We start from the raw sequence: 72,089 nt of genomic DNA, 5'->3' as shown, positions 1-72,089 counted from the left end.
GTCTGGAGGAGGAGGATAGAGGAGCATGCTCTTGTGAACTTGTGAACCTTAGGAATGCAGACTGCGGCACCTTCAAATCAATAAGCAAATAAGTGAAGACAGTTCTGCTGATGGGCTTGTTTTTGTGATTAGGTGATTAAAGTTTTTTTTTATATGGATTTTGCAAAACAAAGAAAGACAGACACACAGGAATAAAAGTGAATAAGGACGAAAAAGAAAGTTAGTGATTCATTGACTCATTTTCAGGGCTCTGTGTCAGGGAAGAAGAGCTCGTCCTCAAACTCTGCTAATTCAGACGGGAGTAGGTCAGTTAACAGGGAAGAACTTCCCTCATCTAAGTTGGTGTCCTCCTCGTCTTCTTCCTGCGTGCATTCTCGTATTTTGTAATTTGGTGGTATGAAGTGCTGATTCATCTTGATCATTGGTAACCTCTCCACATTTTTGGGTGAGAGGCGGGTCCTTTTGGAAGTTACAATGCCACCAGCAGCACTGAAAACACGTTCAGAAGACACGCTTGCGAGTGGGCAAGACAAGTAATTTATAGCCAGGTTGGTGATCTCTGGCCACACATCTGTTTTCCCATGCCAATACGCCAATGGGTCATGAGAAACATGGACCTCTGTTGAGTCATTCAGATAGGCCTTCACCATCGACTCAAGGTTCTCCAGGGTTCCTCCACTTTGCTTACTTTTTTCTGGGACCATTTGAGAAGCAAACCCAAGCTGAGTTAGCCAATCCTCTTCTTCACACAATATTACTGTTGTGTCTGGTGCAGAGGATACGGTTGCTGGTGTCGTTAACGGCTGAGAGGGAAAATCACTCACTTCTGCCACAGCCACAGATCAGAAGTGGATTTTTTTTACTGCGGATGGCCTGCTGATGCTGATGTACTGCCTTTTCCTTCAATTTCCTGCCGTTCTCTTTCAAACCGAGTGGCTGACACAGCTAGCCAATGTTTGTACTTTGTAACATCTGCGTAATCAAAAGGAAAGAATACTCTGCCTGCCACTGCCTTTTTGTACCGTGGATCCAGAATAGTTGCACAAATGTAATGCTGTTCTGTGTTGATCATTTCAAGACGATCATCGCGAAATAGGCGGTGTAATTACTTCTCCGCCAACTCAAATGCTTCTTCCTTTCCATCTTTTTCAAACTTAGAACACACCGCCTTCAGTTGGTGCTCTAGCATGCGCAACAATTGGATAGCTTTTCCCAAATTACAGTCCTCCCTGCTGACTGCACGCGTGAAGACCTCAAAAGGACGAAGCATGTCTGTCAGGCTTTTAACTAGCTCCCATTGCTCCACCTGTATCCTCATGTCTATCATATGTGTACCCAGTTTAAAGAAATACTGATCGACTACCGCATACTGCTCATACAGACGCTAAAGCATGTAGAAGGTTGAGTTCCAACGTGTTGCCACCTCCTGGATGAGTGCTTTCACTGGCACTTTACGTTCATGTTGCAGGCACCTCAGCTGCTTCCGGGCCTTAAAAAAATGGTTGAAATGTGTGCACATTCTTCGGCAGGTGGTCAGTAACTCGGAGACTGGACTTACTTCACTCAAGAATTTTTTAACAACCAGGTTTATACAGTGCGCCAAACACGGCACTCTGAAATAGTTACCCATATCCATGGCCTTAACTACATTGGCGCCATTATCCGTGGAAACATAACCAATCGTGCGTTTTCTTGGGGACAGCCATTCAAAGACCTTTGTGTTAAACTCATGCAAAATGTTTTTATGACTTTTCTCCATGGCAAACATGGCTATTGTTGCATGTTTCTGAGCAGCTTTATAAACTTTGTCCGAGTCAACACCTGCGTTTATCTTTGCTTTAACCCCTGAAAAAGAGACCCAGTGTGCAGTGATGCACATGTAATCAGTGGCTGTGCAACTGGTCCACATGTCTGTTGTCAGATGTATAGCGTGAACAGCACTCTTCTGCAAAGCTGCCCCAATCACCGCCAGCACATCTTCATGTAGTGCTGGAACCGCAACTCTGGCAAAATAGAACCGGCTAGGAACCTTCCATTTAGGACAGAGCGTTGCCACCATTTCAAGAAAACCCACCCCTTTCACAAAAGAAAAAGGGAGAAGGTCCAGCGCTAGCATTTTAACCAGCTTAGTGTTATACAGACGCGCCGTTGGGTGGTTGCGTTCAAATGGCGCATCTGAAAACAACATGCTTCTAATGGTGGGCTGGACCATTGTACGGGATGATGATGACTTCTTCGACCCAGTTACGCTCAGTGATGATGAACTTTTTCGCATTGGTGTCTCACTCTCTCCCATACTCTTAGTTTGGCTCATATATCTTGCAGGAGGTGTGCTGCTGACAGGGGTACTGGGTGTAACTGAAGAAATGTTTGATGCTTCTTCCTCCTCATCATCAGCAGATGAAACATCAACGGATACAATTTGTTGACTTGCAATTCGGGCTGCCTTGATCTCCCTTAGGTGCGCATGCCATCTGACAGTGTGCTGTCTCTCAAGATGACCTCTCTGGCCTCCGGTACCATAGTTGGTACCAAGCTTACCACGACTAACTCGAACCTTACAAATGGCACAAATGGCTATGTTTTCCCTTGTTGGGCTAACACTAAAGAAGTCCCAAACTGCGGACTTCAAATGTCTGTGGGGGGCGGAGGAGGCAATACTGGGAATGCTGCAAATGCCAGATGAACTGGAGGATGTGTGTTGCCGAAATTTAGTACGTTGTGCACTTACAGCACCACTAATTGAGGAAATGGAGGTTGAGGTGGATGGAGGTCCCTTCTGGCGAGAAAATATGGAAGCTGTAGGTGGTGGTTGTTGGACCCGGCCTCATGGCGTGGTCCTACCCCTCCCGCCTGGCGGGCCCAGGATGACATCAGCCCGCCTCCGGACCTCCGGCGGCCCCTTCCGCCCGACTCTGCACGCCCCAACACCACAGATCCGGCTACCATCCCGGATCCCCATCATCGGCCTGGCCCCAGCGTAGGCCCATCATGACCTAAGCACGAGGCCGTGCCCGACTCCATCTTGGGCCCACCACGTCACGACCACGTGGCCTCGGCCCCAGCCTCGGCCCCAGCGAAGCCCAGACATCGAGGCACCAAGATCCACCCAGGTGGTCGAGTGGCCACTCGACAGATCCCGGAGGGCGAGGAGTTTCGATGGCCCTCCAGCCGTCCCCGGACGCCTGGTATCGATCGCCCTCCGGCCGTCCTGGGCGCTGGCTCCACCCCCCTGCTGGGTGTCTGGACACCTTCATCCCGGCCCCTCTGACCCCCAGGCGCGCGGGTCCGGACTTCAAAGACCGCCAGACCTATATCTGGGCCAGCCCTGGATCAGGTCTTCAGTTGTATCCTGGACTGGAAGCCCTGCTGACGCTGTCACGGCCGACACCAAGACGAACTCATCCTTCCTGTAACCTGACGACCACCTGAGAGCCTGCTGGCGCTGCCGCGGCCTACCTTGCGGAAACCATCTGAGAGCCTGCTGGCGCTGCCGCGGCCTACCTTGCGGAAACCATCTGAGAGCCTGCTGGCGCTGCCGCGGCCTACCTTGCTGAACCATCTGAGAGCCTGCTGGCGCTGCTGCGGCCTACCTTGTGAAACCATCTGAGAGCCTGCTGGCGCTGCCGCGGCCCACCTTGCTGAACCACCTGAGAGCCGGCTGGCGCTGCCGCGGCCTACTTTGCTGAACCATCTGAGAGCCTGCTGGCGCTGCCGCGGCCTACCTTGCTGAACCATCTTGTTAGCCTGCTGGCGCCGCCGCGGCTCGAACCTCTCGGAACCCCCCAGCTCGAGGATTGAGAGCTGTGCGTAGGGTGTCCCTTCCTCCGCCCAGAGTAAGATTGTCCCGCTACCCCCCTTATCCGATACTTTACGGATCCCTCGATCCAGCTGTATATATTGCCAAGAACCTGCAACCATTATTACTTATGAAAGCTTGAGAACTTGCCCTCCTGTGTGGTGTCCGTCTGTAGTGTTGTGATTACTCTGCTGTACGATCCTAGGAGAGGACCCTCATTTAGGAGGCCTCTCGGTAACGCTCGGCTACTTCTCAACGGAGGGGTGGACCTAGGGGTGGTCAGTCAGACATCTTCTGCCTCCCCCGGGTCGCCTTTCTAACAGTGGTGTACGAGTTAACTGCATTTGTGGTGGTCCATTGCCACGTCGCCATCATCACGCTCAGCAGCATTTCGGGATAGGGTAAAAATGTCTGTTTGCTGCATGCCCGCTGAGGCTGGAGTGACGCCTATGATGACTGCGTCGTCGTCGTGAGAGTCTTCATCAGCAGGATTATACGCCACTTCGTCTTCAGCGTCATCATCACACTCCATAACTCTAAGACTTTCGGGGACCTTCCTTTTACGCTTAGCTACCTTTGTCAGATCATGGTGTGCCTCACTCTCAGACAGCACTGGTGGTTCCCAATTTTCATCCATATCATCAGAAGCAAGGGGGCTTGAAGAAGAAGTAGACACCATCCTTGATCTTTTCCTTGCTGGGGGTCTGGAAGATAATGAATCATCAGGAGGAGTGGCTTCCTCATGTGATACCTCGGCTTGAATGTCGATTTCCTGATGTGCCCCTACTTCGGGAGGAACAACTATTGTGGGCACTTGTGCCGCTCCATGCACCTCTGCTTGCGCCTCTCCTTGCGCCGCCTCTCCTTACATATGTACTTGGGCTTGTACTTGCACATATGGTTGTTGTTGCGGCTGTGGTTGTTGAACACTCATCAGATGAGTTACAACAACCTGTGTTGATTGAGGGATGTTGCTACTTTCTTGCGATGAGCCAACATCACTGCTCGATGGTGATTGAACAACTATACTGGCTGCCTCTGCGGCACTCAAGGGCTTGGACCTAAGTTGGCGTGGTGGTGGTGGCACTGAGCCCAATGGAGCGGAGGTGCTGCTCCCAGCTTGGTCCCCAGCAGACCCCGCTGCTGCTGCAGGCGTACTTTTTTTTCCCAAAAAATGCAGCGGTCGGCACACCAGTCTCCTTGGTAAGTGGCGCCACTTGCTTCTTCTGCTCCTTACTGGTAACTTTCTTGCTAGAGGAGCTACGGGCAACTTTTTTTGGGGCCATCTTCTTCAGATGTCAGAACAGCAGGCCGCAGTTGCACAAGTTGCAGAGTTGTCAGTGGCCACACGTGACGTTGTGCTGCACACAACTGATGAGGAACGATGAGGCTGATGATTCGTCTTTCTGCACCTAAAAGCAAACGAAGCCAGAGGAACATCAGTTAAATAAATGTTGCATATGTAGCGCTTCAATTAATAGTTTGCAAGTAAGTATTTTTTTCATACCCACCCCCCCAAAATGGAAAGACCAATAAAATGCACCAGTGACAGAGTACCCCTGGGCATAATGGATGAAAGCATGTCAGACTGGGTGCTGGCCTATGGCACAACAAAGCATACTGCCTGGCTTCAAAATGGCCCCTAGACCCCCACCACATGGCCAGGCCCTGCCTGTACCAGTCCTCAAAATGGCTCCCACCCACATGGCCATGCCCCACCAACACCCCAAAAAATCATTTTACACACAGAAATTACCACAATCCAATGCCATCCATGCCCTCCATGATGTTTACATTAAAGAGACCCCACAGAAAGACTCAGTCCATGCACCACTGAGTACCCCTGGCAAAAGGCCCCAACAACAGCCCAAAAATCGAAAAACACACAAAAATCACCACAATCCAATGCCATCCATGCCCTTCATGATGTTTACATTAAAGAGACCCCACAGAAAGACTAGGCCCATGCACCTCTGAGTAACCCTGGGCATAATGGATGAAAGCAAGGCACATTGGATGCAGGCCTATGGCACAAAGCACACTGCCTGGATTCAAAATGGCCCCTAGACCCCCACCACATGGCCAGGCCCTGCCTGTACCAGCCCTAAAAATGGCCCCCACCCACATGGCCATGCCCCACCAACACCCCAAAAAATCGAAAAACACACATAAATCACCACAATCCAATGCCATCCATGCCCTCCATGGTGTTTACATTAAAGAGACCCCACAGAAAGACTCAGTCCATGCACCACTGAGTACCCCTGGGCAAAAGGCCCCAACAACAGCCCAAAAATCGAAAAACACACAAAAATCACCACAATGCAATGCCATCCATGCCCTCCATGATGCTTACATTAAAGAGACCCCACAGAAAGACTCAGTCCATGCACCACTGAGTACCCCTGGGCAAAAGGCCCCAACAACAGCCCAAAAATCGAAAAACACACACAAATCACCACAATCCATTGCCATCCATGCCCTCCATGATGTTAACATTAAGGAGACCCCACAGAAAGACTCAGTCCATGCACCACTGTGTACCCCTGGGCAAAAGGCCCCAACAACAGCCCAAAAATCGAAAAACACACAAAAATCACCACAATCCCATGCCATCCATGCCCTCAATGATGTTTGCATTCAAGACACCCCACAGAAAGACTAGGCCCATGCACCTCTGAGTAACCCTGGGCATAATGGATGAAAGCAAGGCACATTGGATGCAGGCCTATGGCACAAAGCACACTGCCTGGATTCAAAATGGCCCCTAGACCCCCACCACATGGCCAGGCCCTGCCTGTACCAGTCCTCAAAATGGCCCCCACCCACATGGCCATGCCCCACCAACACCCCAAAAAATCGAAAAACACACAATAATCACCACAATCAAATGCCATCCATGCCCTCCATGATGTTTACATTAAAGAGACCCCACAGAAAGACTCAGTCCATGCACCACTGAGTACCCCTGGGCAAAAGGCCCCAACAACAGCCCAAAAATCGAAAAACACACAAAAATCACCACAATCCGATGCCATCCATGCCCTCCATGATGTTTACATTAAAGAGACCCCACAGAAAGACTCAGTCCATGCACCACTGAGTACCCCTGGGCAAAAGGCCCCAACAACAGCCCAAAAATCGAAAAACACACAAAAATCACCACAATCCCATGCCACCCATGCCCTAAATCATGTTGAAATTCAACAAAACAGTTGTATCATGCACCCATAACTAACCCTGGTCCTACTGGATACTACTGTGACTACCCACAATATTTTTTATTTAATGTTCTGAAAAAGTTCCAAAATTGTAGTTGCAGCAACTGTAATGCCCCAAACAAACTTACTTGTGAAATTTCTAATCCAAAAGTGATCCAAAGAAAGTCAAAAAGGCCTCAAATCCAAATATCCAGCAGCATCCACAAAAAGTAATCCTTCCAGGTCAAGATCCAAATCAAAGTGACCAGCACATGAAGAAAGCACTGGGAGGAGCCTGCTGGACAGGAACAGGAAGTTGGAGACTGTGGGGCACTTCCTTCCTCCCACCCCCCCAAAATGGACTCCTTGCAAAAAAAGTGCAGGCAAATGTCAACCTGAGGAGTTATTCTGATAAAAATCATCATTTTCAGAAGGTTTATGCTGACTACTGTTGGATTTCTTCTGCGAAATTGCAAATTTTGCAATTTCGCAATTGCGAGATTGTCGCTGCCCGCCGCATCTACGTGTTCGCAAGTGTTTACTCCCGCGATGCGTGATCACGTGCCTTTATGACGTACTCGCGTTGACAAACTCTCGCTGTGCAAGGTGGCAAGCCGCGATGACGGGATCCAGCAGCAAGATCCAAAATGGCGCAGCACACACAAACATGGAGAAAAACAACTCTTCAAAAGCTGAATGACGGTAAGTGAACGCCGCGCGTCGCAAAATTGTGTAATATTCTATTTGTCAAGCGCGACCAAGCAAAAAAATCCGCTTCGTGCGTATTTGAGAATTTTCGGCAAATTCGCGAGAGTTCGCGGATTTCGAATTTGCTGAAAATCCGCAAAATCCGCGAGCGGAATGGATTTTCCGCCCATACTTAATATTGATAACTGAAACATGCAGCCATTTGTTTTAAAGATCAGAACAATGTTCCATATTATGAACATTTTTGGTGAAATGTTTCGGCACTTTACATTTCTTTATTTTAAAAAAACTGCTGTATGTTTGGGTTGTACATGTAATGGTGCCGCAAATGGCAAAAGATATGTCCTGTGCCACAGGTACACATGACACAGGTTGTCAGTCACCCATACACATATATCCCATTCAATCACACATATGTTCATACATCTCCACAGACCACATTCTCAATGACACACATGGCAGCCTGTCATGGTGCCCTTAGTCACAGTATTTTGTTCAAACTATAGTATCAGGCTCCATTTACATTAGGTTTAAAGTCAATGAAGCTGGGTGAGTGGGTGTCCAGTGACAATGAGTGAGTTGCTTAGCCTTCAGTAGCTCTCAATAATTATTAGTGATTAAAAGGAGCTCTCAATACAAGAAAGGTTGTTGACCCATGGTGTAAGACTTAATGAACTCCACACGGAAGTGAAAGTTGTTTAGATGCAAACTCACCAAGAGACGCTGATTGTTCTCTGTTGGCAAGAAAAGAGCTTAGACGGGTCAAGGGCGAACCTCTGACACAGATGCTCTCTAAGCGATTCATGAGCACTGAGTGGTTGACAGTATCGTAAGCTGTTGATAGAACCAAAAGGATCAGAGCTGCCATTCCACCGCTATCCTCTATTATTCAAATTTCCTCTGTAGCAGCCACCAGGGCCACCTTGGTACTATGGTTAGTTCTAAAACCATACTTAGAGTTATCTAGCAGATGATTTTTAATCAAGAAAGGCCATGAGTTTAGAATTCATGGCTTTTTCAAGGATTTTGGCAGACAACCAAAGGCAGAAAATAGACTGATAGCTTTTTACATCATGTGGGTCGAGAGGGTTTTTTTTAACCATGGATAGGACCAAACCTTTTTTCCAACCTAAAGGAAAATGGCCTGTGGTGATGACCATATTCAAGAGTTCATTGAGAAGATCTGCCAAGGTTCTCACAATACGATGAAGGACGTTAGATGAACATAGGTCGGTGGAAGCTCCTCATTTGGTGGACTCAAATAATATATCACCCCACTCCACAGTGAGGGGGTAAAATCACTAAACACATGAATTGTATTGCATGGGCGGTCACTGGTAAGGACATCTAGCTCTGTAATCTGATTGAATGCAAACTCACTGTAAACTGCTTTGTCTTGATTGGAAAAAGGCAGCTAAACTGTCATGTAGAGATTGATTAAGGCGAGTAGTGAAGTTAGCAAGTGGTTTTACTGTTTTGAATAGCTCTTTATTCAAGTTTTTTGCAGTATTATTTTCCAGTGAAATAGTTAGATTTTTCCGAAACGATCATGGTTTTATAGTCATTAATATATTGTTTATATTTACTTTTTTTCCTCAGGGCTGTAGTTTTTTCTTCATATTTGTCCCTGTCTTCTACCCTTTTGTTTGAATACTCAGTTTTGGAGAAATTAAAGGGGCAAGGGTTTCCTTCTGTGATTTCTAAGAGTCTTTAAAGGGGCTACCTGAGTAACCACTGAGTTGATCCAGTCCGTATACTTTTTTCCTGCTAAATCTAGATCATTCTCAAAAGCAGGTTGCAAGGTATATAGAATTTCATTATGCTTGGTCTAATTGATTTTGTGCCATGCAAAAATTTTAATCATGGGTGAAGAGTTTTTACCTAAATGTTATTGGTGGGAATGTTTAAAGTGAAAACTATCACTTAATTGGAAAGGCAGAATCAAATCTGGAAGCCAGACTACCAGTAAAAATTATATCAAGAGTATGACAAGCTGAATGAGTCACCACTTTAACTTTTTGCGTGAGATGAAAACAGAGCTGATTATCAATTAACTGTTCTGTTTCTTTGTTCTCCAAAGTCTTTAAGTGAAAGTTAAATCACCAAGGATCATATAATTTGAAAGCTGCATACTTTATTCAATGAATTAATTTAGAGATTATATCAAATTAGTTTTTGGGCTAGAGTCGCATAAATTAGAAGGTGATTAAAAGCGCAATTGTTATGTAATTTAAATTTAAATGTAACAGCTTCACAATCTAATTGAGTGATAGGCTGAAAAGAGGCCTCCAGACAGTCATGATAAATTACCGCTAAACCACCACATCGTTTAGTTGAGCTATCCGACCTAAAGATCGCAAAGCTAGTTGCAATGGGCCAAATGTTTAGTCTGTCCAGGTTTCCATTAAAAAACTATCTTGGGCAAGTAATTTCCTACAAATTTGAAAAGTTCATATTTGTTTTTTATCAATGAATGGGCATTTAAAAGTATGCAGGTGAACATCCCTGAAAATCTTGTAATTCTGGTGGTTGAGAGAGATGAGTGAAGGGAGTTTTGCGAACTAGTTGGTGGGAAGATGTTTCTCTTAAGTGAAATGCTACAGCTTTTGCAGCATAAACACTTTGGGCCCCATTAGGATGGCGGTCGGAAAACCACCCCGACCGCCATGGAGGCGGGAAACAACCGCCCGCCGGGACCGCGGATAAACCGGCGGTCAAATTAGGAACAACCGCCAAAAAAGACCGACCGCGGCGGCAGCGGGTCAACAAAAACCACCCTACGGGGGGCGGTGACTTCCAAAAACAGACCGCGGCGGTCGGAAACGCAGCGAAAAAGCTATAACCCGCCGCAAGCAAAGCGGAGACACCGCACGGGAAATTAGTATATCCCTGATGGTCCCGCGGTACGAACCACTGTTTCTGACCGCCGCTGTCGCACACTGCAGAGAATGGGAGAGCCAGCGGAAGAGCTGCAGCATGGCCACCGCAGCAGACGATCCTCACAAACCATGGCGGACGATGTAAAAACACCACAACAAAGGCAAACATTGCACAAAAAAAGTAGCCATGCCCCCCAAGTACACAAAACACATACAAATGAAATTAATAAGTGCCAAACAAGAACATACATTTTTCAGGACAACTCCCACAACACACCTGATAGCAAAACCCCATTATGACACACCCACACAGCTGAGTATAAAACCAGCCCCTTCACTGACCACAATCCTTTGCAACACTCCAGAAGAGAAGGGCACACACCAGACCTGACAGGAGAGGCAAGAGAACATAGCACACCCACCACCACCACCACCATCACACCAGCACCAACAATCCCCAGCACATAACACACCTCACACAAAAACACCACACCCATCACCCACACCCCTGCACCCACAAAAGCTTCAAACACCACACACCATGGCATCACAGAAAATGCCCAAATTCACAGAGAGTGAGTTGACAGTCATGGTCAATAAGATAGCCAGAGTGGAACCACAACTGTTTGGTAGCCTGGTCCAACAGACACCATCAGCCACAAGGACACAAATGTGGGAAAGGATAGTACAAAGTGTCAATGCAGTAGGGAACACCCCGCGATCCAAGAAGGAGATCATGAAGCGGTGGCATGATCTCAAGAGGGTTGTCAAAGAGAGGAGAAGCAAGAACCGGGAGCTGGCTGACAGGACTGGTGGTGGCTCTCCCATCCCTCAGAAGACATTCACACCATGGGAGGAGAAGGTGCTTGCCATACTGCAGCCGGAGGGTCTCACAGGAGTATCCGGGGGAGTGGAGGCTGGTAAGTACAAACAAATGTTAAACAACATGTTGATATGTACTGTATTGCACATCTAAAAACACACACCACACCAGACAAATCACATCCATCTGCACCACACACCCACAAAAAACTGTCCCACAGATCCAACAGGCACCCACTCCCATGTACCCTAAACATCTCTTGCAATATAACCATGGGAGCATGAGCACAGTCAGCCTGCACTACTACTCCCACTCCCACCATGCCCTCTGTCCCACACCCCAGCAGCATGTCCCTCCCAGGAGCCCCTGGAAGCCATTGCATTGTCCACCAAACAAACTAACAGGTAGGTTGCCATCTTGCTGGGGATGCCTCTTTGGGGGAGGAAGGCCTGCACTCCTACTCCCAACATGACCCCTGACTCGCATCCCAGCAGAATGGAGCACCCCCTCCCTCCCAGGAGCACCTGGAAGCCATTGCAGTACACCAAACAAACTTACAGGTAGGTAGCCATCTTGCTTGTGAGGCCTGTTTGGGGGAGGGAGGCCTGCACTCCTACTCCCACCATGCCCCTGTCCCACACCTGAGCAGGATAGAGCCCCCCCCCACCCCGGAGCACTTGGAAGCCATTGTATTGTTCACCAAACAAACCTACAGGTCGGTAGCCATATTGCTTGTGAGGCCTGTTTGGGAGAGGGAGGCCTGCACTCCTACTTCCACCATGCCCCCTGTCCCACACCTGAGCAGGATAGAGCCCTCCCCCACCCAGGAGCACTTGGAAGCCATTGCATTGTTCACCAAACAAACTTACAGGTAGGTAGCCATCTTTCTTATGAGGCCCGTTTGGGGGAGGGAGGCCTGCACTCCTAATCAGACTATACCCCCTGTCCCACACCCCTGTAGCATGAGAGCACCCCCTCCCTCCCAAGAGCCCCTGGAAGCCATTGCATTGTCCACCCTCACCTCACAGGTAGGTAGCTATCCTGCTGGGGAGGCCTGTTTGGGGGAGGGAGGCCTGCACTTCTACTCCCACCATGTCCCCTGTCCTGCACCCCTGTAGCATGGAGCACCCCCTCCCTCCCAGGAGCCCCTGGAAGCTATTGCATTGTCCAACCTCACCTCACAGATAGGTAGCCATCTTGCTTGTGAGGCCTGTTTGGGGGAGGAAGGCCTGCACTCCTACTCCCACCATGCCCCCTGTCCCACACCCCAGCAGCATGGAGCACCCCCTCCCTCCCAGGAGCACCTGGAAGCCATTGCAGTACACCAAACAAACTTACAGGTATGTAGCCATCTTGGTTGTGAGGCCTGTTTGGGGGGAGGGAGGCCTGCACTCGTACTCCCACCATGCTCTCTGTCCCACACCTGAGCAGGATAGAGCCCTCCCCCATCCAGGAATACTTGGAAGCCATTGCATTGTTAACCAAACAAACTTACAGGTAGATAGCCATCTTGCTTGTAAGGCTTGTTTGGGGGAGGGAGGCCTGCACTCCTATTCCCACCATGCCCCTTGTTCCACACCCCTGCAGCATGGAGCACCCCCTCCCTCACAGGAGTCCCTGGAAGCCATTGCATTGTCCAACCTCACCTCACAGGTAGGTAGCCATCTTGCTTGTGAGGCCTGTTTGGGGAGGAAGACCTGCACTCCTACTCCTACCATGCCCCCTGTCCCACACCCCAGCAGCATGGAGCACTCCCTCCCTCCCAGGAGCACCTGGAAGCCATTGTAGTACACCAAACAAACGTACAGGTAGGTAGCCATCTTGCTTGTGAGGCCTGTTTGGGGGAGGGAGACCTGCACTCCTAGTCCCACCAGACCCCCTGTCCCACACCCCTGAAGCATGGATCACCCTTCCCTCCCAGGGGCACCTGGAAGCCATTGCAGTACACCAAACAAACTTACAGGTAGGTAGCCATCTTGCTTGTGAGGCCTGTTTGGGGAGGGAGGCCTGCACTCCTACTCCCACCATGCCCCCTGCCCCACACCTGAGCAGGATAGAGCCCTCCCCCACCCAGGAGCTTTAGGAAGCCTCTGCATTGTTCACCAAACAAATTTACTGGTAGGTAGCCATCTTCACTGGGCTGGCTGTTTGTGGGTGGGAGACCTGCATCACTACACACAGCACCAATTGCATGCAATGCATCGATACCTGACATGTACGAGTAATTGATGTACCTCTGCATCATGTAATGAGGCACAGTCTTACACTTAATAAAAATAGTGAAAATCACTCATTTGTGTAGTGTACAGACAGTGGATAACACGCAGCTAACAGAATACTTGCACAGTGCCAAACACTGACCATTCCCCATCTAATCCACAGGTGACTAAGAACTCACTGCTGAGGACAACAACCACCTGCAGAGCCATTCTCCACCCCCGGTCCATGGACTCTCGGATGTAGACTCCCAGGATACTCTGGACGATGAGATCCAGGCCGGCCCATCTGGTTTGCCAGGGAGCAACAGTTCCCCGGAACCCATCCTCCCCACCACAACAACAACTGCAGTGCACACCCCTGCAGTTACGGCCTGTGCCTCCACCGCCGCCACCTCCGCCACCACCACCACCACCGCCACCAGTGCCACCTCAGCACCCTCCCTGTCCCAGGATATGACCATCCCACACCAACAACTGTGGACGGCAGGGAGAGTATGCAGGGACCCACAGTGGCGAGGCAACCGGTCCGTGGCAGCAGGGCAGGGAGAGGGCCAGGTCACCCCAGACCTCAGGAGGTTGGCACACCATTCCTGGACGACTTCAACAGAGTCATCGAGGCCTACGAACAGGTCCAGGGACAAAGTGGCCGGTCTGACAAAATATTACGTGAGCTCATCCTGCTTATGAGGTCCATCGACACCCACCTTGGACAAATGGTGGACCTCATGGGCCAGCAAGTGGCGTTACTGAGGGACAGGCCTGCGTCCTAAACAACACCTCCACCCCCCTCTGTTGTGCTGCAGGATGACAGTGCACCATCCTCCCCTGTGGCCACAGAGAGGGGTGAGTCCTCAGACGCTGCTGGCCATGCAGCAGGGTCGCCCCCAGCCAAGCGACCAAGGGGGCATCCAAAGAAGAGCCTGGGAGTCTCTGGAGGCAAAGCACTAGCCAAACGCCAGTCACGGAACCAGCCCTGATGGCAACCCTCTTCTCCACTGTATTGACTGTTTGGACTGTCCTTCCCCACACTGCCTTGGCAATGGCACCTGTCTGTTGGACTGGGTGACCCCATCCATGTGGTGTGTACTCTTACATCTCATTTACCATGACTGTCAACTCACTACTCCATCACCACCTTCATGTGAATCTGCCCGCACCCCTCACATGTCAACTTTGTAAATAAAATACCTTACACACTTCAATTGGTGCAGCTTTGTCTTTAGTGCAATATTTACAGTGTTCACAATGTTTATAATGCATCCAAAAGATGTACAGTACGTAGGCCTGGATAATTTCGAGGCACATAGGGAGACACAACAGAAAAACAGTCACAGGCGTGAGTGTGGGATCACAGACATTACACTACACCAACAATCTACATAAGTCAACAGGCAGACAACACAATGTGCAACAAGTGTCAACAAACAGAGTTCCGTATACGTTCACAGGTGAAATGTCACTGCCACATTTCCACACACAGGTGACTCTACATGTGCCTGTCTGTACCATCAGCACATAGTCCTTCACAACAACAGCAATCACACCAGACAATGTACAAGCTCTACCTCGTCACCCACCTTCAAGTGAAGTAGCGGGTGATGAGCTGTTGACACATGTCAACTCCTTCCTCCTCTCCACTTTTCTCATCACTGGACTCAGGTCTCTGAGCAGGCGGGGGCCTTGGGTCCTCACCATCATCCAGGAGCAGGGGAATACCCTTGTGAATGGCCATGTTGTGGAGCATACAGCATGCCACAACGATCTTGCAGACCTTCCCAGGAGAGTATGACAGTGCACCTCCAGTCATATCAAGGCAGCGGAATCCTGACTTGAGCAGGCCAAAAGTCCGCTCAATGACACGACGGGTCCTACCATGGGCCTCATTGTACCTTATGTCAGCCGGGGTTCTGGGATTCCGTAGTGGGCTCAGCAGCCATGGACGGCTGGGATATGCAGAGTCACCTAGGAATGACAAACACACATTGCAATGTTGCACAGGCAGAGGGCAGCAGGTCACACACACAGCATACCATATCACTAGGCATACTCACCCACAATCCAAGCACGCTCGGGATGCAGATTTGCCATCATCCGGGGCACAATGCTGTTCCTCAGGATGTACGAGTCATGGGCCGAGCCGGGGAATCTGGCACACACATGCGATAAGGTCATGTAGGCAAGGCACACCACCTGCACATTTATCCGAAAAATTTGCTCACTCGCCTGTGGTGGCACCAGATTGACATGGGTGCAATCGATGGCACCAACAACATGGGGGACGTGCTCAAGGGGATAGAAGTCTCCCTTCACAACGGCCAATTCTGCTCCCCTGGGGAAATATATGTAACTATCCTTATAGATCATCATGGCTGCAAGAAGATCCCCCAGCACCAGGCTGAACATGGGTGGCGACATCCCTGCAGCGCTGGCCACGGTCTCCTGGAAGGAACCAGTTGCAAAAGAATGGAGGGCTGCCATCACTTTGTACGATGGTGTGATAGCTGTTGGGTAGTGGCGACGAGGCTGCAGGTGAGGCTCCAACAGTTCACAAAGAGTCTTCAGAGTCGGTCTGTCGAGGCGGAATTTGCGAATGATCGCAACATCCTCCATGTCCTCCAGCAGTGTCAAGTGACGTATGAGATTAGGCGTCCTCCTTGTTGAGATAAAAATGGACACATGTCAATGACAACCATCATGAGATGGCCAAAGCACATCCCATTAATGATGTCACGGAAAAACAAAGACTGCCATGAGAAATGCGTGACACACCAGGTTACATGGGTGGACATTTGAGATACACAGAAGGCACACCTCTCAATTTACCATACACAAGTGCCACAAACAACACATAGGTCAACGTAAATGCACACATACTGAACCCCACATTTCACATGTGCACGCCTTGTAGCGTACCATCCAGCCAATGTGTGTAAAATGAACATGACTGTCTCCTACTCATCTGCTGTACCTTTCACACCTCAATGCATCATGTAAACTTGGCACACATCCACAACACAATGATCACAGTAGGCCTGAACTGTTAGTTGTGTGCATGAGCAGATATAAAAGCACAAGTAAGTAACAACACCATACAGTGAGACAAGCCTTGCCAAGGTCAGCAATGACCCACAACACATTGATTTGTTACACATTGTTGAATCCACTTCAACACTGTCACGCATCATCAACCATCAAATGCATAATTGACATGGCAGGGACCACAAACCAATGTATGTCACACATAGCCAACCATGGCACGTGCGTCCACCTGTAGATTACATGGAATAATGGCATTGTGTGCAGGATGATGTGCCCTTAACCATGTTGCCGCTGTGTACTGTTGAAGTGTTCACAATGGACATTGCCATTGCATGTGCCCCAAATCGCGTTAGCAACCGCTTGGTTCCGGCAGTGTGACACCAGCACCACCCCCTTCACAAGTGCAGTAGTCATTGGCATGGAGACATGCCCAAATGGCAGTGGGCATGCTCTGCCACCCAAATCACGATAGCTACCGCCTGGCCACGGTGGTGTGTCACCGCCATGGGGCATTGCCTACAGCCAATGGGAGCAATGATTGCGGTGGCATGATGCAGTTTTAAAAAATCGCGGAAGGCGTGCTCCGCCACCGCGGAAGCCGTCATTGGATGCTTTTGAAAGAGGCAGACCTGGACAACCAATTGTTGCAGCTTGGCACCTAAGAAGCTACCCTAGGGGGCTATTAATCTGTGGGAGTGAGCCTCACATTTCCACTTCTCACAGAGCCTGCTGCCTGGGAACCTCTCCTGCTGCTGCCTCCAGAGCCTGCTGCATGGGACCCTCTCCTGTAGCTGCCTCCAGAGCCTGCTGCCTGGGACCTCTCACCACCCACTTCCACCACAGGTGTTCCATGTCCACAGGGATGGCAAGGACAGAGAAGATCCATGCCAGTCCATTCACAAGCGAGGACCTAGAGGTCCTTGTGTACGAGGTGCTAGCACGATACCCAAGGCTGTATGGTGCCCCCAATGTTGTGGTAAGTCATCGTAAAGGGAGGTGTAGGGAAGGGGCGGTTGGACATGTAGTTGTACTGCTGCAGTATATGCCTGAGGGTGTGGGGTTGTGTCATACACTGACAAACATGCTGTCTCCAGGCCGAAGGAATGTGTGTGCCCCAATGTCACAGTTTACCCTGCCTGCAGTTGTATGTCTGAGTAGAGTGTGTTACATTGTCAGCCATACAGAGCCACAGGATGTTGGACATGCAGGTGCCTGGACAGTAATTGCTCGGGTGATTGTCTCTGTGTGCCCATGTTGTCCGACTCAGTGTGAACCCAGAGACTATGCCCAGTGCCCACCCACCAAGACGAGATGACATCACTGCACTTACTTGGTCCTTACTCTGGTTCATTCACACTGAAATAAAGATATGCACCATCTCAACCCTGTATAGTTGCACACAACCACACTTGTGTAGCTGGCTATTTTGTTTGTCCCGCCTATCATGCCCCTAGAATTAAATGGATTAGGCCTATCTGTCGTCGAATGAAAATTAGAGGGAGCACTGAGGCTTTGTGGGCGCTACGCACCAACACCTCAGAGATGGTGGTAATAGGTGTGGCCAAGTACTTGGGGTGGGCGTGGATCATCAGAGCCAGACACTTGCAGTCACTTTGATCCTTAATTTTAGCTGGGTATTTCATACATTGGGTCTTTAATACACTGTATAATCTTTTTTTAATGATAAAATGTTTTAAGTACATATGGTGTTTTTAATTAGTTTTATGTATCTTTTATCCCTTTTTGTACAATTGTCTTTTATGATGCAAAAATCGAAATAAAGACGTATGAAACCTGAAACCTGGCTATTTTGTTGGTGAGTCCATGTGCCCCAATGCCACACACATTACATACACATATGTTCACAGGACATGCTCATTGAATGCTGCCCAGTCATGCACACAGTGAATCTACACACAGACACAGATAGATATGTGATGTATGTAGTGACCAGACATGCATAGGACTGGAGATGTGTGCAAGCCACTGAGAGGGTTTAGTGCAGTCATCCTGCATGTGTGTGAGATTATCAGGGACCCTGTACACCCTCATAAATGCATGCAATCACATCTGTTTGGCCCATGCAGAGTGCCCTTGTGAGGTGTACCCCAGTTTGGGATGGAAGGAGATTACAATTGGTAATGAGTCTGTGTCTTGCTACTGTACTGATAGCTGTTGGTACATGACACTGTGTCACTGATCATTTCCCCTTCTTTTCTCCCATGCCTGCAGCTCAAGGTACACCAGCGTAAGGCCGTGTGGAGGGCCATTGCAGCAAAGTTGCGAGCCCTGGGGGTATCCAACCGACGACGCACCCACTGTCACAAGAAGTGGGACGACATCAGCTGGCTGGCAAAGAACATGGCAGATGTTGACATTGGGGCTGCTACCATGCACTGGGCGGTTGACACGGCACAACATAACACCACTGATGGGCCGCATATTGGCAGTGACTCATCCTGAGCTGGATGCACGTCTGAAGGAGTATTTGCAGCAAGGCAGGGGTGAGTATTTGGGGAGGGTGACTTTGGCTGGGAGCGGATGCATGTGTACAGGGCCTGTGGCAGCGGTGGCCCATGTGATGTAGGTGGGGTGGTGCTGTGCTGTGTCATGTGAGTGGCTGCTGGGATGGGTGCCAGTGTCATGCATTGGCCCAAACTGACCTTACAAGGGTGATCCTCCCTGCTGTGCTTTCCCATAGCCAGATGTGTTAGGATCTACATGATCATTCAGCATTGGGATAGTGTGGGGAATCTATTAGGGGGTGAACAGCAGTGTACATTATCTGAGTGTGACTTCATCTATGCCTACTAATTTTGCATGCACCATGATCGGTTAGACACACACATCTGACAACAATGTTCCCCTGAGTACCACATGGTGTTTGGTATGGCCTACTTGCCATTTTGGACTGTCATGTCTTAATAGGTGTGTGTGTTGTCCCCTCCTGTTCCCTCAAGGTCGGTGAGTGGTAATAAGTGTTGTCCCCACATCATGTCCCTAGGTGTGGGCAGAGCAAGTTGTGTGTCTGGTACAAGTCATCCACGGGCAGGGTGTTGTGCTGTGTGGCCTCAACATGGCTCAGTCATGGCAGAAATTCAGGGTTACAGGCACTGTGGTCTATGTAGTGTGTTGCTGCAATGTGATTGCAGGGTGTGGTGGTCACCATGTTGATTTGGGCATCTCCTGTACTGCATTGATTGGTTTGCTTTGTCCTGATGTTGACACTAACACAACCCTGCATCTCTCTCTCATGCAGAATCGCCAGTGAACATGGAGGAACAGGAGCTGGAAACCAGTTGTGGCGAGAGTAGCGCTACATCTGCACCGGAGGCCAGTGACACAGAGCCCACCAGCGCATCTGAGGGGGACCGGAGTAGGCAGGAGGAATCCGTGCCTGAGACACAAAGTACTACATCATCTGATGTCAGTGGTACTGCATCCATGTTGGCAGGCACAGGGAATGGGGACTCTGCATCATCCTCTACCACACAGCGGCCAGCGGCCAGTGGCCAGTTCCCATCCACTTCCTCTGGTGCTGCCCGTGTCCATGTCAGTAAGAGGGGACCAGTTAGATTCACACCTGGCACTGCTGAGCCTGCACCTGTCCCCCCTGCTGCCTTGAGTGTAGAGTCTGTAGAGCTCCTGCGCCAGCTTTATGTGGGCCAGACAGCCCTACTCAATGCCTTCAGTGACCATGACAAAAAATTAGGCCAGGTGGTTGGCTACATGGAGGGCATACACTCTGACGTGGGTGGGCTACACAGTACAGTCCAGGCTTTGTCGTCCACAGTGATGTCTGCCCTTCAACACACACATACTCCCATTCCTGCTCCAGTGCCATTGTTCACCCCCAGTCAGTGGCCACATCGGATGATAGTTACCACCTTTCCCATGGGTCACAGTCACGATACAGCACAAGAAGCACCCAGCAGAAACAACCCAAGCTGTTCTGCCCACAGACACCATCCCCATAGAAGAGTAGAGCCAGCCCAGAATGCAAAGACAAGAGCCCGTCAGGGAAGAGCAAGGCCGAAAAAGCAAGGAAGCAGGCATCAGGCTCCCATGCCTCAGAGGCATCACCAGCGAAGGACTCTCCAGGCCCTAATACTTCATGCAGAGCTTGGCGTTCAGTGTCTATGCCCACTGAGGAGGTGTTGTATAGCAAGGGTACACCTAGGAAGGGCTCAGGGCCACATCCCCCACCACATCAACTCCAATTCCCAGCCCAGTGAAGCAGGTGAAGGAGGGTACTGTAGGGGCTACCCCTGGCAAACAGGCAAAGGAGGGCACTGTAGGGGGGACACCTGGAAAACAGGGGAAGGTGGTCCAGAGGCGTAGCCAGACAAGCGTTCTGCAGGATCCAGCACGTCACCAGAGGGAGTGCCAGTGTCTGCACCTGATGCAGGACTGTTCGTGTGTGTGCCTGTTGTGTCATCACCAGTTCCCAGTGACCCCAGTACAGGGAAGTCATTTTGAATTCCCAAGCAGTAGAAGGGCACCCCTCAAACCTCTCCCACCCACACTGTGTCACAGGTCTGCATGACTCCACCTCCACGTGCCACAACACCACCTGGTCCAAACAGCCCTCCAGCTTGCCAAGCCACTGATAGCCCTACATCACGTGGGCCAGTGTCGCCCCAGTCAAGTGGTCCTGCTGTCCCGTACACACAGCCAGCTCCAAGTCCGCCTGCAAGCTATGAGTGAGTGGTAGTCCCCCTCATACACCTGTCTCTCATACAGGTGTGCTAGTCCTGCCCATTGTTTACAACCTGGGTGTGTTTCTGGCCATGGAAGGGTACACTCAAACACATTCACTGTGCAGCTTCTCATGTCCTGACTCTGCACTTCTCCCTGGCAACTGGCCTTGTCATTCACTGCTGTTCTGACCTTGCCTGTGCAGCTTCTTATGGCCTGACTCTGCACTTTGCCACGCTCACTAGCCTTGTCATTCACTGCTGTTCTGGCCTTTCCTGCGCAGCTTCTCATGTCCTGACATTGCACCCTGCCATGCCCACTGGCCCTGTTGCTCTGCTGTGTTGGCCTATTTCCAGTGCAGCCTCTCATGTACTTGCTGTGCCACCGGCCATGGACACTGGCCCTGTTGCTCTGCGGTGTTGGCCTATTCCCAGTGCAGCCTCTCATGTACTTGCTGTGTCAACTGCCATGGACACTGGCCCTGTTGCTCTGCTGTGTTGTACTCTACCCTGTGCCAGGGGCGCACTGGCTCTGCTGCTCTGCTGTGTTGGCATATTCCCAGTGCCATGGACACTGGCCCTGTTGCCCTGCTGTGTTGGTCTATTCCCAGTGCAGCCTTTCATGTACTTGCTGTGCCACCTGCCATGGACATTGGCCCTGTTGCTCTGCTGTGTTGGACTCTCCCCTGTGCCATGGACACTGGCCCTGTTGCTCTGCTGTGTTGGCCTATTCCCAGTGCCATGGACACCGGCCCTGTTGCTCTGCAGTGTTGGCCTATTCGCAGTGCAGCCTTTCATGTACTTGCTGTGCCACCTGCCATGGACATTGGCCCTGTTGCTCTGCTGTGTTGGACTCTCCCCTGTGCCATGGACACTGGCCCTGTTGTTCTGCTGTGTTGGACTCTCCCCTGTGCCATGGACACTGGCCCTGTTTCTCTGCTGTGTTGGACTCTCCCCTGTGCCATGGACACTGGCCCTGTTGCTCCGCTGTGTTGCAGTCTCCCCTGTGCAGCCTCTCATGTACTTGCTATGCCACCTGCCATGGACTCTGGCCTTCCTGTTTGGAAGTTTGCCTGTGCAGATTATCTTGCATATGATCAGCATTTTGTGCTATGCTCTTGTCTACTGTTGTTCTACTGTCACATCTGTGCAATATGTGGATAAAAACAGTTACTCCTGTTGTCTGTTTTGTCAGTGTCCTTGATGATTAAAGTTATTTTGGTGTGTGCATTTGGTTGCCTGTGCCCCGTGCTCTATGTGTCACTTCAACATTGCCAAGCTCTTTGCCCGCATAACATTTTTAAACAGGGGTGAAAGGGTCTTCAGGCCATACAGACACTGATATTAGTGTTATCTGTGATGGCTCTTTTACCTGTCATGCAGTTCTCTTTTTAGTGGTTTGCTATTGTTGGCTACATTGTTCACATGTAGGGTTGGGGAACACTGCCAGCACAGGGTGTGATGCTGTGCCCAGGTTTGCACGCAGGCTGGGCAATGGTATGATGTATGTGTGTTATTCCTTTATGTGTGCCCAACTCTGTATGTGTATGGTCATCTTGTGTTGGCCCTTAGTCCCTACATGGGATGTGTGCTCTTGGGTAGTCAAGAGATGTGCAGTGTGAAGGGTGTGACTTTGTAGTGGGTGTGGATGTGTGTGTGCCCTGGATTGTGAAAGACACACATGTGTCACCCAGGAGTTGTGTGCCTCTTGTTTGGATTGTTGTGCCCTGTGGATATGGCTGTATGCACATGTGTGAGTTGTCTATTGTGCACTGTGCAGTGTGTTCGCGTGTCCATGTTGTTCAGTCTGACTCCTCCTTGTTGTTTTGGTCACTTATGAGTGTGCAAAGTGTGTGACTTACACATCAGTGTTGTGCTTGTTTGACCATCAATGTGTCTTGAGTGTGTTTGTGTAGACTGTGTAGCCCTGCTTCTCCACACTGCCATTGTGGTTGTGTTTCTCATGCATTGCATGCACATGGTGCCTCTTATCCTTCTGTATGGCATGGTGTGTGTGGTGTAATGCCATCCCCTATGTGTGCCACTTATGCCTACCCATTGTGGGTCTGCACTCCCTCTATTTGTGTATGGTACACCCCGTATATGTCTACTACTGACATGCAAGTCAGTTCACTTTGATGTCAGCTGTCCCCTTGGTTTACATGTGTGTGTGCCTCCCCATCACTTCATTTGTGAGACTGTGCTTTGTGGTGCAGTTCTTGGGCCAAAAGTGATGTTCCACTCTGGACATTGCCCCAATGGTTTATGTGTGCTGTTCTTCTGCTATTAATCAAGATGGTTGTGCTCAAGTATCCCAGAGTGGTGCATCTGTTGCTGTTGTGTTGGATGTATGTGTGTTGGCTGTGGTATTGCTTCACTTCCTGGGTGTGCTGTTGTGTTTGTGCTGTGCTGATTAGTGTTGTGTGTGTTGAGTTGTGTCAGTCATGTATGTGTGTGACTGTTCTGCTTGTTGTGCACATACTGCTTGTTGTGCATACAGTGCTGTGTGTATGTGGCCTTGGCATTGCCTGATGTGCATCCCCTGATGTCCTGTGTGTTTGTTCATTTTTGATTTCATGTGCATCTGTGGTTGGTTTCATGTGACAGTGTAGTTCTGTGCTGGTGCACTTCTTGCGTGATTTGTGGTATGTTGTGTGTGTTTTGTTCCTGAGTGATGAGGTTGGGCACTCCTGTTGTGTCTGTGCTCCCATTGCCTTTCCACAGTTTGGCTGACAGGGTATGTCTGTTTCTGATGTGGTTCTGTGTGTGTTCCTGTAGTGTTTGGTTGTTGTGTTTGGGCAGGCATCTGTTCAGGCGTCCCTGTGTGTGTGTTCTGTTTATGGCTACACCCAGGGTGTGTGTTTGTTTGTGTGTGTATGTGCTTGCATGTATTGGCAGCCTTCAGTATGTATGGCACTGGTGTTGTGTGTTCCTTGTCGGCCACTCCTGCACTGGCTGTCTCCCTGGTTGTTTGTTGTGTGGTGCAGGGTGTGTATTGAGCTTGCTTGTTGCTGTGCTTGTTGCTTGTTGGTGTGCATGGGGGTGCACAGGATGGGCACCTGGCCTGTGACTTGATGGGGTGTGTTGATGTGTGGTTAGAGGGGGTGTGTCCCTGTGGTCTCTGTGTCCTGCCCATGCCCTGGACTGGCCCAGCCTTCTGCATTGTGCGCATGTGTTGACCGCTGCGGTGACGTGACCGGGACCGGTACGTTGCTGCATGTTCGCGGTCGATGTGTTTCCAGGATGCAGTGGGCTAATTTGGTAGCAGGTGGGTCATGTGTGGGTTCCCTTTTTGAATGTGTTGTTGCCCCCAGCAGGGTGTCTGTTGTGGTTTTGGACCCTGTGTTGTGTGTTGTATTTGTGTAGTTGCGTACCTGCGGCGGCATCCACGACGGCCCATTAGATGATAGTGCTGTAGCAGGTACAGCACCGGAAACACATGTAGAGCTGGGTCCATGGCAGTCGTGACCGGGTGGTGTGGACCGGGTCTCTGCTATCGCGCTCTGCTGTCGAGTTTCCGCCATCTGTGGTTTGGCTGTATCTCCGCTGCGGCGCGTCTGCTTGTTTGGGACATCCTAATTTGTGGAGCGGGGCGGACGTCATTCCGCACGGCGGTGAGTCTCCATTGGCTCCCACCCCCGCGGTGGCTGGCGTACTTTGATGGTGGTGCGCGTCGCTCCGCGGCACACAGAAACTGACCTATGTTTTGCAATACTAATATGACGGACGTGTTGCCCGCTGCTCGCGGGCGGAAAAAGGTGTTTTTCTGACCCACAAGCACCGCGGTGGTGCCACCGCCCAACATCCTAATGTACCCCTTTGTGTCAGCACCAAATTCAAATACATTGCAGAGAGCATGCTTGCCTCAGTTGTTGAGGTCAAGGAACTTCTCCTTTGAATAGGTTTGGGGAACAAAGTGGCCAGGGGTTCTGGCACAGGCACAATCCGGCCACGGAGGGGCACAGACGGGTTTGCCTTTGGCGTGCCTAATAATAATAGTAATAATAAAGTCATTTATAAAGTGCCTAGTTATTTCAAACGAAGTGCCCCAGCACTGAGGTTTCACTTCTGAATACAGATTCAAGCACTAACCAAAGCCGCCACAATCAGCTTTATTTGAATAATCAAGTTTTTAAAAAAAATCAGAATGATAATTCAGTTTTTTGATGTCTGAGAGAGAGCGGAAGAGAATTCCACATCTTGGGTGCTAGAAAACTGAAAAAGCATCCCCCAGTGCGTACTCTTTTTACATTGGAATGCAGGCCACAAAAGCTCCTACTGATCTTAAATTCCTTACAGGAGAGTAGAATTAAACAAAAGAATGCAGATAACCTGGGTCTTTATTGTTAAAGATTCTTTAACAGGAGAACATAGCTTTTGAAGAAGAGCCTTTCTCTCACAGGCCGCCAGTGCAGTTTAGCAGAAGCAGGGCCCACAGGCGAAGACATCTTAAGATTTAGCAGTAGACGGGCTGCCACATTCTGAACATGCTGGAGTCTCGTCAGTCGGGACTGTGACTCCCAGATACAGGACATTGCAGTAGATCAGCCTAGATGTAATCAGGCCCTGGACTACTGTCTTTCTAGCAGTCTCTGGGAGGAGTCCAAGGATCTTTTTTAGGGTTTTTAAGATCCCAAAACACATTCCCACTAGACTTGCAATCTGGCTGTCAAACGAGAGCATTGTATCAAACTAGATATCTAGATTCTTAACTTTTAGCTTAAGAACCAGTAGCGACCCCAGCACATCAAGCCACCATGCAGAGCACTAATTTGAAGGCTTTTTAGGGTAAGGACCACAGTTTTCCCAGCATTCAGCTTCAGGCAACTGAGATTCATCCATTTAGCCACCTCTGACAAACAGGACCTCAGCAGAGTTGCCATGGTGGCTTCATCCTGAGATAGGGTAATAAGTTGCATGTAATCGGTGTGCGGCACGAAAATAAAACTGTAACACTCGATGATATCAGGTAGGGGGCACAAATAGAGATTGAATAAAGTAGGCCTCAAAGAAGAGCCTTGAGGCACCCCCATGCTGCAGCAGAAAAACCTTAGATGAAAAAGGTTTTTGCGCCACATAAAAGTGTGGTTCTGCCGAAAGGAAGCAAGTCACCATAGTGCTTTGTAGCCGATACCGCAACTCCACATCTGTTTGAATAAGAGGCTGTGGGAGATGGTATCAAAGGCTACTCTGAGGTCCAGCATTAGCACTGCTGCAGTTTCTCCTCTGTCAACAACTTGATGGATAGATTCAGAGTCAAACAGTAACGCAGACTCTGTGCTATAATCAACTCTCAACTCTCAACTCTCGGTCATTAGTCAAGCACAATACAGAAATGGCCGAACTGAAAGAAACTCAAAAACATAGACCTCATTTTCATTACTGAGACCTGGGCTGATGACGCTTCGGATAAAGATCTAGCATTAGCAATTCCGGACGGATATTCAATCATCAGGGCGGACAGAAAAGGGAAACGGGGGGGCCTTGCTATTATCTCTAGAAATGAACTGAGGGCTAAGGGCTCGGATCGGGCAGTAACCCAGACTGCAAGACCTTATTCTTTCAGAATAACATCACTAATAACTATAAGTTTAAAGGCCTTTTGATTTACAGACCACCTAGAGCTAAAACACCACTGACACAACTGCTTAGCCCATTTCTGGAATCCAGTGTGAAGGGCTCAGATTTTACTGTTCTGGGCGACTTCAACTTGCACCTAGAGAAGAGTTCAGTTACAGGCACGGTATCATTGAAAGATGCATTCTCCAACCTAGCCATGGAACAGATTGTCAAGCATAATACCCACAAGGCAGGGCACACTCTTGATGGTATTTTTACCTCCAATAATAACATTGAGTTACTAGAAATCCTGCCGGTTCCTGGTCAGACCACAAGGTAATAACCATTTTTTATAAATGTGAAAAAGGATGTGGTTACATCTGCCCTGCCACCTAGGCACGCCACATACAGTGACTGGTCAAGGACAGACTCCCCTAAATTAAAGGAGCAGCTCTCATTGTCGATTCCTGAGTGGAAACCAGACAGTAACATAGCCACAAACCAAATTTCAAACTGGATAAATTCAGCCATTAAGGTAGTAGTCCCTATAAAAAAAAGTCACCTCCAGGAGGAAAACCCCTTCTCAACCATCATCCACTGACTCACTGAGGACGCAAAAGCAAAACTGCAGAAAGGTGGAAAAGAGATGGAGGATCAACTATGAACAACGGTTGAAAGAGGAATATAAAACCTCCTGGCCATTTACAAAAATGTATATTAGAAGTAAAAAGCTAATATTTCATATGGAAAATAAACAAGGCAAAAAACTCTAGTAAAGAACTCTTTACCACAGTGAAAAAACTAACAAAAATTGATAGCAACAAACATATAGCAATTAGCTCTGAATTTTGCAACAATTTGGGCCAATTTTTTTGTGGATAAAGTGACCTCAGTTTATGAGTCCTTCAAAATGACTTACAAACATCTTTCCACACTGCCAAACACAGAACTTACAGAGGACTTATTCCCACTAAAGCAGAACCCCTTATTTCACTTTTCGCCACCTTCATTGGAACAGATTGAGCAAGCAATTAGGAAGGCTATTTACACAAATAGTGAAATCAGGCCACTTCCCAGATGCTTGGAAAACAGCCTCAGTGCTGCCACTACTAAAGAAACCAAATCTAGACCCAGAGGAACCCGGGAATTACAGACCTATTGCGAGAATCCTGTTCGCCGCAAAAGGACTGGAGAAACTATTGAATAAACAGTTAGCTCAATTCCTCTCGGAGGTAAATGCCTTGGACCACTCGCAATTTGGGTTCAGAGAGGGACATGGAATGGAAACAGCCCTGCTCATGGCAGTAGAGGAACTCAGGAGTGTACTGGATGCTGGAGGTAAGACCGCCTTGATCCTTTTGGATCTCTCGGCGGCCTTCGACAGGGTAAACCATTACACTCCTGATCCGACTAGCCAAAGCCGGAGTTCATGCGACGGCACAAATGCTGTTAGCATCATATCTGTCTAACACAATGTTCAAAGTAGAGCTGGGAGAGGCAAAATAAAAACCATTTAACTCTCCGTGTGGTGTACCTCAGGGGTCTTCTTTAAGTCCCACTCTTATTAACATGTATGTGGCACCGTTTGCAGCAATAATAAGAAATTGTGGTTTCCTAATGGTCTCTTATGCTGACGACACCCAAATAGTGGTATCAATCGCAAATAATGCCAAAGAGACTGCAGATCAATGTAAAAACTGCATGAGGCAAATCAATCAATGGATGCAGGGTAATTGCCTAAAGTTAAACGGAGATAAAAGTGAAGTCATGCTGTTGGAGACAGACATGAAACTCTGGTCCCCGGAGTGGTGGCCAGATAGTTTAGGCGACTGCCCATCCCCAGTTAACAAAGCGAAAAATCTGGGAGTAATACTGGAAAACAAATTGTCATTTGACGCCCAGTCAAACAAATTGGCATCCACTATTTGGTACATCCTGAAAATATTAAGGAAGCTCCTGCCGTTTATCCCCCTTGATTCCCGTAAAACGGTGGAAACAGCTCTGGCCTTATCAAGGCTAGACTATGGGAATGATCTGTATGCAAGGATACAGGTTCAGCACCTAGCAAAACTGCAGTGCTTGCAAAATGCAGCAGCTAGGCTGGTGCTGGACATTCCCAGGTCTGAGCCAATTGCACACAGATTAAGATCCCTCCACTGGCTTCCAATTGAAAAAAGAATACAATTTAAGTCTGTGTGTCTGGCCTATAAAGCCCTTAATGGGAAGGGTTCTCCGTTTTTAAAAAAACCTTTGAAATTGTATGAGCCATCCAGGAGTCTATGATCTAGCCAAGAAAAAAATTGCAATCAAAAATAGCCCATCTCTGCTTTCATTCAGGAAAGAGGTGAAAACCTGGCTGTTTACCTCCGGTTAGATCTTAGTCTTGGCATATCCCTGGTCTCTCTGCAGCTACCCAGCGCCAAGACGCCCACGGGCAATCGCGGGCTCTATAAATTCACAAATCAATTCAAATTTTAATGGGGATGAAATCCAGACTGGGTCCTGTAAAGAGGTTGTTTTACCTTGGTGAAGGTCAAAAGCTGTAGGTTTATATATTTCTCTGCCACTTTAGAGAAGAAAGGAAGCAGTGAAATGGGCCTAAAGTTTTCAGGTTTAATGGAATCTAAAAATGTCTTCTTGCGAAGCGGAACTATGGTGGCATATTTTCAGCACTGAGGGACCTGGCCCATCTCAAATGAGCTATTAGATAGCTAACAGAGCATGGGTAGTTTTGCATCAATCTCTCGTTAATTTCAGTTGCCCTTTGTTTTTGCTGAAGTGCTGAGTCACATTTCGGAGCTTGACCATGCCCCCAGCCATGACACTTGATGTCAGCCGTCTTAAAGGTCCCTCTTAATGGACTGCGCTCTGCGGTCCTTTAAGAGGGCCAACATCAAGGGGCATGGCCAGGGGCAGGGCCAATCTCCAGAAGGGGGAAACTCAAATACACTCACTGGGGTACAGCATCCCCTACTCCTTGCACAGGCTTCCCTGCCTCTAGAGTATACTGTACATGAAATCCAGATTTAAAAAAAGAAAGAAACTTAAAAAAACATAAAATTAAAATAATTAGGCACCACAGAGTATTAAAACTATCTACTAGGAACAATGTACATTATATGCAATGCTTGTCAAAAAGACACTCTTCACTTAAAATAACCAAGTTCTTGAGGTGGTAAAGATTATAATACCTGGAACTGTCCTTCTATGATGAAAACTTTACAGATAGCCCCCCTTCTGAAGTAAAAGAAGCACAAGGACATAAGTCAGAACAAGGTGCACACAGTCTTCTATGGTATGTAGGAACTGGCATGCTGAGATGATTCTGTCTAATAACTGAAGGCTGCGCACAATACTTAGGGCCTGATTCCAATCTCACTGGGACAAGCTGCAAACGGGATCCGTAGTGTGCGAGTCGATTCGGAGCCCCTGTTTCTGACCGAATCGTCCCCCATTCCGGATAAGCATGTATGATGCAGGATACCCGTACGCACCGAGCAAATCATCTCCGACTCCGAATCTGTCCGTCTGACTCATCCGGAGTTGAATCATACCACACAATGGAATCGGAATTCCGAACGAGCGAGTACGATGCATGATTCGGACAGCTGTATTTACTAAGTCTCAGCAAAACGAAGCAGCTGTCGGAATCAGACTTCGGAGGGCCAGAACAGATCCTCTCCACCCGGAGCCCTTGAATCGGTCACGGGGGTGTGCATGGGTCCCCCAGATCCAAGCATGCACAGTGTGACGGGCAACATGGGGTGCCCCCCACAGCGTGCACGCTTTTCCCCACCCACCCCTTTTTTGCTATGGGAGCCTGCGTACGCGTCCATATACAAGCTCCCAGAGTGCTACGGGAGTCGAAGCGAACCGAGTCCGTAACTATGCAGTCAGACTTGCACAGCGCATTTCACTAGGAAAGCCCTCAGGATCCGATTCGTACAGCGGCTTTTCTAGCAAGATTGGAATCAGGCCTTAAGTATACAGCAAGTAAACTTGTGTGGAACATGCTGAACACAAACCAACTGTCACTTGCACACAGAGTTACGATTCAATGCAAAGATTTATAAAATGTTCAATACCTCTACACACCTATGACGCATTAGGAGCACATGTGTTTTGTAGACACAACCATTAGCTGGACACAGGCTGTACAAAATGTATGTAGAACATGGTAGCTACTCGCCACAATTTAAACTTTAAAATAAAATTATACTCATTGGATGATGTCATCAGTGCTATCAGTGAAGTCATCAATGATGTCATTTGAGAGGTCATCAGTGATATCATAAATGATGGACTAGAACATGTCATGAGTTATATAATATATGAGGTCATACGCAGAGCATGGTGAGGGCGCAAGTTATAGTTAGCACTGCTAACTGTGACTGATAAATTTCTGTGTTTTTTTATTTTTTATTTTAGAATGTTAATGTTGTCACATATTCACCTAACTATAACGTTACTTTAAGCTTTGTTTTTTCAGTGAATATAAATAATGAGAGAGAGGCAACGAGAGATGGTACTGTTGTCCTACTTGTTAGGGTGTGATCCCACTATCACCGTCACCTGCACAATGTGTCGCCTCCCGTAAAGATGCCCCTGTCAAGATTGCAATGCTTTTGTTCCTACAAAGATCAAGCGGGCATCTATCTGTTCACCACTTCCTCTCACTCCAAGTCTGCAGTGATGCAAGAGAAGCACTGGCGCACCTCATTCTTCTGATTAGCGTCCAAAGGAGGGAATCTATTTTTTTAAGCCCAAAACCGAGTCCAAACTGAGTATGGGTGGAAAATGCGTTCCGCTCGCGGAATCCGCGAATCACGCAAAATTGCCCAAAAATCTGCAATTTGCGAGTTGGCGGATTTTTTTTCTTGTTTACACTTCGAAAATACAATCTCGCGCGCGCGGCATTGACTTACCATGATTCTGCGTTCGCTGATGAGTTTTCCTCCCTGTTCGCGTGCGCTGCGAGATTTTGGTAGCTGGCCGAGAGACGCCACGATCGTGAACACGTCCTTGCAAACCTAAACAGGAAATTGCGAACGCGAACACGTCATTGCGACCCGAAACAGGAAAAAGGCATCACGAGAAGGCTGGTTAACTGGAAACAACATGTTCGCGACCGTTGCGACCGCATGCACAAGTTCTCGTCCCCGAACTGGTAAAAAAATCTCGCGAACTCGAAAAAAAAAAATTCACAAGCTCGCGGAATTTGGCAGTTTTTTGCGAATCGCGATTACGAATTCGCGTGAATTCAGGTACCGCGAATTCGCAAATACCGCCCATGCTTAGTCCAAACCTTGAAACCTGGCCATTGATTAACAGGTGACAGACACCATGAAATGTGTATCACATGCAACCCGCAAAGATTTTAAATATGTAACCAAAAGATTATGAGAACACAGGCGTACCCTACGAATTACAGGTTTCTGAGGGTTAACCATAGTGTTTCTCCTCAGAACATTCCCGGTTGGTTTGAAAAGTTTTTCATCAGAGCCCCATTACCCCATGCAGAATGTGATGAAGGGGGCTCAGGGTTAGACTGGAAGAGAAAATAGACCCAGGTACCAAAAAGAAAGTGGCCCACATTAGCACATCAAATAGGTACAATGGTGCCCCACATTATGTTATGGGGACAGTCTTGAACTTGTAACACTGTATAGGTGTCTTACAAGGTAGGAGCAGGGTTTTAAGTGGGATGAAAAAACGAAGGGGGTCTCTCAAAGATGCCTATGCAATTAAGGTCGTGGCTTAAAAACGTATAGGGTAAAAACCTGTGCTTATCATAGTGTGCCGCCGGACTTGTATTTTGCTGTTTTTGTCATTGCATCCAGATTCATGGTACAACAAGTACATCATACCTACAAGTAGCCAGGACTATTGGCTTTGTCAGTGGTTGTTAGTTGCATAAGATACATAGGCAGCAGCTATGGCTTGTATATAATATTGAAAAACGCTTCTACTTAAAAGCCCTGGTGGCACCACGACGACGTCGCTGCTCCTGCGTTTCAAATAGAGAAGGGAAATCCAGAGAGAAAATGACTCTCTTTAAAGGATTTCCCTTCCCCTTCAACACTCACCTGGCATGACGTCATTCCGTAACTTCTCTACTAGTGAGAAGTGAGCAGTGTCAGCACGCGCACATCCATGTGCCTGCTGTCACTGCTGTCCGGGAAAAAAACGGTCAGCCTGTGCCAGGTCACAAAACAGAGCGCGATAGAGACTTATTTTGAGGCCCCCTTTAGAAAACTGGTGGTACTTAGGCTTGCTGCAGATAATGTTTGAAGCAATACCAGGGAAATCAACAATAAAACAGGCCAACCAGATAATAAAACAGCCCCACAAAGGCTCACACACGGCCCACACACTGACCTGTCAGGCCAGCCCATGGGGGGTACCGAGTCTCCCATATCTCACAGAAATGCATTGGTCTTGGGTTAGATGAGTCCCCCATTGAAGGGCTGGGGGCGCCCTGCCGAACGGGTCCCCTGTGATCCTCAAGGGCTTCAGGGGCCTGCGTTACGCCCCTGTTTTTCATACAAAAGCGTGTGGGCGTATTAATTGGTGCACCATCGTTTACAAGGAGTAAACAATCTGCTCCTTCGTGCAGTGCTTTCCTCTTTCCCTCCAACCACCACTCCTTCCTCACTCTTCATTCATATTTGACTTTCTCCCTGCCCCTTCCCCCCCCTTCTATTTGTTCCTCTTACACCTGCAGAATGTATGCACAAAGTAATGCTCTATAAGCTTTGAAAGTTTACTTTCCACAGGCCGATAGAACAAAACAATAAACAGTACAACTTGGACAAAAATGCACTACATAAAACAATATCTAAAGCAACTACAGACGACATAGGTGGTAACTTGAAGCCATGGCAAAATTGCAAAACTTGAACCAAACCAGATGTGCTTCAGTTTTATGGATCCTTAGCAAGCATATTTTCCCTTTACAACTGGTTGGGAGAATTTTAAGCAGTATCATATTGAAATGGGAATGTGAAGGCATCAAAGCTCTAATTGAACATCATGTTCGCAATTAAATAATGGACCAAGTTTGTGTTGGGCAAGCCTGATTTGGAAATACCATCTTACAGGACGACATTTTTGCTGTGCTAATATATTTTAGATTTTTTTTTTCTCATAAAGGGCTCCCTCATGTCATTCATCTTCAATGAAAAATGAAGGCCACCTACGTCGTTTCACCTCCCTCTACTAAGCCACTGCTGCGTAAAGATTGGAAGTATTTTTTTGTTTCCCATTTTGTTATTTACATCACAGAGATAAAAGACTGCATACAGCTCCTAATGTTACCACTTTCTGTTACATGTTATAGCCCTAGTAAATAATGCTTAAACATGTTTTACCTTCCTGAAAATCCATTTGATAATTTAAGGTGCTGCATTAAAGCTCTTTGTAAGGGCGCACAGAAGATTAAACATACCCGAAAAGTGGCAAAGCTTTAAATAATATATGTAACAGTCATTACAAATTTGTAAAGATAGTTTAATTATCTTTTTGGTTTGGTAAGGACAGCTGAAAAGAGATATACATGCAAACTTTGACCTCACCCAAACATCAGAAAAATCATTATGATCCCCAAAAAGTATTAATGGTCCCATACGGAAAGAAAGATTATTGTCTCCACACAGTAATAAGCATTAATTTCCCTTGCAGGGACAAACATGAATGGCCCCACAGAGTAAAGCGCATTACTGGCTCGCATAGTAACAAGCTTTAAGCATTAATTGCCCATCTCCCTAAGCAGCATTAATGATCCCATAATAATGGAACCACACAGTGACGAGCTTTAATGCAGCCATGAATAGATAGCTGAGGCAGTGTTTCTAACTGGTAATGGAGGTGTGCCATCAACGGGCCTCATCTTGTACAGAACTGCCAAGTGACTGCCCTGTCCTACTGTTGCCTGGGTCTAGCTCACATGGTTCTGACTACAGACAACAGACTACGGGTGGGTCGCATGCGCTGTGCATCCTGACTGAAAAGTAACGCTGGGCAATGAACTGCGCTCCATTCACGGCGTTTTCTGCACTCCACATAGCACACAAATTTCCCCAAAACTCCACTCTGTCGAGTTTTTTTCCTCACTTGCATGCATCAACGTCAAGTTGGCGAGCACAAGCGAGGAAAATTCACCTCCCAGCGACATTTTTCGGTGCTCGCGCTCGCCAAGGTCTGGTTGGCGAGGGCCAGTGAGAAAAATCAACCTCCTGGTGAGATTTCTCAGAGCAAGTGGTCTGATTTGTCTATGCGAGCGGTCGCGGCAGGTCGCAACCATGCACTTTGAGAAACCTTCTGTTCACATGGAGAGATCTGCCGCTTGAATTGAAAATCTACCCTAGCAGCAGAAAGTAATCTGTGTCCTTTTGCGCTGCGCATGGTGCCAATCGCGATGATTTTACACTGCGGGACAAACATCCAGCACTCAAAATCATTGCGAACGGCATGACCCTAACACACTCGTCTGCTCGCGTTATACTATGTATTGTGATAGAGTATTTCTGTCACTTTGTTGAGTTCCACGTAGCTGAACTAGCGGAACTAGCGGAACTCCGCCCAGTTTTACTCAAAAGCCAGGATTGTGTTCATAGTCACAGCTCCACAGCTGGCAGTCTCAAGTCACCAACTGTTTGAGCTATGTTACCAGTTGAAAATCATCAGTAGATCCCAATTACAAGTTGTTGGCATCCTCCTTGAAGAGATGTGCTTTGACACACTTCCTGACCAGCAGGGCTGCTATGTGGGGAAACATTAAATATTCTGAAAGGGTTTGTTCCCTTTTTAGGTCGAGCGTAGCGAAGGGACCTCTAGTATACTTTAGTATACTTTGTAAATGGGACAGGGGAGGTGCACGCGCTTTCCGTCTCGGATCTCGGATTTGACCTCGTGAGCGCGCATGTGTGCGAGCGCGACTCTGCCATGCGCTTTGGAAAACGAAACCGTGTGGGCGTGACGTGACCTAAAAGCCGCGCGACGTGAGCTGTCTACAGTAGGAGCAGGGAATGTAGACCGCTGTGTCCTCGTGCGGCCGCTTCCGCCTTCCACCTCCAGCGCGGCCTCGCTGGAACTGCTCCGCCACCGCCCTGGAAGTCTGCTGCGCTAACCGCGACTCTGGAAGAGTGAACTCGCCAATGCCCCCGCGGGTCCTCTCTCATTGACGTGAGCTGTCTACGGTAGGAGCAGGGAATGTAGACCGCCCTCTCTCCGGACATTTACATGTGGCACGCAGGTTTTGTCTTCTTGTTTCGTCTGCGCAGCGGCAGCTAAACAAGGGCTGCATTTGGGGGGTAAAGTTGTAGGGGCCGGGGCGCACTGAAGTAAGCGGTACTGTGTGAAGTGTTGGAGTGCTGGGGACGCACCGTGTTTCACATCTCGCCGAGCAGCTCTGGTGGCTGTTGTACGGGCGGCAGGGTACAGTGGGGAGCGGGAGAGCGCCTGCTGGGTGAGTGGCACGGCGATACGTCTTGCTCCGGCTGGTTTTGTTCCAGGAGTGCAGTGTGCCTGGAAAGCTCTTCGCCTTCTTTCTAAAGCCTCTCTGCATTGAGTGCAAAGCGCTATTGTCTCGGGCTGGGAACCTCACTGGCAGCTTCTCAAGTGGGCAGATAAAACTGAAGGCACCCTGCGGAAAGGAGGGAGGGGGGCTATTGGCATCGGAGGGGGCACAGGATGATTCGTTCACTGGAGCAGAACCAGCTTTTCCCAACCCTGGAGACACCGATCTATCTTTGGGGCTTGGAAGAGAATGTATTTTTAAACGAGAAATTTCCTGCTTGCGGGGTTGTGATTTGTGGTTCCTGCTTTGCCACTGCAGCGACTGGACAAGGGGCAAGTGTTAAGTAGTATGTTAAATGTTTATGGCTACTTCTAGTAAACGCACAACAGTATGGGATATAGTGATTGCAGACTTGTTTTAAAAGGGGATGATAGCTCTCACAATCCAATAGCATATTGTCAAAGTAGATGTTTTTCTGTTCACTCAAGGTCCCTGTTCGAATTTCTAATTGAATATTTGGCTAGAAATCTGTGTCTCATGTCACAGTACTCTGACGCTTCGTTATCTAATTCCTTATATGAGAATATATACAATGGATAATTATCGAATGCACCTGTGGAACAGACTGACTAAACCATTGGTTGGTAAATTAAATCATTAGGCTTTCTTGTTTTCATTTTCTATTTTGAATTCTAGTGGGGTTTTTGCAGTGTTTTGCAACGTTCAAAACAATTATAAAAATCAGCACCTATCAGTGTTTATTCTTCTGTGCTCTGTACATGATCATGGTGATGGTTTTTCCCAGTGCTTATAAAGAGATTTGCTTTGTTTTCCTTCCATCCTTCCTTCCATTATTCCTGTGTTCTGTCCTGCTCTTAACTCCCTTCTTCTTACCGTTTCTTTCAATTTTCTCTTTCAGTTTGGCGGACAACATACACCTTAACAAGCATTTACAATGCAATAGGTCTCGCATTATTAAAGTTGGAGCAATTGGCATTGTAAATGACAATGTCTTTTATTCATTGTTTTTAAAACCTGCAATCGGTGCATAAACACGCACTTTGAACGTATATTCCTTGCTTACAATGAGCAAAGCTGGCAGTAAAAGAGACTTACAGCCTTGCTTCTCATAAGCATGGACTATAAGTGCAAAGTGCTTGTTTATGCAACGATGCAAATGAAGAAAAGGCATTGTCATTTACAATGCCAATAGCTCAAACTTTAATAATGCGAGACCTATTGCATTGTAAATGCTTGTTTTTTTACTATCTGTACTTTTTAATCTTTAGTCTGGTGATGTACTTTCTTATGTGGTGTTTCTGGTGCAGCAACATCCCTCAAAATAAGTTTTGGGTGGAAACTCCTGTTTCTGGCCAAAACAGGAATACAGTAAAGCCGCAGGTTGTGTTTACGGCAAGTGAAACCTGACGCAAATCGCCAGTGTACAACTGCAAATGCACTGATTGTGCACCTAAGAATTGAAAAGAGCATGCACTAAGATCATTTTATTCTTCCGTCAGAGATGGCAAACTTGCAATTAGGAACTAATTGGTGCACTCCAAGCTGCAACAAACCAGCAGCTGTAAAATTTGCCCCCATTTTTTTGCGACCCCCTTTTCTTGATCGGACTTTCACTATTGTGTTTTAACCCTGGCTGGTGGTAAAATGGAGTACTAAATCCAAAAAACGTAAATGCTAAATTTGTAATCACGACTTGTACTGAAGCAGGTGCAAGCTTTATTGTGCACTAACACCCAATCTAAGTAATGCACTTAGGGGGTCATTAGGATGGCGGGCGGACTTTGCGCGCCCGCCATCCTGACGGGGATTGAGACCGCCCGCCATAAGGGTGGGGGTCCCGTGGGGGGCATTAGGATGTGTCCGCCACAGTGGCGAAGGCACATCCTGTATTTCTAGCATTGTGGCGGGCGGTGCTCTCAGCACCGCCCGCCACAATGCTAGAAATGCATTTCAGCATGTGCATAAACAAAGCGGCAGGCACCGCGCGGTGCCTGCCGCTTTGGTTATGCAAATGTGGGGGGGTACCACAGGTACCCCCCCGTGTGCAGCCCCCACCTCTCCTTCACTCTGGGGGCCCGCAGGGGGGCCCCAGAGTGAAGACCGCATGCCTTTCTGTGGCGGCATTACCGCCACGGAAAGGCATAGTAAAATGCCCATTGTAATATGGCTGGTGGTGTCTGATAGACACCGCCACCATATTATTCCTTTTCCGCCCCGGCCGCAAGGCGACCGGGGCAGAAAAGCGGCTGACGGTCTTTCCGTCCGTCGAGGTCCCCCCCGCCATACTAATATGGCGGGGGGAAAACGAGTGACGATGTCGGGCGGATTGCCCCCGCCAGGCTGGAGGTGGCTTCCGCCAGCCCTGGCGGGGGCAATCCGCCCGACATCCTAATGGGCCCCTTAGTTACTAAGCTCTCATGCACAACTGTATTAGATATCACTTATTGCTTTTCCAGGTCTGGATTTTGCTCTCAGATCCTGTAGCATACCTGTTTATTGACATATCAGCTCTCAGAATGTTCTCATGACTTGTTTTCTACTTCTGATCCATACCTGGATTGAGTGCAAAGCTTCATCTATACACACAAGTTAAAGAAGGAGGATCAAGGAGTTTGAGTCTCCAAAATGCTAAATTCAAACCATGAGAAATATGATCAAAATATTGCTCTAAAAACTCTCAATTCACTTTCATGATTAATTGGTAATGTTTTCACATTTCTGGTCACGATCGGACCTTCCTTATCCATAGCTTTCCGGACCTTCCTTAAAATTGCTTTTTTACCCCTGAAAATCTGAGGGGAAGCTGACATATTGGTGGCAGATAGTCCAGAGGTCACGCTGAAAAAGCCAAGGCAGCACTATGGAGGCAGGGTCACGAATCCGCAGGCGGGATGCTATGTGACATGATAATGCACGGTAAAAAGAGTGCTACAGTGGGACCCATTTGGAAAGGAGAGTTCACTATAGAAAAAAGAGACAGTTGGTGTTGGACTCTTTAAACAAATTATTGACTCGCATTTGTTAGTGAGGTGTTCAGAACCTTTGAGCGTGCGCCATATAAATGCTGGCTTTGATTTATTTGGCGTAAATCTGATGTGATACATCTTGTAATGTGGAATAGGCCTTTTGATGGTGTGGTCCTGCCACTCTGAAGTCTTTTTGGAGTTCCTGCTGACTGAAAGACTATTATTGAAGTAAAGCATGCAGTTACCAAAAGGACAGCAGAGGGGCCATCAACATCAATGTGTCAAGTTAGGGTTAAGAACAATTAACACAATTCTGTTTCATTGTCCTGTGTCACTAGCTTGGTGCATTGATAGAAGCTATTACATGGATTTTTTCTGTACTGTTAAACGGTGATACACTTTTTATTCTTTTGCAAATTTTATGTAAAATACACTAAACAGTATTTGATTCCGTATTTTAAAGCATCAGCAATTTTTGATTTTAAATCCGCACATTTTAAAATTTTACAGCTTGGAAGTGATGACCTGATTTGCCGTGTAAGTGCGTTCGTACAAGCAGCGGTACGCGCACATGCCTCCATGAGCGAATTCGAATGTGATAAATGTATTTAACGTTGCTCAGCGGAATATTCTATCATCGCCTCTTTTTCCACATATAAATCTATCTCACGCCAATGTTGTTAGTACTGCCCATAAACAAAGCACTTTATTTGATCATGTTGTTGCCACTATTGGCATGACCAGGAATGGGTGGTTATAATTAATCATATTTGCACCATGCTGCTAATGCTGCTAAAACACTTATTGCACTTTATTCACAATATGCTGCAGATTTTTTATTCTCGCCTAACCTTATATTTGCACTACGTTGTTAATGCTGCTAGATTTTGTATGCCCGTCCAACCATTTTTTAATGCTATTTTTATTATTTTTATTTGGAAATTTACTGTTGTAATACTGTATTTGTATTGGATTTTAATGTGGATCTATGCGCTCTTAAACTTGTATTGTATTTTTCCTGCTGGTGGTGATAAACTGTGCTTTTATGGATACTTGTATCCGAACAAAGATTATTTGAACTCGTACTGTTAAACGGAAACTCTTTTTCCATGCTCCAACACTACCAGAGTTGTGCCTCCAGCTAACAGACTAAACATCAGAGGGACCTGCTTGAGAATGTTGGGTTATCCGTCTGCCTTTAACTCTGATATCATTAGAGCAACCCTTTGAATCCTAAAGCAGCACTGTTTACTAGTGCATCCTTGTTATCTGAATCAGACCATTAACCCCTTGCATGCTGGTGACGAACCCCAGCCGACACGCTCCGCGGTGCTCGTGTGCTGATGACGGCTGGGGTTCGTCACGGCCCGCCCTGTTCGTTTGTTTACCGCACAGCGGCGGAAACGGGCCAGCAGCCAAGGGGTTAAACAGTGTTTCCATTTTCCTGAGCTAGCGCTGTTTAGCAGGGACCCCTTGTTGTCCAAGCCAGCACTTATCAGCAGTGTACCCTTTTTCCTGAGCTCTTACCCTACTGCAGTGATCATCTGATACCTTTTCATGCACTTCATTTCTTATAATCCTCACTCTGTCTGGTTCTCTTTCAATATTTCCTTTGTATGAGATACTTGGAGCTGGCCCATATATGTCCCTGGTGGCTATATTCATCTACGGTTTTCAGATACAATATTGCAATTTTAAATGCCTGGATTCTTGTGTACAGTTGCCAAGACATGAGGAGAAAAATCAAAAAACATTTTTTACCTAGCTACTTCATGTCCTTGGTGGTAAAATATGGCAGTTCTTAGTGCAAACGTGTTTTATCACTCTGTTATGAAATTCGTTTTCTGGAGGTGGTGATGCCTTCCAAGAATATTTGTGCATATTTGTTATGTGACATTTTGTAGTGGTGGGTAGGACCTTTTTTATTGGTGCTGTATGTTTGTGCTCAATAAAGGCAGTGTGATATCGTTGTGTTGTATTGCACTCTGGTTGTTCCATTTTAGTTTTTTGGGGGTTATGTGGCTTTGTTTATGTCATTGTGTTATGCTCTGTTGTTTACTTTAGAAACGGCAACAAATACTACAACATGTATAATGAAAAGCAGCACGCTTCTTAACAGTTCTCATGAGAAGAATTAAGACAAGATTAGGCCAATAAGTACTCAGAGTGTTCACTTAATGCAAAAATATCCAGTTACACTTCTTGCACTGTTAGCATTGTCTTCAAGTTTCTTTCCATAAGACTACCAATGTTGGCAGCTCCACACAGCCAGTCCTTGTATATCTTGTAACCAGGTTGGATGTAACAAGGGTAGTTGTCGGTCACATCAATTGCAAGCAAATAACTCGTGAAGCTTCAGTGTGATCTTGATTCTTTATCCAGTGCCTTCAAGTATGCATCCAGACGTTTCTGCTGCCTCCCACAGTTTAGGTGCCACATGTGTGCATGATTAATTTCCTCCCAGGTGTACGTTGTTCATGATCTCTGACTCCACAAATTACGAGTTTTTTCTAATAAAGCATATCTTCACCTCTGGCTCACTGGCTCATAGTATAAACTTAGGTCTCTCTCCCAACCAAAATTCAAAGATGTCTTCCAATTCACACCCCTTGGCCAAACTCATTACTCTCAAACGCTGCAATACAGATCTTATGGCATGTGAGCACTTTGTATGAGCAAGTGTTGCCAAATAAGGTGCTTCTTCAGTCTCTCAGACTTATTTGTGATCTCTCTGCCTGTGAATGGTAAATGCCAGGCAACTACTTTTGTCAATCTACAGAGGGCATCAAACAGATTGTGAAAAGGCTGCATGATGGTGATCTTTGTTTACAACACAGCACACACATGCAACAAGCTGTATGCTACGTTAAGGAAATGGCTGCCTAAGTCTACACAACAGTAGTTTTAGAAAGTAATAGAAATGCGTGCTTTTTTGATATACTAAAAGTCCTAATGCAAATGGAGGGCTAACAATTAATGCAATGCAAATTAAGACATCTTCTTTTACATGTGCTAAATATCTAGGGGAAAATCAGCTAATGTATACTGCATTTTGTTCCTGCTTCAGGTCGAGCTTGGATCCTAGTCAATGTAATCAAAAAATTAGGATTGTGAAACTATTATACTCTGTTCAGAAATTTGAGGAAATTGAACTATTCGAGAGTGAGTGAATTATGGTCTAATGCATGCTAAATATCAACAGAAGGATGATTGGGCGGTTTGAAAGATTCAAGATATACAGTGGATCAGATTTAAGTTAGGTTGTCGGGACTGCTTTTTTGGGAGCAAAGAGAACAAAGTGAGAATTTGTTAGAATCTCGGCTCAGCCCAATGGAATCCTCTTGACACCTTTAACAACAAGGGATACAGCAAAGTGGAAAGTAATCGCTTCATACAATAGGATTAGTGATGTTTCTTGCAGTTCAGATGAAAATCTGTTTCTGAATCGGTAGAGGGTGCCGAGCCTGCTCAGGCTATGAGGCCAATAGTTAACTTGTCTCATTTATCCAGTTAACCGCATGCGCGCTAGCGGTTTTCCCGCTGCGCGCTGCGATTTCAAAAATCACGCGTTACGTGACAAGGTCAGCTCGTCATCCGCGTAGCGCAGGTTACGCCCATGACGAGCTGACCTTGTTATGAGCGCCCAAGGGGTTAAGAAAGAGAGTGAGAGAGAGAGAGAGAGCAAGAGACGTGACCTTCGTATCAGAAAAGAGTGTTATTAATGCCAGAAACACTATGAAATTAAAGAGGTCGTCACAGCTAGATTAGTGTCTAGCAGACACCGCATTTCAGTCCCATTCTGGGGCACCTCAGGGGTGTAACGCACACCCCATCGCTTCAGTGGGCCACAACCAGGGTCGGCTTTAGGGCAGTGCGACTGGTGGGGCCGCTCTGGGTGCTGACCTGTGGAGGGGGCGCCGACCTCAGGTTTAGGTGCTGTGTTTAGCAAAAATGTATGATTGGAGAGATGAGGGGCAATTATGCCCAGTCATAGTGAGAGAATCCGAGAAGGCATTCATGTGGTGCGGGCGCAAAAAATGATTCTCGCACTCGGCGCCACCAGCGCTAAAGCCGGCCCTGGCCACAACCCTTCAGTGGCCCGTCAATCTTTCAGTAGGGGGGGCATTCGCGTTCGGCCAATTAATATCTGTAAAAATGGGAGACTCGCGGGACCCTCATCACATTTTACTGGGGGCCCCCATCATTTTGTATTGTGCCACACGGACACCTCTAAGTATGTATGCACAATAGGCAAGATGCATCGTTGTGCTCTCCTTTTCTTTCCATAGGCTAAGCACCCACTGCTCCCCTGTTCATTTTTACACTCCATGTAGAGCAAACTAGTTGCTAGAACTGAATGAAGGAATGAATGCATGTATGAAAGGCTATCAGAAGTTTGAATCCTAGCAGAGTCATCTCAACCCTTAATTCTAGGCTAATTGTAAACCGCAGAATGATAAAGTTAGTTGATTGTAACACCTGTTACTGCCTTTTGAAAGCTGCACATGTTCAGCCTTAAGTAGGTTAAGAAAAAAGATGTTATTTTAAATTGCAACATTGTTTCCAGAGTTATTTGCAGCTTATTGCTCAAGGAATTTGTGGATATTATGGTAGCACATCGTGCTTATCTTGACACATTGGGGTTATAACATTGTTCAAGTGTGATTGGATTTGAAGGCCGCTTTACATTGGCGGTTGGAGGTTTTTCCTCTCGGGAGTTTGCAGTTACTCTGCTTATGGGGCATTTTCAGGCACCCACCCCAGTAAAACAGGCTGAAGCTTTGCAGAATTTAAAGACAAAATTACAAGCTATGCTGGAGATAATTCTGCGGTATTGTTGGAATTGTAATTTAAAATTGCAAGTACATGAGATCAGGTAGCAAGACGTTTTTGATTACCAGAACTCAAAGGGGTTTTCACAAAAGCACCTACACTACAGCAATGGTAAAGGCACGGAGCCTCCCACAGAAAAGGACCACTATACCTGCAAGTTTATTTCAAGCAGTAAAAACCAAACAGAACACTGCGCTCCAGGCTTGCGCAACTTACCATACTATCTTACCATAAAAATCCATAGTAGGCACTGCTTTCTCAGTACAAGCTGCCAAGCTCTGGAACTCACTATCAGCCAACATTAAAAGCACCCAGGAGCATACATATTTCCAAAGACAGTTGAAAACACAGGTATTTCCTAAATTAATTAACTGTGCCACCCACATCCAGGCAGCCGAACCAAGAAAACAGTCACACCCTCAAGGACAATCCTCTGCTTACAAGCCACAAATTGCCAACAACTCAACTGGCAACTTTCTTCAGATGTGCAGGAAAACTAAGAAGGGCTGACCTTTGGTTCCCCAAAGCATTATATAGTTATATACTTCCAAACAGTTTTTGCACACAATAATATTAAAATCATATTATACAGTGGTCAGCACCAAACCGTAACATACCTCTTAAATTCACATACAACATAACTACTATGAGTGTTGATGATCACCAGCACTGTATAGTCATCACCAACGAACAGGTATGAAAAAATTGAAGAGCTCCATCACAAATTGCTGGACAATTTTGAGAACTTTATATAACCCAAAACTGCAGGTCCCAAATTTCTATACAATCTAAACGCTGCTTTACATTTCACAAAGACACTCAGATTTGGTATGACGTTAATATTGTCCATCTAAACTGATCTTTCCACTTCTCTCTCCCTCCAACCTTGCCTTCTAGGGACAACAACTATACATAAAATATCAGATTAGACAACACAGTGCACTTGTCCGCTGAGTAGACTATTTCATATGAAATACCATAAATGGGCCTGCAGAGCTGCTCAAAGCTACCATCATATTGACAACTTTAAAACCCCACATCTCTCACACTTCCAACACAGTGCTCGGCACTGAATCTCATAACAGAATAACTATACCTCGGTGGTCATCATGCACGAGATGGAAATACTTCCAACATAGGATCAAAACAAAGACAACATTCTTCCAACCACACACCCTATACTGTGTAGCATGCTACTCACGTTCGCAAGTGATTCAATGCCACACATAGAGGTAGTGAGTGCTATATAAAGGCTGCAATACAAAACAAGGTGCATTCAAGCTAGAGTGGATGTTTCTTCATAAAATAGATAGTCTTGGAAACATGTAGACAACATGAGGGATTCAAATGAACCTTATTTGCAAAGCTCAACCATCATTCTCTTGTCTAAATGCCCAGATTTCTGTTGCTTTTATACACAAGCTTCAATACAGCCTAAACAATTGAAACTTGTAAGGAGCAGCCTACACAGAGTCCTCTATAGCGATGTAAGAAACTGGGTTATTAGTTGAGAGGAGTGGAAACCTCACTCAAATATTAAACACAATCCTTGACAGGATTACCACAACAGTCAATAAATAACCCTGTAATTAATCCTCTGGTAACTTATGTCAAAAGCAGTCATTCTTAACTAAGAGGTAATGTGTAAGGTATTTATGCAGCACTCAAACAGTAATAAAGTGTAAACACAACACAAGAAAAATCCCAAACAAATGTAAAAAAATAGAGTTCATTTTAATAAATATGACACCAAAATGAAAAAATCCAAGCAGTAGAACCAGAGCTCAGAATTTTAAAATTTTCTAGTGTAAATAACACCAAAAAACATAAAGCAATAACTGGGTATCCGATCACGCTGGGCCAGTGTTAGGCCAGTAAACTTCAGTCTGACTGATATAGAGTGCAGATCAGATACAGGGACTAGGTTCGTCCAACCGAAGATTTTACCTTCTCTGACTACAAGTCCATGTAGGGAGCTGCAGTGAAGCTTCGTGTTGGCGGTCAACACAAGGATACCTTTGGCGACTTGTGGAGCAGGTGTGCCATCACGGGTGGTCACTCTTTGGTGTAAAGAGTTAATCATCATTGGAGATTTATGTTAGTAGTGAACACAGACCGCTGCCATTGGCATTGGTTCTCAGAGGGGACGCGAAGAGCAGGATGTCTCTGCAGATTTGCTTCAGCGATTGTCGCAGATGGTCGGCAGGTGATGCCAGGTGTCTCTTCAAGAAGAGCTTAAAAACTTCTGGATTTTCACCAAGAACTCAGGAATGAATTAATGAATGAAGGATTTGTGTAAAGCGTGTTACTACCCTGAGGCCTCGTAGCGCTGTGGACGAACAGAGCAGGGGCAGAGTGAGACCGGTAAATGGGAGTTCATAAAGAGATGAGTTTTGAGAAGTCGGCGAAAGATCTGATGATTGTATTCCCTGCGAAGATCGGAGGGCAGTGAGTTTTTGAGGCAAGAGAATACATTCTGATACCTACCAATGTTCCACCAAATGGCGAGGCACCTCTATGGGATAAGGACTCATTCCAGCAGAGGCCAGCAGCAGGGCTCACGCAGGTTCAATTAATGACAGGGAGCATGCTGGAAGGTTTTGTGACCCTGTGACTCAAACAGGTTCTCACCAACTGATTCTTTGGGACACTTCTGGCAAGCCTGGGTTCAAGACATACAGGTCCAATCTTCCTTCTTCAGATAGCAGGGCAGTCCTTCTTCTGAATCTTCCACCGATACTGGAGAGTTCTGAATGTGCCACTTTTATCCGCAGTGCCAAACAATGGGTGGGGGATGCCCCCTTTGTCTAACCTTTCCTCGTTCCTGGGTTTGGCTCTAAGGTATCTAGGGTAACAGAGGGCATGCACACCTAAGTGTGAGCTGCATTTGTCAGTGGCAAGGCAGGTAACCCATAAGAAGTTAGAAAGGGGGTGGGCAAGCCCAGAGGCTACACTTTGAAGCTCATGATGGCTGAGTTCAACATCCCAGACATCCTGCCCCACCCCACCCAGGGAATACATAAAATACTGCAGTCATGTGACCCTCACTGGTAGAAAGGAACATTTGATTTAAGCCGAAGAATGCCAACTTTCTAAAAGTATACAAAAAGTGATGGATGGAATGCTTGAAATAATTTCAGCAACTGGTAATTACTCGGGGCTGCATTTCTATTTTCAAGAATTCCATCCATTACTTTTTTGCATACTTTAGTACGTCACTCTGAATGGGACAGGTATGCATGGGTCCCATGCACACGGTTACTCAAATCAACTTATTACTGGTTGATGAGCCCCAACTAGGGTGAAAACAGTCCTGGGTTGCCTCTATTCTGGTTCAAGGAGGACCTGGTGTGGCAGTTCAGACAGGACTGTCCCATTAGAGCACTGTCAAAACTGATTTGCATATGGCACCGTCCAAGCTGAGATGCAGTGGTGTAACAATAGCTCCTGCAGTCCCTGTGGTTCAGTGCGACACCCGAGCTCCAGGGGGCCCCTTCCCGCAGTGTGCACAGGCAGCGTGCCCCTGGCCTAAGACCTACTGACTGGGACCTGAGAGTGGGCCCCCTCACCCTGTACTTTTGCGGGGGTGCTCAAGTTTCGTTACGCCACTGCTAAGCTGGCATGGTGTGCAAAATAACCATGGACTGGGATGTGGCTCAAGAATTACCACTGTTAAAGAGGATTTTAAATTACAATTAAGTTTGAGTGGAAACCACATTTATCTGTCTAGTCCAAAACTTAACTTATCACTTATTAAGTGTAATAAGGTACCCAGTTTTATTCTATGGGAGAGATAGGCCTTACAACAGGGACAACACAGGTTTAGGAGCTTTTCACTGTCAGGAAGGCAACAGCCTTTACAACAAAACTTTTACAACGCATGCCATTACATCACATGTCGTTGCAACAAAAGGTGTTCAGCAGTGGGTAAAATGTGTTGAATTTAACTCCAACACCTTCCCTACTGTTGCACACACTGGAGTTGGAATAGAAAATGAATCTATTCCAACTTCCAGCGCCCCCTGACAGAAAGTAAGAGTAAAGGTTTGCGTTGCAACGGCATGCGATGTAATGGCATGCGTTGTAACGTCACCTATTCCTCTCAGGATATGTAAAACGTAATTACCCATGTCCTACTTTTTAAATACATGCACCCCGCCTATGGGCCTTTAAGGCCTATGTTAGGGGGCTTATAAGCATTAAAAAGGAAGGTTCAGGTCTGGCAAAAGGTTTATTTTGTCAGGTCAAAGTGGTAGTTTGAAAATGCACTCCAGGCTGCCGTGGTAGGCCCTAGACATGTTTTACAGTGCTACTTTAGTGGATGGCACCATGAGTGCCCACTGCAGCCCAGTAGTATCATTTAATTTACCCGCCCTGAGTACATGTAGTACCTTTTACTAGTATCTTAATAGTTAATTAAATGTTTCAATTACAAGTAGGCAAATTTGAACATTTTTTAGGGACAGAGTACAAACAAATTACCAATAGTTAGCAGGTGTAAGATGCATAGAGTCAAATCTCAACAAAAACATATCAGCAAGGGTCCTGGGCTGTGGTCAAGATGTGGGTCCTGGACTGTGGTCAAAATGTCCTTTACGAAGGCACGCCCATGAGGGAACATGGCGGCTACCTAGCGAGCTGGTCGGGAGCTGCTCTCACAACCGTGTTAAGATGGAATTACTGCGAGTTTGGTTTTCCCCGCATGTTCGTGGCTTCGATAGTTTTGGCCACGTCGGAGCCGGCACCTTCTCCTGACCTTGTTTTTTTGTCGGTCCGTGAGGGTTGAGGTTGTCGAGGCAGTTCACTGCAGATCACTTCGGTTCATTGCGGTTTGCTCGGCGGTAGCAGCGGCGGTTGCTGCAGCTGCCGGCACTGCTTACAGCTGATCATCATATCCATCGTCACCCCACTCCACCCCGGATCGCTGCAGCCTGCAACATTTCCCCTCCTGCCTCACGGTAGGTCCTGGCTTGGTTGTTTGAGATGGGGCTGGATATGGATTGGCCCGGCGGTTTTTAGGGCAGCCGGTGCACGCAGAGAGTCCGGAGGTGCACTCTGCTTTCGGCCCCTGTCTTTATATCTAGGAAAAGCTCAGGACGGCCGCAGTGGTGGAATCAACGTTTGTGATTCCCAGGAGGGGGGTCAGGAAGGACGGCACACAACGAACAGGGGTGCAAGGTTTCAAGCACCGTACTTACAGCAGGATAATTACGCAAAGCAGACTAAAAAGGTAAACCTGGGGTATTGTATGACTACCTGCTGTTCACTACATATGAGTAAGGAGTTACATGAAAAAGGGGCGGAGTTAGGGAGTGAGTCCATAAATCTGGCTCTAGAAGAAGGCTTTGTGGAGGAAATAGAGGGAAATATAGCCAAAGTAGTGGCTTGGAGAAGAAGATACAAATTGAGATCGAACTACTTCCTGGGCAAGGTTGAGGACCCCAAGGTGGAGCAACAAGTAGACCATCCCCTAACCCCCCCCCCCCAGGCAAAATCAGAAGTAAAAACTCTGCTACTAAAGCAGGGAGGAAAACATCTGCAAAAGAAGAAAGAAAGAAGAAATCTGTTCAGCCAGAGCCCAGAGTGACACCCTTACTAAGGTCCTATTTTAAGTTAAATCCACAGGTCAGTCCGCAGAGTAGCATGGACCCCCTACCCTTAAGGAGGTACAGACGGAGGTACAGACGGAATCCACTTTACAAAACATCAAAACTTTTACCTTACTCTCATCGACACCTGTTTATACTATCTCGGTTTCAAATAAGTACTCAACCTTGAGCGACACTAACTCTGCTATTAAGGAGGCATCTGAAAATACACTAGTGTCAAAAGAGATTGATCAGGCTGTGGACACAGAAGAAGAGGACATAAAAGCCTTTGTGATAGATATTCTGACTAAATCCTTCCCTCAAATTGCTTCTGCCTCTGTCTGGGACGCAGAAATCCAGCGAGTCTATCGAGACCCTTTCAAGCTTAATCCTGGTCGTAAAAAGCCTAGGAAAATCCTGGTAAATATACTGTCGTATTCCCTCAAAGAAAAACTACTAAAGACTGACTTAAAATCAACAGCTACTCAGGTCCAGGATTGTTCGTACAAAATAAGATCCTAAATTTCAAGAATTACCAAGGACAGAAGATGGGAGCTAGGTAAAAGGATGGACTCCCTTAGGCAACTGGGAGCTCAAGTCCAGCGGAGGTTCCCAGCATACCTTAAAGTGATGAGAGCCAATAAAATGTACAACTTTCACTCCACGGAGGAGGTAGATGAATTCCTGATAAGTTGTAAGGCAAGCGGTTAGCTGAGTTGCTCCATGAGAAAGCAAATAGATTAACAGAGTAATAGAGTAATATAAATAGATGCAGGGAAGCCAGTATAATAAATGTTGATATGGAAGACGGGTGTGGGTGTGCAGCTCGAATTGGCGACAGCCAATAAGTAGGCAGGGAGGGTTCCCAGGGGAGGAGGGTGGATGGGATGGGATGGGGAGAACTGGGGTGGTGGTGGAGTGTACGGTGGGGAGCATTGGGTTAAAAAAGAAAAGAAAAAAGATGGAAAAAGGGTCCTCAATTTATGTAGCCAAGGCTATTGAAAATAGAAGATCCAGGGAATCCAATGATGGGGGATAGAAACCTGAACAAAGGAAGTGAGCGTTTGGGCATATTATGTTGGAATATAAATGGTCTCAGAGTGAAAAGGAGACAGAGACTGGTCATTGAATATTTAAACAACACCACTATGAATGTTTTAATGCTTCAGGAGACTCATCTAATGAGGTCAGAGTGTATGGCACTACTTAACAAGCAGAAATGGGTAAAAAAGATAATAGCTACGGACCAACAATGTTGTTCTAAATGTGTGGCAATTGTCATTAAAAATAATTCAGGAATAGAACTAGGTAGAACACAGGCAGATACTAAAGGATGTTGGGTTGTTGCTGAGATAAAACCTTGAGGTAGTACATACACGTTAGCTAGTTATTATGGGCCAAATGAGGACGAGGTTCGGTTTCTGAACAATCTTTGTTCCGCCCTGCTAAATTTCGAGGCCCCATTGATAATAGGTAGAGTTTTCTACCTTTTATTGAATAATGAGCTGGATATATCTTCCCCTCGCACACAAATTTATGCGCCCCGTGAAAGAGCCTGCCTTTCAGCTATGTTAGATAACTTAAATGTATGTGATGTATGGTGAAAGAAAATGGGGAATGTGAAGGACTGCTCCTTCTTCAGTAAAAAGAATGGTCATTACTCCAGGATAGACTACATTTTTATGGATTGTTTGGAAGTAGAAAAGGTTAAGAAAATGGAATACCTGCCCTTATACATATCAGATCATGGTGCAATAGAATTGAGTATGGAGCTCCCCTCTACCCCATTGGGTAAGAGGTTGACATTAAATAGAAGACTGCTGTCTCAAACTGAAATATTGGAAAAAATTAAACTAGATGCAGCAGCCTTTTTTAATCAAAATCTAGAATCAACATCTATTCATGTGGTTTGGGATTCCTTCAAATCATGGCTGAGAGGAATGCTGAAGGGGGTGGCTGCAGGGTGGGTTAAATCAGGAAAAGAGAAGACAGCTTCATTGGAGGAGTGGTTGAGAAAATCTGAAGCAAGATTAAAGTCTGGTCAAGTTGAGAGGGAAGAAAAAGATAAATTGATGGGTATACTGGAAGATCAACAACGTGAATATAGGTTAACATTGGAAGGAATTATGGTACAGAAGTGGGAAGCAAGTAGAATGAGAGAGTTCGGCCATGATGAAGAATACAGTAAACTGTTAGCTGAAAAGAGCAGAATGGACAGGTCTCAAAACTTTATAACCAGGATTAGAATAGAAAATGGTGACAAACCTTCCGATTAGTTCTTGGGTAATAAGAGTGAGATTGAGAGGAAATTTAGTAAATTCTTCCAAGAATTGTAAAGGGAGGATTTAGATCCAGATAAAACAGCTGTAGATCTTTGGCTGGCTCAGAAACAGCTTCCTAAAGTGAGCCCCAAAGGATTAACTCTACTTAAGACATAACAAGGAGTAAAATTATGGAAGCTACAAAGAAAATCAAAAAAGGCAAGGCAGCCTTACCCAGCCCAGAGGCCCAGAGTTGATTCCAAATGAGATCTACCTGTTGTTGATGGATGAAATCCTCCCTTAATGATATTTTTAGGGGTCGTTCTCCATTACCGGACACCTGGAAAGAGGCAATCATCACCCTGATCTTAAAACCTGGTAAAGACCCCACCTAATGCCAATCATATCGCCCGATACCTTTATTGAACTCTGACTACAAAACCTTTACCGGTATCATTAACGCACGATTAAGTAAAATAGCAGGGGCAATAATACATGACGATCAGAAGGGTTTCCTCCCCGGGCGGCAGATGAAGCATCTTGTCATCTCCCTAATTGGTGCAATAGATCTGGCAACTGCGACTAGAGCCCCATTAACAATAATAACATTGAACGCTGCAAAAGTCTTTGATCGTGTTAATTGGTGTTATCTGTCAAGTGTATTAGAGGCTTTTGGGTTTGACCGCACCTTTAGAGATCTGTTGGGGAAAATATATAGTGAACCAAGAGCTCAAATATTAGTAAATGGGAGCCTTTCAGTTCCAATATTAATAGGGCGAGGTACCAGACAGGGCTGCCCGCTGTCTTCGACACTCTTTGATCTATACATTGAGCCATTTGCTCAAAGTCTAAGGGTAAATAAAAAAATACAGCCCTTTCTAAAGAATGGTTTTTCAAGGAAACTCGCCCTATATGCGGTCGACCTAATCCTTTTTACATCTAATGTTAACCGAGCCCTACCATGTTTATTAAGGGAAGTACAGATCCTTGACAAACTGTCAGGGTATGAGATCAATAACAGTAAAACGGAGATCATGACATGGAACTCTGAAGTGCAGGGTTTCAGGGTGTCAAAGGAGATAAGTTATCTGGGAGTTACCATTACTCGAGCTGTCTGAACTCCCTAAAAAAAACGTAGCCCGAGTATCTAAAGAAGTCGACATATGTCTAAAAAGATGGCAGAATCTACCGCTTACACACTATGGGAGGGTAAATCTGGCTAAAATGTGTGTTCTGCCAAAGTTTATTTTCCTTTTTATTGATATCCCCTTGACTTTTGATAAACTTTTCTTAAACAAAATTCAGGGTAAGATCTCTTCTTTCATTTGGGCTGGTAAGGGGATCAGACTCTCCTGGAAAAAGCTCAGACGAAAACTGGCACACGGAGGTTTGAGTCTACCAGACCTACAGATATATTGTTGGGCATACCAACTGCAAAATAGCAGAATGCTCTTAAATAGGCCAGATGATCATATGACTGGCCACATGTTCAAGGCTATGTTGCACAAGAGTTCAGACGAGGGTTTCATGTATACATTGGGTGCCCCAAGGATCAATTTCTCATAGTGCCGGAGGCTGCAGCACCTCCACGTGTTGTCTTCTACCATTGTCTGCATTTGATCAGTCTAGTCCTGCTGCTCATGACTGTAAGTTAGGTCTGATGAATTCGATTCCAAATGCAGTTTTGTTTATGGCCACATTCCCTGATCTAATGGACAACGTAATGTCTGTCAGTTCTTTTATTTTAGATTTGAACATCACCTCAAGCATTTTGACGGGAGAAGTGATCAGTTGTCTATTGAGAGGCTGCCTCTGTGAATAACAGCTGATGTTTATTTATTTGATGGGCAGCAGGCGCATGACCAACTGATGAGACTGAGAAATGTAACTTGAAGGACAAAAGAACTCTGTAAAATGTGCATAGATAGGTTGTTCCTGAAAATCAAATTGGCCAATTCGAAAATGCAGAAAGTTGTAGTGCATAATGCAGCATAGTCCCCCACTATATTGAGTTATTGGAATTGGATAGCGGCAATGATTCAGGCTAATACTGCAGGACTGCAAATATTAGAGACAGACCACAGTATGTCAAGGTTCAAGCAGAAAGCAGTGTATGCAAGTGATTATGAGGCAGCTTTAAAATCACATTTCACCACTAGGTAAACCATGGCAGTACCCTCACTAGGAGTTGTGCTAGCCTTCTTAAGTCATGATGCATCACACACCTCAGGATCCAGAAAGGCTGTGGAACATCGAAAGACATGTGACACTGGCAGAGGGTGGCTGCCAGTTATTTCTAAGGCAGCTCATACCCCAGTGGTGCATAAATCTGTTTATAGGGTCCTCAGATCAAAGCAATGGAGAGTTTGAGGTAGGGAGCCATAGCCGAGCAAACATCAGAGCCATGTTCCACTACTTTGTCTACTAAATGTCAATGAGAAGTTTACATCTGAGAAGCATTTCAAAGTCAGATGAAATCGACAGATGGAGATTAGTTTGCAGTCTGTGACATTACCCAATCCCATCTTTTTCAGAGTCATTATGTTTTTTTCCCTTCATTTTGCAGTTTTGTACAGTGCGTGCAAGGCATTAAAGCACTGATTAAAATCAAGACAGAAAATAAGACTTGGGTACACATGAAAAGTGAGGAGAATGAATTAACAACAAAAAGAATAAAAACATTAAAACAAAGTAACAAAAAAGAGAATCAGAGGGAAACTGGTCTGGAAAAAAAACCTTAAATTAAGAGAGCAGGGAATAGTATTGAAGGGTGAAGTTGGAGGCAGGGAAGATGAGGTTGGTCAAGCAAGAAGCACTGAGTAATTTAGGGTATGCCTGAGAGGAGAACTCGATTGAAGAATAGGTGCTTAATTTCAGATTTGAAGACAGAGAGGCTGATAAATGCAAAGAGACGGAGGGATGTAGTTACAGTTTTTGGAACAGCAGTCAGAGGCGAAATGTGTCCGTAAGTTTTGAATGCAGGGAATCCAATCAGGAGAGTTTTAATACTTGAGAGACAATGAAAACAACTGATTTTAAGTTCGAGAGACAGCTGGTGAAAGAGGCAGAATATAATAATTCGTTAACAAGAGAAGCCACTTTGAAGATGGACTTTGGTTCAATTAAGAACCAGTGTAAGGAAAGGAGAATGGAAGTGAGGTGATCAAAGTGATTACTACCAAAAACAAAACAAGCAACCGTTTAGAGTGCAGCTTTCAGGGGAGCAAGATGGACTGAACAACTGGTTTGAATTTATGCTCAGAGATAAAGTGACTAACAGGCACATGCATCAATGTTTTTTGCGATCGCAGACGGTGCGATTAGAAAAAATCGTTCGTTTGCGATCGCAAAATTAGCTTTTGCGATGCTGAAACAACTTGCCACTCGCAATTTAAGAAATCACAATATTTTGTGATTTCTCAAATTGGAATTGCATTTAAGGAATCACAAATTGCGATACCTTAAATGCAATGCAAGATGCCTTTTAAAATAGCGATTTCGCTATTTTGGTCCGCTATTTACCACGAAATCATACCAGATGGTAAATAACGAAAACTTTGAAAAATGCTCCAAAGTGCATTTTTCAAAGTTGTAGGTTACACACACACACGCCCTTAGGACATGTGTGTGCGCAACATATGTGCACGGATCAATTTCAGGGGAGCAGCAGGGTGTCCTTTTGACACCCTTGCACCCTTGAAATTGCATGCACAATTTGCGAGTACCTATTGGCACTCACAAATTGCGCATGCAAATTCCCATTCATTCCTATGGGCCTGTAGGCCCATAAGAATTAATGGAAAGTCATTCCTTATTTGCAACTCGCAATTGGCGAGTCACAAATAAGGAATATGTATGAATTGCTATTATTATAGCGATTCCTACATGCATAGGATTTTGCACGTCCTTAATTGCGATTCCTTTATATTTTTTTAATTAAGGACTCCCAAAATCCCACCTTGATGCATGTGCCTGTTAGACCTCTCATGAGTCTTAACTGACTATCATATAGATGCATCAAGCATCCATTCTGCGAATCTGAAATAGAGAAAAATAACGAATCGCTATAAAGGAATCGCAGAATGGGATGCACCATCAAAATCGCTAAATAATTGCGATTCGCACCCGCCTGCAATCGCTAAATGCGACTCCGCAGAAATCCCTCCAAAATCGCAGAGTCAGCTGTTTGCAACCCCCTAATTGCGTATTCGCAAATACCGAAATCCCAAATAGCGATCTCGCACATTGCGAGATTGCTAAAACGTGAAGTCGCATTTGGAGCCCAATGATGACATCACTACCAGGAAGTAGCCTGCTCCATGCTTCATTCAGATCACAGTTCTGGATACAGGAGGAGGCAGAGAACTGAGCTCCAGGTGCCACACCCTGCAGTGCCCATACAGGAGTGGAAACAAAACCACAATGTCCCAGGAAGCTGCAGGACCAAGTGAAAAAACCCGCAAGCGCAAAATCAAGTTCAGTGAAAAAGAACTTGAGTACCTGATTGAAGGAGTGAGCAGGGACCACAACCAACTGTTTGGTAAGCTGTCCCAAAAGGTGCCCGAGGCAACCAAGAGGTGCACATGGGTGCGCATCAAGGCAAAGGTGAACGCAGAGGGAGTCACTTACTTTAGTTTGGCGGTTGTGGAGCCTGGAGCGTGGCCACCCTGAAAGGGAAATTTATAGTTTTAGGGTGATTGTGGATGAGCGTCTCAAGGCTGACAGTGCTTACTGCCAGGGAGGTGGACCGTTATTGCTATCGGGCTGTGTGGGGGGGAGCGATCGTTTGGACATAATACTCATATGTCCAGGTTCTGGTTCTTACCTAGTTCGGGGAAAGGGTGGGTGTCCCCGTTAGGCTGCAGGGCTCCATAGCGCCGAGCCCGCCAAACTAAAGTAAGTGCAGTGTCACTGTGTCTGGTGTGAAAGGCAGACTGGCATGAAATGGGTGAATGACAAAGTGTTTTTTGAACACAGATGGTGTCATTTGGATTACTGGTGTGTTTTGACGGATGACCTACGCAACCGCAGACCGTTCTATTTGACTTTAGAGGTAAGACATGGCGGCTCGAGTAACAAGGGATGTAAACCAGGTTAACATCATTTTTTGATATGACCCTAAAGGAAGGCTTCTTGTTCTCCTTTCTCCACAGCTTATTTGTCCTGATGAGAACTCCGCGACTAGTGTGAGTTCGAAACGCGTAGACAATCTTTTTCGCCATCTAAAACACAGGAGTAATAGAAAGAAAATCCTTCAAAAAATGTGTTAATATTGAAAATTAACTGTATATGGCGCACTGTGAATATTTAGGATTCCAGGTTTTGTGATAACACTTTTTGTTATGTATGGATGTGAATGTATGAGGGTATGATTGTTTTAACAATAATGTTATTGTGAATATTATAAATGTTTTTCTTGTGAATATTTTGTAAATATATGTATATTGAGAAGAGGTTGTATAATGCATAATGAATTGGTGAAATAATAACCAATATCCTTGCTTTGAAAAATTTTAAAAATAAAATAGTGGATTCATTCAAAACTTTGACGTGTTATTTGACCATAGTGCACAATTCTTATGGTCTGACAAACTAAAAATAAGTAGTGGTGACAGTACTGGCATTCTGTTTGTTCATTGATACTTTGTGGCTTAGCCTTGCTGTTGGGGGCCCAGACCCAGTGGTGGTTTTTGGCCGCAAATAGGCTCAGCACATGGCAGCAATGCAGCTGCAGCTCTAAAAAACAGCACGCAACATCAGTCTCCTCACAGGGAGTGTGCAGGAACTGACCACGGCGGTGAAGGAGAGCAACCAGCTGATGGAAGCGCAGCAGGACCTCACCCGCAGACGCCACAGGCAGCTGCTCACACGGCTGTCAGCCTACACCTGTTCTAATCACCTGATCGGGAACGCCACATTCCAGCTATCGCGAAGATCATTGGCCATCAAATCCAGATGGTCCAATGCTGTGCTGACGTAGCAAGGGCCCTGGAGCAGGTCAGCAACCCTGTGGAGCACAAACTGGCGGCAGACCATAGCAATGCAAGTGGGGGGGATGATGTCAGCGAAGGGGCATCTAGCCTCAGCAGCCTGTGCCGGTGCAAACAGACAGGAGGCGCAGTGCCCGGCCCAACACTGCATCCCAACAGAACCAGCCTAACGTGGAGGGTGAGAGGCGACAGTGTGCGTGCGGCAGGAGGCGCTAGTTGCATGACATTTCAGGCTGTGCCGTGGTGAGGCAACTCAGGTTACATGACCTTGTTTAAAAACCGAACCCTTATTTGTTGCTGATGGAAGCACATGGAGACCTTGTAAAATAAACAAAGGCTTTATTTTGACAAAAATAATCTTCCTCATGTCAATCATTGTTGTGGCTTGCATGAGTGCAGTGTTGTGTAAGGGGTATGGATGCACTAGATATAGTTCTGTGTGATGTGCGCGCGGCGCCTGAGACCTTCAGCAGGATTCTCCCCGTGTGCATGATGCACATGTGCAGGTGGAAGGTCGTCCCCCTCCGACTCACTACCAGACACCTCAACAGGTATCCTCCGCTTGGTGGTGATATTGTGCAGCATGGCGCACATGGCCACGATGCAGCAGCAGATCTCGGGCCGGTATTTGAGGGCCCAGCCAGTCTTGTGGAGGATGCGGAATCTACTCTTTAACATGCCAAATGTTCGCTCAATCGCATTTCTGGTGCGTATATGCGCACCATTGTACCTCCGTTCCTGTGGTGTTGCTGGGTTGAGGTATGGGGTGAGGAGGTATTCACGGAGGGCATAGGCGCTGTCACCTGAAGGGAGGAGCAGAGGGTCAGTGCCTGTCATGCGCAGCAACATGGTCTTAACATACTGTATGTGGGCATGTGTACTTACCTAGGAGATGTCCCTCGCCAAATTCACCCCTGGCCAAGCGGGTGTGTATGCCGCTGTGCCGGAAGATAAATGAATCATGCGTGGTCCCTGGGTATTGTGCCACAATGTCTGTAATGATGGTCTTCGCATTGCAGACCACCTGAATGTTGAGGGAGTGATATGACTTGCGGTTCCGGTACATGTATTCGGTCTCTGCGGGTGGACAGATGTGTATGTGGGTGCAGTCGATGCAGCCAATTACATGGGGGAAATGGGCAGTGTGATAAAAGTCCTGTTTAGTTTGCATTAAGTCCTGTTGGGTTGTTGGGAAGGTGATGTGGTGATGGATCCGGCTCAGCATGGCGTCCAGGAAACTCTTTAGGCAGCGTGTACTCTGGGATACACCCCCTGCAACTGCGACTATCCCCACGAAGTTGCCGGAGGCCAGGAGGTGCAGGCAGCACAGGACCTGGACATGGGTGGGCACGGCATTGGTCCTCCGTGTTGGGTGCTGCATCAGGGGATCAAGGTCTCTGATGAGCTTCAGGATCATTGCCCCATTGAGCCTGTATTTGGAGTAGATCTCATCTTCAGTCTGTCCCAGTAGTGTAACCTGCAGCCGGAAGATGCGTTCATGGATCCTGCGTCTGTTCTGGGCTGCAGCCTGGAGCCTCAGCCGCCTTGCCACGATGTATAGGCCTGCCATTGTGACTTTCCTCATGCTCCTAATGAGTCTCCTTAAGTGTGTTTGATTCAGCCAACACCTGTTTGTTATTTCCCAATTTTTTTTTTTTGCCACTTTGACTCCATGGTTACCACCTGGTTTAGCTTCTCCTTAAATTGCGTCTCGTATTTTGCGAAATATGGTGTTTTTGCTATTTGCGATTGCTGATGCATGTGGATAGCGATTTGTTTGCTAATTCGCTATTTGACTGCGAATTCGATATTAAATTCGCAGATTGTGGGGAGAATTGCTTTTAAGGAATCGAAGTGGGGGTTTCTACGGGTTTACCGATTCTTTGTTTTGCGAATTCGCAAATTGTTGCTTTTCCACTTGATGCATTGCGGAAGTGGAATTTGCGATCGCAATCGCTTTTTCGCAGCCAATGCGATCGCAAATTCGCTTGATGCATCTATGCCAAAGAGCCTTTTCAGCCTTCTCATTGATAAGATCTTACCGACTGAGTCTTGACTCCTGGTTGCGCCTCGAAGCAGTAATGGCTGGGGTGCAGTCAAAGACTCTAAAAGAGGAATCGAGCGTTGTACATAAGTAAAATAGTGTTAAAGAGGAAAAAAAGAAAATCTGATTTTAAGTGCCATTTGCGCATCCAAGTCTGGGTACAATCTGCAATGGTGGCAGGCAATAGATGTCAATAGGACTAAAGAGTGCGCATGAAGTAGCCTGTCATTGGCAGGTGTAATGCTGGTATTTCACCCACAAGTCGTAAAGAGCCATGAGGCATAAGTCCCCACTAGCCAATATGTGTAGGGTATCAAGGACTACTTCTAGAAATGTTCACGTACACTGAAAATCTGAGGTCTGCACTATACAAAAATCATTAATAAATAAAAGACAAATACTTGAAACAGGGGAACATGGGAAAAGCCCCTCGACTACCATTCTGAATAAAAAGAAACATTGCCTAGAAAATGTTGGTATCTAAATTAAGCATGAGGAGCTTGTTTAATATGACAAAGAATGAAATTTGCAGAGGCTAATGTTTGAATACATTTTTGTTGTGACTGAGACTGAGTGCATTGCAATGTATAAAACAAATTTGTGACGATTTAATGAAGGACTTTAAATGTATATGTTCACCTCTTACATTGATCTGCGTGACGTTAGTGTATTTATGGTTTATATGTTCACACTATGTATTCTAGCACATGATCACAAAGTGAGAAGTTTTCAGTGTATTTCAAAGAATTAAGATAACTGTTTGCCCCTTTGTGCCTTCTGAAGGCACAGTTAGTGGTTTCGGTAAACATCATTTTCTCCTCGAAGCACAACTGTCTCTGTAGCGTTTTCCTTGCTCTGCCACGTGCTTAGCAGGAAATTCACATTTGCTATCTGAAGGCTAATTAAAGGAATATCTTGGTGAACTTTAACCTCGTGAGGGCGGAGGCACGGTTGCTCTGTCTCTCGGTGGACGCCCAGGTTCCTGTTGCAAAGCTTCCATGACCTGCATAATTATTACAGGCAGATACAGCTGTTCAGCCATAAACAATCTCTTGCTGATACATCATGGATGGAGTCATGGTTTGAGAGTGATTACTGATGTAACACAAAAAAGCAGAGTTTGCCAATTGCTTTGTCCCCCACCTTGAGCCATGAAGTACAAAAAATTGAATTGGTGTTGACAATACTTTGGAATAATTTTACCATGAAAGTAAAAAACACAACCGCTAGAAGATAAAACATAAAAACTTGGCCGTGTGACTACCAAAGCTATATTAATACGAAAGTGAGTCCCTTCCATCTTTGTTAAGGCAAAATAATGTGAATTTTACTTTGATGAGTGTCAAATAAAGCCAGGCCACAGTATGCACTGTGCGAAGTAAATTATTGGTATTTGGCTGATTGACATGGGAACTACCCTGGTTATGTTGAGGCTATGGCTGTTAGATTATGTTGACAAAATTGTTGACAAAAATGACTCTGATTAAGTTCATTGCACTTGTTTTATAATTCAACTGAATCTCTATAGTACTCTCCGTAATTTTTGGATGTATGACGTTACAATGCATACTTTTACAACGCATACCTTTACAACACATTTTTTACAACGCAACATCCATTACAACGCATTCCATTACAACGCATGTCAGTACAACGAATTTTTAAAAACTACCTTTACAACGCATTCCATTACAACGCATACTACCTTTACAACGCATACCATTACAACACATACCATTCCATTGCATCTATGGTAAGTATTGGATAGTGTAGGGGTAAAAATTACTATTTTAACTCCAGGGGGGTGCAAAAGTAGGGTAAGTGTTGGATAGTGTAGGGGTAAAAATTACTATTCTAACTCCAGGGGGTGCAACAGTAGGGTAAGTGTTGGATAGTGTAAGGGTACTATGCGTTGTGATGGTATGCATTGTAATGGTATGCGTTGTAATGACGGTGTTGTAATGACATACGTTGTAGTGTCATGCGTTGTAATGTTTGCGTTGTAATGGCATGCGAAGTAATGGATGTTGCGTTGTAAAAGTTTCATTGTAATGGTAGTGCGTTGTAAAAGTTGCGTTGCAAAGGTTGTTTCCCTAATTTTTGAACAAGCATTGTCAAAAGCCAGAGGTCTGGCATTGCGAGAACAAATGGCGTTCTTCACATGAAAACCTGCCCTACTGCCTAAAAAGGATAGCTTTCTGTAAAGAATGCATATAGGAAATAAAGGATTAAATAAGGCTACCAGTGTGATGATCAGGTGTACTTTTCAGATATAAAATAGCCTCATTTGCGCTGTCGGAACAACACTTTTTGTGACGTTTTGAGGGGCAGGAGCCTGCTCCATATTTACAAGGCAGCACTAAGCCACTTTTTTTGGCTTAATGCTGCCTCGTAAATATTCTCCCCTTTGACACAGTTTTCTGTGTTACAGGGGCATGCAATGGATGTTGCTGGAGGCATTCCTAGCAACATCCATGGCATTTTGACACTGCCACATATTTATGAGAAATCATAAATCTGAGGCAGCCCCAAAAACGTACACCTCCTCAGGGGAGGCATACGGGAGGCACAACAAGGAGAAATATATTTATTTCGCCTCGTTTTTCCTACAAAGAAGAAGGAAAAATCCTCTTGTGATTGTTTTTGGTTCCCCTTCCCGCACAAAAACAATCATCCCCTAACACAGACACCCTTGCACCACGGTGCAAAGGTGCCTGCACTGGCGCATGGCAGCCCATTGTGCGCAGGGGACAAGGACAGGAATGCGCCGTTTCTCATAGTTATGGCACATTCCTGCCCTTTTCTTTTCTGTAGCGCAGTGCAGCAGGGAGGCCTGCGGCGCTGCCCTACTGTAAGTCCTCATAAATAAGGCCCCAAGTTTTTAAAAGGAAGCACTTCCTGGAGAGCAGAATGAGACAGCAAAGAAATGGTAACAATCATTCTGGCAGGCAGCTGCACTGTCAATAGACCTACAAATGTACCATAAACTTCAGAGCGGTATGAGGAATTTTACATTCCTTCCAGCTTTGAGGCTACATCATGAAATGCGATACTTAAATGACGATGGCTTCGAGTTAGCCATGGACAACAAAAAGGAATGCTGCTCTAGTTTCAAGGATGAAACAACTGTGCTCTTACATTAAGAGCACCTATCTTCTATAGGGATGCATTGTAGCTGATTAATAAAGGAGGTCTGAAACCGAGGCTCCAAGTACATTTTGAGGTATCTTCTGTCTCTGATGCTTATTTGTCCATGCAGAGGCAGATGGAGGCTAAGGCCACTCGGCTTTCACTCTATGGGGCACATGCATCAAGCTATTTTGCAATCGCAAACAGTGCGATTCGCAAAAACCGGCCGTTTGTGATCGCAAAATAGCCTTTTCCAATGCATGAAAGGTTTTCAGATTCACAATTTAGGTGTTTGCAATTTTTTGCGATTCCCCAAACTATGAATGCATATAGGGAATCGCAATTTACAATTACCTATTGCACATGCAAGAAGCCTTTTCTAAATGCGAACTGTGCATTTAGGAAATGCTAATTAACATGATGTTAACCATGTGCATACTTTGAAAAATGCACAAAACTGCCTTTTTTAAAGTGCCATGTGGCGCACACATGCTCCTAGGGCATGTGTGTGCTTACATGTGCACCTTTTTTTGTTAGGGGCTCCTTGGGGGGGGGGGGTCTTAGGCCCCAGGGCACCCTTACCTTTACTTTACGTAATTTGCGATTACCAATTAGGTAATCGCAATTTAGGTAATGAAAGACCATTCTCACCTATGAGACTTGAGGCCCATAGGAAAGAAAGGAGTCGCAATTGCTATTTGCTTTATGCTTTGTTCCATTGCATTTTGCGCTTACCAAATAGCGATATCTTAAAAATCGCTATTTGGTAATCGCAAAATGAAACTTTCATTCCTTACACTTACTCAGCCTGTCGCAGCTTGTCACAGGTTAGGGTAGAGTCAGCGCATCTTAGTCATTTCGGCCCAAAACTGACAAATGCTAGTAGTAGAGGAAGTGACATCAGGCCCATGATAGGAAGTGATATTTGACTGATGACACCCCAAGAAGCCATATGGTCATCTCATGAAGGGAAGAAGCATCATTAAACTCAAACTTACAATATGTGCAAAAATAATAAAATCAGGAAATTACGTCTAAAGCAAACATATGTCTATTCTGTTACTACCTACATATTTTCACTACCATTTTGCCATGAGAAGATATACTTTTCCCCTTCTAGATTCACACCACCGCCTCCTTATTCTTGCCCCTATAGGACAAACTTCCTCAGAACTGATAGCTGAACATGATTTATTAACTTGTTAGTATCGACCACACACGTGAACTCCCTCCATTTCGCCACTGTAGGCTTTCATTTGTTTTAGTTTCTGTGGTTTCTGTAACAAATCACTGTTTATATTTAAAAAAATAAGCTAAGAGTTTTCAAAAATGTTCCAGTTCCAGTATGTACAATAATCCGACCTCTAAGCAAGAGAGTGCCAGATGCCACTTTCTGCAGTGACATCAGGGTCAAAGGGCATGCGATATCTCTTTAAGCTATTAATTTCACTTTGAGAAGCAGTGCAGCAGTTTGTACCATTAGCATTGGCTATTAATCTTCGATGTTAGGGCCTTGTGGCGAGGTCATCAACAAGCTGCTGTACAACAGTAGAAAACTGTCAATTGCAAATTAGGGGACTGTAGAGGGTGGTGATTAAATGCTGTCGTCACTGTGTAGGGCGTGTGCAATAAGGGTACCCTGCCCAGTTTCACCCCACAAAGGCCACAGTTCCTGCTGTCGTGTCTGCTTCTCGTCCCTGATTCCTATTTTCACCGAATAATGAATGTTTCTGATTGGTCAACACGATGTCAGCACTCACTACACCTTGCTACTATGACTCCCAACTTCTCTGCATATTATTTCTCTCTGGGAGACCCAAAAAACAGTACTGGTCAGAGCAGGAGGCATTCTAGTACGTGCACTCTGGTGTGCAGTCAGCTCCCTTAGAGCGAAGCCCGACACTGCACCAATTCAGGAAAGACCTCAAGACCTGGCTTTTCGAATGATCTCTACTAAGCCACACCCCCTTCCCCCAGCACCTTGAGACTCTTACGGGTGAGTAGTGCGCTTTACAAACCCTGATTGATTGATTGATTGATTGAGAGCATGGTCTGCATTAGTAGGGCATCGCGTTTTACTTCGGGCAGTCAGACTACTCTTCATTTAACTTAAGTGGTTTGTCTGCGTCCCGTGCACTCGGAATGTCTATTATAAAGTCAGAGAATGGCGATAGAGTGCATACCCCTGGAGACCCCCAACTGACATCCATGCTTAGAGTGGAGACCTAGAAGGCCTTGACAATAGCGTAACAAAACTTGAGCCCCCCCCCCTGTGCAAAATACATGTGGGGGGCACGGTTTGGTCCCAGTCAGGAGCTCTCAGGCTGGGGGCCCACCGCCCGTGCACAGTACCAGAGGGGGGACCCTGCACTTTGCCCCCCCCCCCCCGTTCCGCAGGAGCTGGGGGACTTTTGTTATGCCACTGGGCCAGGAGTAGGGTTGCTGAGATCATGTTGTACGCAGGATCCACAGCTTAATGACACTGTTGTGAGTCGGTGGTGTTTGAATTTGGTACTACTTTGTGGTGGTGGGCATCCTCCTGCCCTGCTGTGAACTGGCACCTGCATCTCAGTTGTGAACTCCCTTCCTTAGCTCTAGCATTGCCCGGTTGTCGGCTACAGCATGTCATTATTGCGAGCATGAGGGTGGTAAATGAAGAGACCTATTCAGACAGTGCGCAATAAGATAGTTCTCCATTTAAGAGGCCTCTGTGGGTGTCACAGTACAACGATATCAGCACATATTACATAGGAGGCCAATCAATATTCTCAGCACAGTTCTTTATAGTTCATGAGTACCAAAAAGACCCTTTTTAATGCACAAACCAGCTCATACCATCTGAGAATACATGACTTTCAATAAACAAGCACCGAGGTTTATGCCATAATAGATGTCAGTGGGCCACCTTTTATGCAAATTTATTACAACTGTTTATTGTATAAGCGTCTTTCTGTGAAGAGGGAAATAACAATTGAGGCCCAGGAAAAAGTTTGAGACCAGAGTACAATGCAAGAATTTGTATAAAAATGTTTTTCATATGTACTGTTGCACAAAGTCAAAAAGATATTTTATAGGGTGGGTTTAGACCATGCCTGGCGGACTGACACCATACTAAAAGAAGAAGACCTTGGGTCTTTGCTGGGGGAAGATCAGTCAGCATATTATGAGAACACTCCTGCCTTGGGGGATATCTCTGCTTTGTGGACAGTCACCAGAATACATGTTCCACTGAAGACAGAAAAGCAATGCAAGTGGGCAGTGCTTAATTTGTAAAAAAATAAGTGCCAGCGGCTTGCAACACACATTGTACCTGCCATGCTGTCAATGATAAGAACAACAACTAACCATCACAATCATACAAGTGTGACAATTCGAACTATTCAAGGCTCTCAAAGCTATATGAATGAGACGGGTAATAGTAATTTTTAGTGTATATAAAATTAATAATTGTCTGTTGTTGTAGTCATCTCTAAATCAGCCAGACAGCGCCACCTTTTGGCAGACTGTCACAAGCGCTGGTGCTGACAATTAAGTGCCGGTGCTGAACACCAGAAACCACTGGCACAAATTAAGCACTGCAAGAGGGTCACATGTTCTTTGGCCCAGCGGGAATACTTTCTCTAACCATGCCATGTTTGGAATTCATTCCCATGCCAATGACCAATGTTTCTTATATGGTGATCATGGGCAGTGATGCCTGATCTTTCTTAAACAGAGCAGGGTAACAGTCACAATCACCTGGCAGTCCAGGCAAGACAGGCCATCAAGTTAACGTATTCTAGCATCAGAGTCAGAAGACACTCCACAGTTGGTAACCCTGCAGCCCCCCTGCCTTAAGGTGGAGTGAGGGAATCACGAGAAGAGTGAAGCGGGAATCTACCAATTTTGGGATGGATGGATCGCACCTGCCAATAGCAAAGTGACCAAATAAGCGTATTTGACATCATGAGCAACAAACACTGTTTTGTGTAGAATATTAAAACAGGTATAATTTATGCATGCAACATACTATACCTCAGGTTGCCCGATCACTTTTAAGCTCCAAAACATCATGGGACTGATTTTTACAATTTACAATGTGACGCTTCTAAGGAGATGCGTCATGTTGTAAAGTCCTGTGTTACATTATACCTGCCTCAGGTATAATGTATGCAGAGGCAGGTATAATGTATGAAGGGTGGACATTCCCACGCAGGAAAGCCTCATAGAAGTGACACCGTGAAATCTACAAGAATTTGCTGCGCCAATTCTAAGATGCCAGTGCGTAAAAACCTTATGCCTGCTTGAATCAGGCATAAGGAGTGACGGAGTACAATGAATAAAGGCCTCCCCATGCATTTTTGGAGCTGCATCGTGCTTGCAGCACAACTCCAACACTGCGTGACTTTTGAGCCAACAGATGCTTCAGAATTTCAGACACGTCTGTCAATCCTTGCGCCATTGTGCACCGTATTGTAAATACCGGACATCCATGGTGGCGCAAGGGTATCGCAGGCTAGCACAGGGAAACTGAAGCATCTTTACAGATGCGTCAGTTTCTTGTAAATCTGCCCCGTGTATTTAGTTTTGGACTTACTTTTAATGCTGCAACAGTCCACTGTGCATGCAGATTGTATGTTTTATTTTCTCTAATGGAACCATATGGACTGTCACACAATGTTTATATGCCCAAAGTGCATTGTGTTTGGTAGACACTAACTGATCTGACAATCCCAACTGGGCAGAAATCCAAAATTTGTGAGTGCTTTAAAGATGCAGGAACTGAATAGAAGTACTTATGTTTGATTGTAATGAAGAGGCAGAAAATAAAATGGGCAAACATAGTGATATAGTGTTTAATAGGAGGTATCATTTCGAAGAGGACATGCTCATGAAGATTCAAGTAGTCCATTACCAAGTAGGATTAATTTCTCCAGGGAGAAGCTAAAGACTGAAAACCTTGGGGCTTATTTAAAGGTGCATCACTTTTAATATGCGGAAAAAGTGGCAGCACAAGGGCCTTGTAAATAAGCCCCCTTGTTTTCCTTTCTTACTTCAATTTGCATTTCCTCTATAGAGGGGTAAGATTAAGTAGACATGAGGCCTTCGTCGTTCCAGCACGAATTATGAATAAATCTACAATTTTTCCTGTCTGTTCTCCCAATATCCGTCCATCTAGCCCTCCTACCATGTGTGCCCCTGTGTGTTTGCATATGTTATCTATATATGCTCAGTATTTGAGGGTCAGTGTATGCATAACACCTGTATATCTGCTGATCTGTGTGCATGAGTACAGCTGTATTCATGGATGACGGTCATGTAGCTTTTGTTCATTGGTGACTGTATTGATTTAGGTCTGTAAGGGTGCCTACATCTTCTAGTCTGTGTTATGTTATGTTATGTTATGTTATATAGCTTATAGAGCGCACAGCTGCCCCAGCAAAGGGGCGTCCTGGCACTAATACCAGTCAGATGGAAAGACCCCCAGAAAGGCGGGGGACCTACAGTGAAGGGAAGAGATGAGTCTTAGTTGTCTTACGGAATGGCAAGTAATTATTTAAGCTATGAATAGGCAGTAGGAAAGAATCCCAAAGTTGGCTGCCAGTGTGCGGAAAGCGCACCCCCCAGCCCATACTCTCCTTACCCAAGGAACAACCGCCAAATGTTGGCCCGTAGAATGAAGTTGGTGGGAGGGAATGTAGGGCGAGAGCAGAGTGGCCAGAATACCAGGAGAAGTAACCTAACAATGGTTTGTGCCCCCACAGAATACCCATACAGGTCCCTGCCACTTTCTTGGTTTGGGCCTGAAAGCTGAGAGCTGAGTCCACCCAAACATCCAGATTTTTTACCATCTGTTTGGGGGTGGGGGCACAGCCCAAGGTTGTAGGCCAACAATGCTCACTCCACAGCTCTCCATCCCGCCCGACCAACAGGAGTTCAGTCTTGCTTGCGTTAAGCTGCAGACAGTTGGCAGACATCCACTCAGCAATAGCCACGAGATTGCTCCGGAACGTGGAGGCATCCTGCGCTGAGTTACCAGAGAGTACCACTTTGTCTTTTTCATTTTCTATGCATGGGTGGCTCCATGTTTGTTGGTCTGTGTATTTGAGTGTGTCTGTGTGCTTATCTGAGGCAAAATGTCCCAGACTAGATTTTGTTCTTTATGCACAGACATCTATCGATGGCATGTGCTAGTCTGTGTAAGCCTGAATGCATGCATGTGATATCTCCGTCAGTCCCTCTAGCCAGCAATTCATGCCTTCATCCGTCTATGTTCGATTCTATGTGCTGTTACCGACTAGATAATTGTTGTTTGTTGAGGTATGGGTGCCTGGAGATGTGTATTCTGGGTGTGTCTCGGTGTTGCCACTGCAGAATGTGCATGCATGTGAATTGCATGCCCAGAGGAACCTGTATGTCGGCTGCTCAGTCTGTGTACGAATTCCTTTATGCCTTGCGGTACCTTACCAGTGATTTCTTCAAGAAGAGACCAAGGATTAACTCTGCGTAGGGTCAAAAAATGTATCCTGCATCTCAACAACAACAGTTAGTCATCAATCCAGTTGTCTGACATTCAACCTAGCCGTCTACTAGTTTCTCATCCACCTGTTGGTTTGTCCTTTCCACTGTGTGTGTGTCTGTACATCTATTATTGGTGTTTGTGAAGGTATGAGGTTTTTTTGTAGATTTATATAGCGCGAATTTGACCCGAAGATATTGGAGCACTTGTCATGAGCACCTGTTGCGTTACACAAGGACACATTTGTATTTATACTGATGAAAGGCTGTGTGTATGTTTTATCGGTGCTTGAGTGCATGCCTCTCTTTGTATCGGTCAATGTGTGTTGCTTATCTGTAATGCCTGTTGGCCTTTGTGTAAGAGTACCTGTGAGTTCTTTGTTCGAGTGCGTGGTGCCTGCATGCCTTTTGAAGTGTCCGTATGGATGCCTGTGTGTCTATTGCTTCTACATATTCATTTGTCTGTGGGATCTGTGTTGACGTGTGCGTCTCAGTGTACATGGATGGCTCTATGTGTGGGTCAACTGTGTGCCTTAGTTTGTGGGTACACCGTGCTTAATTTGTAAGATAATGAGTGCTGATGGCCAAAGCTCTCCTTTGAAACCTGCAGCCGGTGCAAATAAATGTTGGCGCGCCGAATACCAAGGCTGCATAGGCTTTAGTTGATCTCATGTTTCTTTAAGCCACTACTATTCCCTGTCCAATTATCTCACGATTACAGCTTTTCCCCCTTTTGTGACGGTTTTTTGGTCTTTCTCTTCCTCCCTCTTTCCGCTTAGCATCTACCACTGGCTCCTGCTTTCATGTTATGAGGCTACTACGAAGAGTCTTTCCAATGCTCCCAGTCACAGTACGCGAGACCATAGTCCAGGCACTGGTGATTAGCTGCCTGGACTATGGAAATGCTCTCTTGGCCGTGGTCAACGAAACTCTCTTGGACAAGCTCCAGGTGGTTCAGAATACAGCAGCTCATCTAATTCACAATTTACCAGCGAGATCTGCCTTGGCCCCTTTACTACGGGTACTACACTGGCTCCAGTGCGGAAGCTTATCACCTTCAAAATCTGATGCCTAGTGCACAAAGCGCTTAATGGCAAGGGACCTAGCTATTTGAAGGAAAAACGTATCCTCTATTGACCAAGAAGGTCTTTAAGAGCTACAAATAAGTCTCTTCCCACTATACCATGAATAAAGAAAACATGGTCAGGTGGCAGTGCTTTTACATTCCTGGCCCCCACCTTTGGAACAAACTTCCCCTTCACCTACGAGAATTCACCGCCCACTACAACTTTAGGAAACTATTAAAAACTGAAGTATTCTTAACTTCTAGGCTCCTCGCCTTGCATATCTGCTGCACCAAGATATCCCTTCGGGAATGATTCATGCGCATTACAAAACAAATAAATAATTTAGCTTCCCTGTCTCTTGCTCTGTTAAATGTCTGATGCAGATAACTAAGTGTCAGTGCCCCCCACTGGAAAAATTAAGCACTTGCACGTGTTTGTTTATTTGCATGTGTGCACAGATGCCCACATAGTGGCTTATTTATGAGCCCTTGTGTCACTTTTACGCCGCTGGTGCGTCACTTTTTGTGACGCACCAGCGGAGTAAAAAATGTGCCTTGTTGCACCATATTTACAAAGTGACGCATCTAGGTAGATGAGTCACTTTGTAAACCCCTGTGCCAAATTATACCTGCGCCAGGTATAATGTATGCAAGGGGGGCGTATTGACGCAAGGAACGGTCGTAGAAGTGACGCAGTGAAATCGATGAGATTTCACTTCGTCACTTTTAGGACGCCGTTGCGTCAAAATCTTGCGCCAGCCTCACAGCAGGCTTAAGACTGACGCAGGCCCTTTCACATGGGTCTTGCCCCATGTGAAAGGACGCATTGCTGGAGTTGCGTCACTTTTGTGACACACTCCAGCAATGTGTCACTTTTGCGCTTACAGATACGTCAGAAATACTGACGTATCTGTAACTCCTTGCGCAATGATGCGTCATATTGTAAATATGACGCATCATTGGGGTCGCAAGAAGGGCGCAATGAAAAGTGACGCATCGCTGTTTTCACGCAGCGATGAGTCACTTTTCATAAATGAGGCCCCTTGTCTTTAGTTCAGTGAGCATTGGCACATCCTGGTAAAATAATCGGTGTGCAAGATACCTGCATGTGTTCACGAATACGTATTGTAAGCATAAATGTGAGAATGTGTACCGTGCCTGTTCCTGCAGTAATCAAAAGAAAGACCTATCGGTTTTGCCAATGACTGTTTGTCTCTTAAACAAACATTACTTACAACATACAGACTGTTTTG

Source organism: Lissotriton helveticus, chromosome 10, assembly GCF_964261635.1.
Source record: "Lissotriton helveticus chromosome 10, aLisHel1.1, whole genome shotgun sequence".
Taxonomy (NCBI): Eukaryota; Metazoa; Chordata; class Amphibia; order Caudata; family Salamandridae; genus Lissotriton; species Lissotriton helveticus.
The sequence above is the reverse complement of the archived record's forward strand: the minus strand, read 5'-3'. Positions refer to the sequence as shown.